The sequence below is a fragment of the Lactuca sativa genome, chromosome 3, assembly GCF_002870075.4.
Source record: "Lactuca sativa cultivar Salinas chromosome 3, Lsat_Salinas_v11, whole genome shotgun sequence".
Taxonomy (NCBI): domain Eukaryota; kingdom Viridiplantae; phylum Streptophyta; class Magnoliopsida; order Asterales; family Asteraceae; genus Lactuca; species Lactuca sativa.
The window spans coordinates 208998937-209071025 of NC_056625.2; the positions used below are offsets into that span (position 1 = coordinate 208998937).

General features: G+C 37.3%; 2 protein-coding genes and 1 pseudogene across 2 annotated transcripts; 2 read left to right on the forward strand and 1 right to left on the reverse strand.

Moving 5' to 3' along the window:
• Positions 1 to 21907: 21907 nt before the first annotated feature.
• Positions 21908 to 23133, forward strand: LOC111877717 (ribonucleoside-diphosphate reductase small chain). The gene has a single exon (XM_023874226.3). It carries the CDS (start codon positions 21999 to 22001, stop codon positions 22986 to 22988), a length of 990 nt encoding a protein of 329 aa, XP_023729994.1. The 5' UTR covers positions 21908 to 21998; the 3' UTR covers positions 22989 to 23133.
• A 173-nt stretch (positions 23134 to 23306) lies between these two features.
• On the forward strand, positions 23307 to 26205 carry LOC111877718 (uncharacterized). The gene is made up of 7 exons (XM_023874227.3): positions 23307 to 23430; positions 23550 to 23590; positions 24131 to 24188; positions 24302 to 24395; positions 25659 to 25743; positions 25830 to 25895; positions 25971 to 26205. Exons 1-7 carry the CDS (start codon positions 23367 to 23369, stop codon positions 26061 to 26063), a joined length of 501 nt encoding a protein of 166 aa, XP_023729995.1. The 5' UTR covers positions 23307 to 23366; the 3' UTR covers positions 26064 to 26205.
• Positions 26206 to 30519: 4314 nt separating this feature from the next.
• LOC128133125 (5S ribosomal RNA) lies at positions 30520 to 30637 on the reverse strand (annotated as a pseudogene).
• Positions 30638 to 72089: the final 41452 nt, after the last annotated feature.

Genomic DNA, 72089 nt, shown 5'->3' on the forward strand with positions numbered 1-72089 from the left:
CTATCCGAGCATTAAGGACAATGCATGATTTTAAGCTTGGGGAGGGGGTTAGTATAAAATTTTACATTTTTTTTTTAATTTTAATTTTTCAGTTTTTTGGCTAACATTTTCAAATTTTAATTTTCTTTTCACTTTTTTATTTTTCTGCATTCATAAAAAAAACCCAAAAAGATTTTATTTCTAGTTGTTTTTAATTTATGCATTTTAAATTCTTTAAAATCTTTTGGAGAATCGAAAAAATTTAAAAACTATGAGATGAGGACACTCTTTACATACATTTACATTCGATAACTCCGCGAAAAAGGAAAATGAAAGTCCGAATCAACCGGGTTGTTATTGGAAGTATAGAATCAACTGTCATAACTAAGGGACCCAAACACTATAATTTGAGACCCCATCCATAGATAATAAAAAAATGGCATACTGAAACGTTTTTGCGGGCGATAATAACTGCTTTGGGATGATTTGCTTTTGAATGTTTAAAAAGAACCTTTGTCGACAACTCTAGACCCATAGAACACATACATATTTGTTGACACGAGTTACCCTCTCGGTAACAGAGAGCCCTTATATCAGATCCACACAGTCAAGAATGAAGAAGGGGTACAACTATCATATCCAACACCCAAATCAAAATTTTAAGCACTTAATCGAAGAAATCTCAAGAAATTCAAATTTTGATTGAAGAACTCTAGCTACAAACAAAGATACAAATTCAAGTTCAATCAAATCAGAAGCCATCTCAAACTCAAATCTAGAAAATGAAGAACTGTGTGATATTATATTGGTTTCTCTCAAAAAAGTAAAAGCATAGGAGTTGGGCCCCTACGGGTGTGGCCCACTCCTTCAGCTAAAGTTGATTTGTCATGATGGGCTCTTAAGGATGCGTCAATACTAGTTCTTGACTATCTAGTCTTAAGGACATGAGATCCTAAACGGTGTTATTTTCTCTCACAAAGCTAATTAAGGTGTAAAGTTTAAATAAAACTATGGTTGGACTATTGGGTTACACCGTTTCGTGATCTTCCTCACTTTGGGAGTCTGTGATACATGAAAGGTAGCATGATGGTCGTCTAGGTAGTAGTGATTGGAACATTTCGATGTAAAGTCTGATCATATAAAAAAAGAAGATTGAATTATTTTTATTTTCTTTTATTTTATTCTAAATTCTTTTTAGGTCATCTACATCTTTCCATTTGTATATAATGTTTTATCTTTTTCTTACTTGAGGGCAAGTAAGGTTCAAGCTTAGGGAGATTTTTTAGATGCCATGTTATGCATCTTTTAGTGTAGTTTTAATTATCATTTAGCATCATACTCTGTGCATTTGCATGTCATTTATATAAATAATGTTCAACTCATGTCTTTCGTTATAATTCTCGTACTGCTCAGGGTTTTTATGTCAATTTCAGATAGTTCGAGTGGAGCAGTGCTTTAGGAGCAGTCGGATGCGTGTTTGGAGCTTAAAATGGAGTAATAAATTATTAATAATTCTGAGGAATGCTTGGAAGTTGTCTTGGTCAAGAAACATTCGACTGAATTGATCACACGAAGATAGATTCTACAATCTGGAGCTAAAGGATATTGATGACAGCTTTGACCCCTGTTAGTATTTTGACCATATCTCATGAAGTGTAACTCCGAGTAACGAGATTCAAAATGTTCTGAAAACTAGAAAAATTTCCGGACGATTTAGGAAAAACATGCGGTCGCAAATATTGTCCATGTGATCGCATGGAGCCTTTATGCGATTGCATTTATGCTCGCAACTTGTCTTCGAGGTTTTTTGGTGCCAAAAAATCATATGGGAGAAGAAAATGAAAATATGCGATCATAACCTATGTACATGCGATTGCAACTATTCCCTATGCGATCGCAAATTTGCCAAATTGTTCAAAAATAGCAACCTACTTCATTAAAAAGGCCTGAAACACGTTTTCTTCAATACATACGATCGCAACTTTGATACATGCGATCTCATGTTATCATATCCTTGCTCTGGAAGCTTCCACCTTGAGTATAAATACAACCCACGTCATGAGTTGCAAGGTTTGAACGATTCCAGATGAAGAAAACCACTTTAGATGGAGATTTTTGAATTATTTCAGCAACTTTTGAAGATTTGAAGACTGCGAATCATCTCACACGTTTAGTTTAGAAGATTTATCAGTAATTCTTTATTTTATCTAGTTTAATTTATTTTTACCCATGTTTGGTTAAACTTTAGTTTTCAGTTTTGCATAGACTAGTAATTTTCATGTGATTAGTTTTCATATCTGATTTTCGTTTTGTGTTTCTATCTAGATTTTTCAATTTTGAGCTTAATGAATGTTTGATTTTAATTCTTGTTAGTCAGATCACCTAGCTAGGATTTTATCATTTCAGTTAATTAGTTAATAGAATTTGTAATTGTTCTTGTCAACTAGTAAAAGTAACAAGTATCAGATTGGTTTCGTGTTTGGGATTTAACTCTGATATAAACTGTAAAAATCATATCTTTACGCTTCCGAGCTTGTGAGAAGTATTGGATATTGTTGTGAATTTTACATAGAATTTAATGCAATTTTCTGATTTAATTAAGATATTGTTTAATTGAATAGTAAAAAGTTAGGGTTAATTCAAAGAGCTTGTTTTGATTAAGTAATTTAGGTATAAGATATTATACTAGAGTTTGTTAATTTTTCTCAGTACCAGCTTAGATAGAGCGCATTCTGAATAACTAGATTTGAACTTTATTGCATTATGAGTAGGTGTGTCAATTATGACACGGCATGACAAAAATACACGAAACGAAATGAAATCGAGACGAAATCAAAATTTGAATTCGTGTTCGTGTCGTTTTCTATCAAGATTAAAAAAACACGACGTCGTGTCGTGTTGTGTTTGTGTTCATAAATCGGCACAAAATTGACACGATTAAGCATGTGGTTGTTGTGTTTTTCGTGTTTGTCGTTTTTGTCGTGTTATATATCTTTAAGTATGAACGAAATACACTAATAGTTATGGAATATTATCTTTTTCGTGTCATGTCGTGTTGTCGTGTTTTAATTGGTTCGTTTTCGTGTTAAAAAAATAAAACACGACATCGTGTCGTGTCTTGTTCGTGTTATACAAAACCTTGTCGTGTCGTGTCGTGTCAGACAAAAACACGACACGACTGCCCGATTTGACAGCCCCAATTATGAGGAAAGTCGTAGCAGAATTGGAATCGTTTTTATTATTAATTTTCATTTAGTGTAATATCATTGCGTTTTTAGTTTTTAGTTTTTAACTAAAACCCCCTTTTAATAATTTCTGTTTTTGACTAGAGCGTGTCTGATGTAAAAAGGCATTGACTTTTAGGTTGGGTCCCTGAGGATTCAACCATGCTTCTGATGGGTTTGATCCAAAAGAACATCTTATGTGCTCATGCAAACCCTAATGCTTGGATCTAGGTTTCTCTATTGCACACACAATTCATCCAAGACTTTCAAACCCTAGATCTAGCATATGATATTCGAAATTAACATAATAAAAGAGATCTAGATGATTACCTTGTTGTTGATTGAAGATCTTGAAGGCTTGAGAACTTTAGCACCTCAAATGTTGTGCCTCTAATGAATCATAAACAACAAGAGCAATTGGAGGAAATAAGAGAGAGAAGGGAGAGGTGAAATTCGGCTCTAGAACTTCTAGGGTTCAAGTGGTCGAATTTCCCATGCCCAAGGGGTCTTTATATAGGTGTAGGAATTAGGGTTTCATTCATTATCCTTATTCGGTTACTTAGCCACCAAGCAACCCATAAGATAATTCTAGAATCCCTATCATGGACGAATTCCTAAGGCTTTATCCCTAGAATTCGTCCACCCTATCTATTAGGGTTTCCTTGCCTAACTTTGCAACTATCACATAATTACAGTTCAGTCCCCTAAGTTCAATTAACTTCTTTTGATCACAAAATTAATTCTTAATTAATTCTTGACCAATGTTAGTTAAAAAAAAATATGATTTATCTTTTAATATATTAGTCTTATAATATATTAATAAACCATAATCACCTCTTTCTATATTATTCCTCCAGACAAGTTGCTTTGGTGAAGGCAACCCAAAAGGACCATGCACAACCGGGTCAGGTACATACCAAATATAGTTATGGACGTAGACACTAATCCAACAGTCTCCCACTTGGATAAGTCTAATAACTATAAATGCAAATCCAACTTCTGGACCCGATTAGCAATCACAGTTCTCAAAACTCTTGATCTTATAAGTATCTTGTCCTTCAGATAAGGGATCGTATAATCCTCTGTTCTAGATATCATGCAGACAATTACATGGAACATAGTCATACTTATTGTCCAGTTGTTTGTTTCTCCATATCAAATTCGTTTGACATAGAAATTAATTGAACACATCAATTTAGTCCTGATCGGGCCTGACACATAAGTCAAACCAAATCATCGAGGGGCCCTAATATCACTTTTATCCTCTTAGAATAAAAGGAACAAATAGACTTCGACTTATATGTATTTACCATTCACTAATCAAATCATACACAACAATGCATTTTATAGCATCAAGTTACTAATGCGTTTACGCATTATCAATGCACAACCAATTAGCAAACAATAAACCATATATCTTGGTTTTAAGACCATATGATATTATCGTCATGCGATCACTCGTGATAAATTCCATAAAGTGATTCCAGCAAGCGTGGGTTTATTCCAATGCTCAAATCAAGTTCATAAGCACTCATGAATGTTGTAGCAAACTTTCGCTATGTCTAACACACTTTAGACAGTCTACACACCAATTTATGATAGTCTCCATTCATACCTACTTCCAACATAAGAATGACTGTGGACCGTTCGAATAATCTTATTATTCAGGAAGTCAAAACATGCAAAATGAAACAATAGGTAAACAATTAACATAAGACAATAGCTTTACTCATAAATAATACCCATTTATTTAATCATGGAATGTTAATTACAATGTATCTATTACACATTTATAAACTATCTAATCTAAACTAATATCGTCCTTCAGCCCGATGCTCCTAGCGTGCTGCAAGTGCTTAACCCTACTCAGTCCCTTCGTAAGCGGATTTGCTGGGTTATCCTCTGACGACACCCTCTTCACTACAAGGAGTCCTTCTTCCACCCGATGTCGAATAAAGTGATATTTTCTGTCGATGTGTTGAGATCTTCCATGATCCTTCGGTTCCTTGGTCAAGGCAACCGCTCCTTCATTATCATAGAAAATTTCCATAGGCTCATGTATGGTCGGTAAAACTCCAAGGTCTCCAATGAAGTTCTTCAACCATATTGCCTCCTTTGATGTTTCGCTCGCTGCAATGTACTCTGATTCGCACGTTGAATCAGCTACGGTCTCTTGCTTGGAACTTTTCCATGTCACTACTCCTCCATTTAGGGTAAAGACCCAGCCCGAATGAGAACGGTAGTTGTCCCTATCAGTCTGAAAATTGCGTCACTGTACCCTTTCACCTTTAAGTCATCACTCCCACCGAGGACTAGAAACCATTCCTTGGTCCTCCGAAGGTACTTAAGAATATTCTTGACTACGGTCCAGTGCGCTTTGCCAGGGTTCCCTTGATATCTACTGACCATGCTCAAAGTGAAGGCCACATCAGGGTGAGTACAAGTCATAACATACATAATTGAGCCAACTGCGGAAGCGTATGGTACTCGACTCATTTATGCTATCTCGACTTCAGTACTCGATCTTTGAGTCTTACTCAACTTGGCATTAATTTCGATCAGTAACTCTCCCTTCTTTGAATTCTCCATACTAAAATGTTGTAGTACCTTGTCCAAGTAATTATTCTGACTGAGTCCTATTAGTCTCTTACTTTTGTTTCTCACTATCCTTATTCCCAGAATATAGGCAGCCTCTCTGAGGTCCTTCATAGCGAAGCACTTCCCAAGCCAGGACTTAACCTCCTGCAGTGTCGAGATGTCATTAGCTATGAGTAGTATGTCATCGACATACAAGACGAGAAAGTTTACTATACTCCCACTGTCTTGGACATATACACATGATTCATCCTCGCTTCGTAGAAAACAAAACTCTTTGACTTTCGAATCGAAACAAAGATTCCATCTGCGATACACTTGTTTCAGTCCATCAATGGACTTTTCAAGCTTACACACTCTATTAGGATGCTTCGCACTGACAAATATTGGATTAGTGTCTAAGTCCATAACTATTTTGGTATGTACTTGACCCGATGGTGCATGGTCCTTTTGGGTTGCCTTCACCAAAGCAACTTGATAGGATGAATAATGGAGAGAAAGGATTAAATATGATTTATTAATATATTAAGAGAATAATAAATTAAAGGAGAAATTATATTGTTTAATTGATATTAGTCAAGAATTAATAAGAATTAAGTTTGTGACTAAAAGACATTGATTGAACTTAAGGGACTAGAACTGTCAATTGTATGATAGTTGAATATTGAGCTAATGGACTCCATATTAAAGGGGTGGACGAATTCTATGGGAAAACCCATTAGAAATCGTCCAAAGGCCTTTAAGGAGGGAGCCCATGGGTTGCTTAGGTCTTAAGCATCCAAATTAGGGTTTCCTTGTTAGATAACCCTAATAGCCTCACTATTTAAAGAACCCTTATGCCCAAAAACGTGGACAAGACTTCTTCTAGGGTTTCCACACGTTTTGGGCAGCCTCCTTCTCTTCTCCTCTTCATCCTCTTGCTCTTGGTGTTTGTGAACCATTAGAGGAGTGACATTTGTGACTCTAAGCGTTCTAAAGTCAATACAAGGAGGATTTGGGATTGTTATTGCTACATAACAATCAAGGTAATAACTTAAACCCGTTCTTATGTTAATATGATTACTTGTATGCTAGAACTAGGGTTTATAGTCTTGGATGAATTGCATGTACAATAGAGAAACCTAGATCCAAGCATTAGGGTTTGTATGAGCACAAAGGATGTTCTTATTGCCTAAACCCATCAGTGGTATCTGAGCCTTGATTGGTTTCTACTGTATTGATGCATATTTGATCGAAATCAGCACTGAAAATTGATTTTTTGAGCTTCTGAGTGTTTGACTCGCCGAGTCACTTGGTGAACTCACCGAGTCAGCTGTACTCGACGAGTCAAAGGGTCTGACAGCTCAGATTCGCGATTTTCTTCCTATTTTGGCTTTGGATAATTACCATAAACATGTTTTTGTTATAAAATCCGAATTTTATCAATATTTGGTGATTATCCTTAACTAAATACAAGATAATTGTCAAAATTTAGATAATCATTTGTTTTATTAGATAAAATTTGATTATTTGTAATTTAGATTTGAATTCTCTTGTATGAAAAGTTTCAATTTTTCCCCTTTAGTTTTTATAGTTTAAATTTGAACTTAAAAATTTTGTTTTGAAATTTAAATAGTTGAAACCCTAATGTTTTGAAAAAGGTTTCAAAACTTGCCCTCAAGTTTTGGAATTTAAATTTTAATTAAAAGTTTAATTTTGATGAATATTTAAATTCTAAACCCTAATGTTTTGAAATGTTTCAAAACTTGCCCTCAAGTTTTGGAATTTAAAAGTTGATTAAAAGTTTAATTTAGGAATGTTAAATTCTAAAACCCTAGTATTTTTTTTGAAAAGTTCAAATCACACCCTTATGGTTTTATTAATTAATTAAGGTGTATAATTAAAAGAGGTTTAATAAATCCATAAAGTTTTGGTTTACAATTTAATTGAACTAAAAGTATAATTGTTAAATTTGACCACCTAGTATTTTACGAGTGTAAAATACACCCTATACTATATATAACATTAAAAGTCTAACATTATATATATATATATATATATATATATATATATATATATATATATATATATATATATATATGTATGAGTAAAAGTCAGTCTTACCGTTAGTAGGCCTCATTCACGAAGCTAGTCTATAAGGGGTGTTTAAGGAAATTGCCTATAAAATGGCGATTGAATGGGTATCCACTCTTACCCACCGCACTCTTGACTAGTGGAGGGTCGTTAGCCGAACGGGTAGGATATGACAGAACTTTCCATTATAAGTATAATGAAGTATAAAAGTAACTAAATGTTTTACAAATTCCCAATCTTAGTTACTTTAGCCAAAAGTGAATTAATGCAATTCCATTAAATTACACTTTGTGCCCTTGTGAAGACGTTAGTGGAGCGTATGTGGTTTACCGGCACACTAAATGGTTCTAAGCAAAGGTAGCAAAGGGTGACTCAATGTTTGTCATAGTTCGGTGGAGCGTGTGTGGTTTACCGACACATTGAATAGGTGACTGTAACATGTGGGGGCACCATGTAATTTTGCATGGTTATTCACACCCGATTTGTGATCCTCGGCATCCCAGTCACAAACTAGAGGGGCATATCGAGATTTAAACATGTCGTTGAAATGTTCAATGAATCTCAAAGGATCTAGGAGTTTTCATAGATTTAAAACTTAAATTTCTTTTTCGTTTTTCATGGTGGAAATTAGTGAATCGTCATTCACTTACCTTCAAATATTCTGCAACTAGATTACGACATCCCTTTTCTAGGTTGTAGCGTATTGTGTTGGGTCCTAGCCTTAATATCTCATTTGGGTGATTTATTAAGGACTCAATCAATCAGCTAACTTGAATTTATTTTTCTCCCGTTTTGTATATGTCAAAGTTCGACAACTATGGTCTTCCTAAATCCCGTGGAACAAGCATTCCACACGAAGATGATATTCCAAGATTCGATCGAGGAACAAGAGATCATGCTTCACTTCCTCCTCCTCCTCCAATAATTCTCCCTAACACACAAGATCAAAGAATTGAAAGGTTCAATGTCACTAAAGCCCTATTGGAAATTAAACATGAAGATGGTAAACCCGTTTGTGCCCACGTTCTAGGAATGAAATCACACATCGATAGGTTGATTATGTTGGGTGTGTCATTCCATGATGAGTTGGCTATAGGCTGGGTTCTACAGTCACTCCCTGAATCATATAATGAGTTTAAAAGAAAGTATTATATGATGGATCACGATGCAAACCTCAATGACCTAACTTACATGCTCATTGCTGCTGATCATAAATGATTTGGCAAAGCAATGGAGCATATTTGTTGGGAAAGTCAGCCAACCATGCTTCCGAGGACGTTCTAGGAGAACCGACCTGCGTTTGCTGCCAAGAGAAAGGGCGTTGGATACAAGTCTGCCTTAAGATCCTAAAGAGTCCAAAAGATGGGAGAGTCAAAAAGTATGGTTGTGCTTCAGGTAAAATCCACTATCTAATTCCATTAAGTTCCTATTCGTTGATTCTTAATACATGATGTGATAAGATTGCATTTGAATGTTTTGCAGGATCAGTGAAAAGAGAGGAAGCTTGATGAAAGAGCAAGATGAATCTAATCACGAAGAAATGGATCTCGATCGCATGGATTTGAAGATTAGATTTTGAGCTTAGAAAGTTATGATAGAGTTGTTAGGAATTTTTCTTTTGACTACATAGTTTTCAGTTGATTTTGCATTGTAAGGACAAATGTTTTCCGCTGCTTTTATGAATAAAATAAATTTTTTGATATGACTTATTTATTTCCTTGCAATGAAATCATTATGAAAATTGATGTTTGCATATTTCTACAACGAATGGATAAGATTCTTAATTATTTTAATAGTGGAAATGTCAAGAATTTACCAAATAAGGAGAGTTTCTCATCGCCCAATTTTCAATTGGACAGAAACTTGGAATCATGCAACTTGGTTGCACGATGAATGAGAAATTTCATATTTGGAAATTAGACTAATTCGTTGACAAAGTGAAAGACTATTAGATCGAGTACACAAAAGTTGTGTGTTGAACAAGTCCACCACAAGGGTAACAAAGATATTCGTCATGATTTACTAAAGGATTAGTAAATATGATTAAGTGTAATTCTGAATTGATTGAAAAAGGTTTAAATCAATAGCAGAACAAATAAGAAGAATCAAGTAGGTAGAAAGATAAAAGTTTCTCTATTCTAAGAAGAAGGGAGAGTACCTTTTATGCTTTATGATATGACTTAATGATTAAGAACCATATCTCAATTGATCCTCTAAATAAATCTTAGTACAAGTGTATGTATAAGAAGAGGAATCAAGAATTGAAGAAATGGTTAAATCAAGAAGTCAATCATACTTCATTCCAAAACAAGTCTTAGAGTTAAGATTGTGACATTAAGTGACAAGTCTTAGGAAGGTTTATAACATTCATTAAATGTAGAATTTGGAAAAAGGCTTTCCTATTCTCACACATTTGAAATTGGAAAGTTGTGATGTCTTGGATAAGACAAAGACCAACTAGGACCAATTTTATGAAATGTTTTGTCTTGATAAAGGCTACACTAACTCTTGAATATTTGTTTGACAAGAAATGTTTATTGACAAGAGAATCTTATATGTCAAGGAGTCAGTGGGAGTCTTAATGGTCTTGAAAGGTTTCAAGAACAAATCAAGAATAAACCTTATCGATCATCACTAGCACACAAGTAGAGGTTTACAACCTATCATGTTGACATTACCTTGTATCTGTGTCGTTCCAATTGAGTTAATTATGCATGTGAGCCCTATGAGTTCTCATTTGAATGCATAAAAGGCAAGGACCTTGATCAATTGAAAGTACATTGATAGGAAAGGGTAAGCTGCTTAACTACTTGGAAGACATGGTGGGCAGCTGTGTTACCATAAGGCAAGGAATCAAGATTAAGAAAGTTTGGTCCATATGAGTTTGAATTTGTCGTAAACTTTGGTTTTGACAAATTCACATGGATAGGAACACATACACCATTAAAATCTAAGTTTCATAAGATTCCCTCCTTCATGAAAATGACTGTGAGGAACTGCTTTCACTAAGAAAGATTTTAAGAAGATAGTAATTGTGAAAATTGTATTCTCGAATTCGATTATGGTTACGGTATCCCTTTCCATGATTCGAATTATGAGATTTAGCAATTAGTCTGAATTATTTAAGACACATATATGAGCTATCTAAGGCAAAGGTGTATAAGTTTAAGAAGCATTGATAAAAGATTATCAAAGCATTGGGTATTAGAAATATGAACTTAAAGAAATTCAATAGGCATTGTTTTTCTGAAAGTTAAGTTGTTTCTAAATACATGTCAAAGCTAGTAGGAGCATAAGTGTTATGTTTATAATAATCATCGTGATAGTGGGAGCATAAATGTTATGATTGCATGATTATTAAGGCAAGTATTACAAGTTAGCAATATTAATTATAGAAAACAAGAGTTATACTTTGCAAAGTCACAATGGTTGTAAAGTTGTTTTTGCTATAATTGAGGGAGAGAATATTATGCTTCATTTCAAATCTAAAGGCTTAGGTTATGGAATGTTAATAAATTTAGTCAATGAAACATAGTGCGTTCTTAAAATTCGATTATGATTACGACATTCCTCTTCATATTTCGAATTGAGAGAACATAGCACATAAAATATTTTGGCAGAAGTTTGATAAAGTATCGAATCTTTATGTAAGACATTATGCATCGTGTCGCATACGCTCCGGGTATAGGATCGATGGCAAATGCTATAATATTTGACCATTCTAAAATTTTCCAAATGTCTAGTGCATTTAGAGGGAAAAGGACAAGAATCGGTTTTGACTAGGATAATTAGACAACTATCAAAGGACAATCCAAAGTTCGCCGAGGATTGGTCGCTTGTGAGTAGTTGGAAGCATGATATTGGATGGACCATATCGACATTATTATGAATAGATAAGATTCTATTAAGGATGAATTGTCATATGGTAAGTATGGAAAGGTTTCCATATTGGGAATTGGATATTGAGAATCAATGTCTAGATTAGAAATTTTATGCAAAATGATGTTCAAAGGAATGTACTTTGAGTGAGAGACATCACATCTATGGAATTGTCTTGTAACAATCTTCGATAGAGGACTTTGTAATTTCATTGGCAATAGTCATTGTGACTTTAGTGCAGTGACATTACAAAAGGATCATTGCATAAAATGTTAGAATCTAACATATTCCATAAGTGGCAAGAATTTAATATTCTTTCACTTATGAAAATGGATTAGGAGTTGTGAAATGAGTATGATTGGAAATGTGTTCATTTGATCTATTTCACAAAGTAAGAACCGTAGGTAAACATTGTGTGCATGCTAAGAGCATGGGACAAGTGTTGTAATTCAAGTAAGAAGTTGATTACCCGAAACAACAAATAATGAGTAATCGATATGGTGATAAATAAAATGTGTTTTATTTATACTCAATGGTTTGAGGTCATATGGGATTAGTATTATTCTTGTGCTTCACTTTGCATGTTTTGACTTCCTGAATAATTTAATTGGTTGAGAACAGTCAAATTATTCAAACGGGCCACAGTCGTTCATATGTTGGAAGCAGATATGAATGAAAATTGTCATGAATTGGTGTGTGGATTGTCTAAAGAGAATTAGACATAAGCAAATGTTTGCTGCAACGTTCATGAGTGCTTATGAATATGATTTGAGCATTGGATTAAACCCACGCTCACTTGGATCACTTCATGGATTTTATCACAAGTGATTGGTGAGACGATAACATCTTATATTCTTGAAACCGAGATGTGTGAGTTGTATCTTGCGAGTCGGTTACACATTGATAATATGTAAACGCACCAGTAACTTGGTGTTATAAAACATATTGTTGTGTGTGATTTGGTGAGTGAGTGCAAGCGAGCATTGAGTCAAAGTTTATCCGTTCCTTTTATCCAAAGTAGGATAAAAGCGATATCTGTGGGCCCCTCGATGATTTAGTGATGGCACCTAAGTGCTTGGCCAAGCTGGGACTAATTTGATGTGTTCAAATTGTAGTCTGTTGTCAGTCGTCATAAATTTGAATTCGAGAAACAGCACATAGACAGAGAGAATGATTTAGATCCATGTCTCAGTATATACGATATATAGAATGGAGGAATATATGATCCCTTATCTTAAGGACACGCGTATCTGATAAGATCAGAGTTGACAGCGGCTTTGGAAAGCTACGATTGCAGATTAGGATCTGAAGTCATACGCAGAATAGTTATTAGACTTATCCAAGTGGGAGACTGTTGGATTAGTGTCTAGGTCCATAACTATTTTGGTATGTACTTGACCCGATGGTGCATGGTCCTTTTGGGTTGCCTTCACCAAAGCAACTTGATAGGATGAATAATGGAGAGAAAGGATTAAATATGATTTATTAATATATTATGAGAATAATATATTAAAGGAGAAAATCATATTGTTTAATTAATATTAGTCAAGAATTAATAAGAATTAAGTTTGTGACTAAAAGACATTAATTGAACTTTAGGGACTAGAACTGTCAATTGTATGATAGTTGAATATTGAGCTAATGGACTCCATATTAAAGGGGTGGACGAATTCTATGGGGAAACCGATTAGAAATCGTCCAAAGGCCTTTAAGGAGGGAGCCCATGGGTTGCTTAGGTCTTAAGCATCCAAATTAGGGTTTCCTTGTTAGATAACCCTAATAGCCTCACTATTTAAAGAACCCTTATGCCCAAAAAACGTGGACAAGACTTCTTCTAGGGTTTCCACATGTTTTGGGCAGCCTCCTTCTCTTTTCCTCTTCATCCTCTTGCTCTTGGTGTTTGTGAATCATTAGAGGAGTGACATTTGTGACTCTAAGCTTTCTAAAGTCAATACAAGGAGGATTTGGGATTGTTATTGCTACATAACAATCAAGGTAATAACTTAAACCCATTCTTATGTTAATATGATTACTTGTATGCTAGAACTAGGGTTTATAGTCTTGGATGAATTGCATGTACAATAGAGAAACCTAGATCCAAGCATTAGGGTTTGTATGAGCACATATGATGTTCTTATTGCCTAAACCCATCAACAAAACCCTCTAGCTGAGCCATGTAAACATCCTTAGCCACCTTTCCATTTAGGAAAGTGGTTTTGACATCCATCTGCCATATTTCATAGTCATGAAATGCAGCAATGGCCAGCATCACCCTAATAGACTTTATCTTCGCAACCGGTGAGAATGTTTCATCATAGTCAACTCCAGGAGTTTGAGTGAAACCTTTCGCAACTAATCGCGCCTTATAGGTGTGCACATTCCCATCCATGTCGGTCTTCTTCTTGAAGATCCATTTGCACCTGACCGTCTTACGACCTGGTACATTGTCAACCAAATTACAAACTTGTTTGTGATACATATTCTGAATCTCGCTGTCCATCGCCTCTTTCCACTTTGCAGAATCCGGGCCTGCCATGGCTTCCTTATAGTTGTTAGGTTCATCCAAATTCACTAGTGTAATATAACTAATGAACATATCCCCTTTGGTAGTAATATGAAAACCATAAAATTGGGGTTGAAACCTAATTCTTTCGGAACGTCTAAGAGGTAAGGACTCGTCAATCCGTTCAACCGGAGTTTACTCCTCGGGTTGAGTGTCGGTGTTAGAGGTTCCTTCATCGCTCGACTCTTGAAGCTCTTCAAGATCGATTTGCCTCCCATTGTCCCATTGGTTTATGAGTTCTCACTCACTGAAAACCCCTCTCCTCGTGACGAAGACAACGTTGTCACTCAGTCTATAGAAGAGATATCCAAAGGATTTATGCGGGTAGCCGATGAAAATACATCGCTCACTACAAGGTTCGAGCTTGTCGTGAGTCTCTCATCTTACGAAAGCCTCGTAACTCCAAACCTTGATATGCGACAACAAGGGAGCTTTCCCTGTCCACATCTCGTGAGGTGTTTTGGCAACCTTCTTCATAGGGACTAAGTTAAGGATATGGGTGGTAGTCTCTAAGGCATACCCCTAGAATGAAATAGGTAGCGACGCACGACTTATCATGGAACGAACCATGTCTACCAAGGTTCGATTACGCCTCTCAGCCACACCATTCAACTGCGGTGTTCTAGGTGGCTTCAATTGCGAAACGATTCAGCATTCTTTGAGGTAGTCGTGGAATTCAAGACTTAGGTACTCTCCTCCTCGATCGGATCGAAGCATCTTGATTTTCCTGCCCAACTAATTCTCCACTTCTTGTTTAAATTCTTTGAACTTTTCAAAGGTTTATGACTTGTGCATGAATAAGTAGATATACCCATATCTACTATAATCATCGGTAAAAGTCACATAGAAGCGGCTCGCATCCCTTGTGGTGGATCTAAAGGGACCACACACATCGGTGTGTATGTGATCCAGTAAACCCTCACCCCTTTCACAAGTGCCAGTAAATGGTGACTTGGTCATCTTTCCAAGTAAACAAGACTCACACATGTCATCGTCACTAAGGTCGAATGACTCCAACACTTCATCCTTTTTGAGTTGGGTTATGCGTTTCTTGTTGTCATGTCCAAGACGGAAATGTCACAAGCATGCTTTATCCAAACTATTGGAAGAATCGATACACAACACATCATTTCCTAAATTATCTACAACCATCACAGTTTCATATATTCCATTACAAGGCAATGCTTTAAAATATAAAACACTCTTAAGATAAGCATAAACAGAACACTTTTCATTATCAAATGAATATCTAAATCCTTGTCTATATAAACCATGAAATGAAATGATGTTTCTTGCCATATCTGGCGAATATCAACAATTATTTAAATTTAAACCTAATCCATTACTAAGCACTAGGGAATAAACTCCAATCTTGGTGACAGGTGACGATCTTCTGTTTCCCATGATTAGATTTATCTTCCCACGCTCCACATCCTTATTTCTTCTTAGTCCTTGCAAATCAGAACATATGTGAAAACCACATCCTGTATCAAGAACCCAAGAAATAACATGCAATGAATTATTAGATTTAATAGTGTAAATACCTGCGAAGGACGGCTTGATCTTCCCATCCTTGATAACTTGCAGATATTCTGGACAGCTTCTTTTCCAATGCCCTATCTTGTGGCAGTGGTCGTACTTTGCCTCCTTGGGGTTAGAGTTGGGCTTAGCATAACCAACTTTGGTTCCACTAGAAGAGGTACCATCTTGGGACTTTCCCTTGTGGTGGCTCTTTGAGGGAGCCTTCCTCTTCTTACTCTTCCCTTGACCAATTGCCAAGACAGGGGCAGCAGCAAGAGTTGGAGTTGATGTAATAGACTTATCTTTGAGATTTCTCTCAGAAGTAATTAGCAAGCCTTGAAGCTTACTTAAAGTGACCTCTTCCATATTCATGTGTTAGGTCATGCAGAACTGGTTGTAGCAGGGAGGAAAGGAGTGAATGATAACGTCGATTGCCAACTCTTCATCGAAGTTAACATTTAACTTCAGTAGGCAATCAACATATCTCTGCATCTTTTGCAGATGAGCGGTAAGAGACTCTCTATTACCCATTCTAGTAGTGATCATCGAATTGATGATCTCATACCTTTCTTGCCTCGCACTTTGGTGGTACCGGTCCAGCAAGTCTTGATGCATTTCATAGGGATACATGTCCTCATAGGACTTCTGGAGTTCTGCAGTCATGGTCGCCACCATGATGCAATGGACCTTCATAGCATCACGCTCATGGGCCTCAAAGGCCGCGGTCTCTCCAACAGAGGCAGTGTTGAGGTTGATTTCCTTCAACTTCTCATCGAGGACATACTCTTTGTCCTCATAACGAGTGACCATTCGGATGTTGCGGATCCAATCATTGAAATTGGACCTGTCAAAGATCACTCTCCCACACAAGTTCATGAGTGAGAACGAGCCGGAAGCATTGTTGTTGACGTTCGACATTTGAAAAGGAAAAAGAACAAAGTTTGATTAGAAATGAATCCCCAATTAAACACCCAAATGAGAAATTAGGGCTAGGATCCAACAACAATATTTACAAATTAGAAGAGAGATGCCGTAATCTAACAAGTAAATAATTTGAAGGTAAGTGAATGACGATTCACTAATTCTCCACCATAAAAAAAGAAAAAGAGATTAAGTTTTAAATGTAATGAAAACTCCTAGATCTTTTGAGATTCATTGAGCTTTTCAATGGCATGTTTAAATCTCGATATGCCCCTCTAGTTTGTGACTGGGATGCCGAGGATCACAAAGCAGGTGTGAATAACCATGCAAATATACATGGTGCCCTCATTGTTACAGTCACCTATTCGATGTGCCGGTTAACCACACACGCTCCATCGAACTATGACAAACAATGAGTCACCATTTTCTATCTTTTCTTAGAACCCAATTAGTGCGCCTCTTTACCACGCACGCTCCACTAACGTCTTAGCAAGGGTATAAAGTGTAATTTCATATAATTGCATCAATTTCACTTTTACCTAAAGTAACTAAGATTGAGAATTTTTTGAAAAGCATTTAGTTACTTTTATAATTCATTATACTGATTAATGAGGAAGGGTTGCCCTATCCTACCCGTTCGGCTAACGACCCTCCACCAATCAAGGGAGCGGTGGGTAAGAGTGGACACCCATTAAATGACCATTTTATAGGCCATAACCTTATACCCCCCCTTATAGATCGGTTTCGTGAATGAGGCCTACTAACGGTAAGACTAGCATTTTAAGTTATATATATATATATATATATATATATATATATATATATATATATATATATATATATATTAATCTTGTAATAATATAATAGTATAGGGTGAATTTTAAACTTGTAAAATTCTAGGGTTTGAAATTTAAATAATTAAAATTAAATCTTTAAGCAAAAAATTTAAATTTCAAAACTTGAGGGCAAGTTTTGAACTTTTCAAAACACAAAGGATCAAATAGCAAATAATTTTAAATTTAACAATTAATTTAATGATTATCTAAATTGGACCTAATCAATTTATTTACAAGATAATTCAACAATTAATTTAAATAATCAAATATTATCAAATAATGAATTTATTATTCAAACAATTGGTAATTATCTTTTGATTTGATAAGGATAATCATAAAACAGTAATAAAATCCGGGTTTTATTAGTCAAAACATATTTAGGTAATTATCGTTAAGCAAAACAGCAAGAAATCCCAAAAATATTAAACACATATGGACTTCCTTGTCAATCTCCATGCGCTGTCTTCCATTCTTCTAAAGGCTACCATTACTTTAGAGTATTATAATAGTTAGACCTTACTTTTCATGGAATATTTAAATGAGCGACTTGCATGAGTTTTAAGTAAGTTTTTGGTCTCACTTTCTTCCCTTATTTCTCTCTAAAGTCGTAAGTCTGAAGAGCATCGGTTCTTTTGAAGTTTGGTGCTTTACTTTGGTGTTTAAAGCCTTCGTGAGTTATCTTCTTCAGTGCCTGTTTGAGTTAAGCACTTAAAGGCTTAAGACACTCAAGAATACAAGAAGAAACTAGCATTCCAAGTACCTTACTCTTGATGGTGGGTACATATAGAGAAAATCATATTCTTTGATTTTTTGCTATCTTCATCAACACCCCAAAACCAAGTGGGTTCAAAGGCTTCAAAGGTTATCATTCTAAAAACTCTTTTGTTGCTTTATTTCATTCTAACATCTATAAACGGATCCTTGATGGTTTGGTTTTGTTATGAACTAAAAATAAACTTGTTATTTTTTAAAGTCTTCCATTGCGGTTTTTGTGAAAAACAATCTTATATTTCGTATCAAACCCCATCAAGTTCAAATGTTGAGAAGAAGCGTAGAAAACGGATCAACTGGGATCAAGAGGCGACACATGGACTTTTGGTACGTGATTATTTTGCCGCTGATAGTTTATATGATCTATCGAAATTCGAAGAACGTTTTCGTATTAGTAGAAATTTATTCTTATGTATAACTAGAGATTTGGAACGTAATTATGACTTTTTCAATTAAGATGGGATACTAGAGGTAAACCTGGTTTTACTACAATACAAAAATGTACAACTGCTCTTATACAATTAGGATATGACGTACCCGCAGACACATCAGATGAGTATTTGAAAATGTCTTAGAGGAAGGGTCGAGACTATATATATATATATATATATATATATATATATATATATATATATATATGTGTGTGTGTGTGTGTGTGTGTGAGAGAGAGTATGTTATAGAGATTTACCATGACATATACTTGCGACATTTGACTAAAAGTGATGTCGAGCAACTATATGCCACACATCAAGATAAACATGATTTCCTAGGATGCTTGGTTGCATTAATTGTACACATTGGGAATGAGCAAATTGTCCTCAATTCATGCGAGGTGATCATGAGGTCCCGACTATTATATTGGAAGCGGTTGTTTCACAGGACCTATGGTTTTGGCATGCATTGTTTGGTATGACGGGGTCAAAAAATGATATGAATGTGCTCCAAGCGTCTCTGTTATTTAACAATATTTTGCAGGGTAAAGCACCAAACAAGCCATACGTTGTGAATGGAAATGAGTATAAGTATGTGTATTACTTAGGTGATGGGATATATCCAGATTACGTTACAATTGTCAAGTCATATTCATTTCCGACCGATGAAAAGCGAAAATTATTCAAGTTAGCACAAAAATTTGCAAGGAAGGATGTGGAACGAGCGTTTGGAGTCCTCAAACAGAAGTGACACATAATCAAACATCCGACACGGATATCGGATAGGGAAAAATTGACGACATTGTTGACTGCTTGTGTTATTTTACATAATATGATAATAAAAGAAGAGGGTAGAGCTATCTGTTCATATACCACGAATTATATAGTTAATCCACCTACAGTAATACAAATTGGTAGTCTGACATACTTCACAAGGCTTTTGGAAATACAACACCGTGAAACACATCACACTCTACGTCACGATTTGATCGAGCACCTATGACAAAGGCAATTCCAAGGGCAAAATGACAATGAAGACGAGGAGGATGAGAGCGGTAACAATGAGGCAAACCAGGACGGTGACGAAGAGGCGGACTAGGCCGATGACGACAACGACGACAAGTAGTATTTTTCTATGTTTTTTTTTATGTTTTTAATTTTTATTTTTTAAGCAAATGTAATGGTTTTATTTTAGTAGTTTATGTTTTAAATTTCTATGTTTTTAATCAATGAAATGTGGTTTTATTTTTTTATGTTTTCAAAAAAATTATTTATGTTATAAATTATGTTTTTTTATTTAATATAATGTTAAAAAAACAAAAAATAAAAAAGAAATGTTGTGGAGTGGTGACCAATTCCAATGTCTATTAGGTTGATGGTGAAGCTAACGTAACGCATATGTGACAATGTTTTTTCGGTGGGTTTGTGGTGACCACTCCCTTAGCCTAACAAAATACAGGTCACTTAGATTGAGATAATGGTGCCATTGAAACCATAATAAAACCTCCGTCACGTCACTATCATGTCACTTTTACCATAAAAATATGGTTTATTTGCCACACATGTCACTTTTACCATAAAAGTATGGTTTATTTGCCACACAGTAGGTATAGTGCCACATTTTTTTTAAGAATTTAATTTAATTAAAAACTTTAATTTTAATAAAAAACATAAACATTTCATTACTTCAAAATTAAAAAATATTACATTCCATTACTAAAGCAATTTTAAGTTTTTCCACGTTCATGTTAGTTGATCATATGGAGATCTTGGGGTTGTAATGTTTCTAAGAGCATACGGTGTGAGTCGTGTTGCTTCTTGTTGTGGCTGAGTTGGCAGCCCATAGTGTCGTTATAACATCAAAAACACCGCCTCATCTCCTTGTTACACCTTGTTGTAGTGCTTCTTGTTGTCTCAATGACAAGACATCTCCTTGTTACACCTTGTTGTAGTGCTTCTTGTTGTCTCAATGACAAGAAGAAACATGATCACCTATTGGCTGCCAAGTTATCTCTCTTTCTATCTCTTTCCTCTTAACATGGTGTTATAACACCATGAACACCACCCCCTCATCTTGTTGTTTCTTGTTATAACACCACTTCAAGTTGCCCATATCATATGCTCTAATGAGTGTTTTTTAGATTGTTTGAATTATTGGAAGAAAAAATTTTAAAAGTTTTGAAAAAAAGAAGTTTAAACATAATTTTTTTTGATGAAGATGTGGTAAAACAAAGGGTGTGAGGTTTATTTGTAAGTCAAATTCAAATTTTAAAAGCTTTGATTGTTCAAAGCTTGGGAAAAGGAAAAATGGATGAGAGAGGTGCGGTTGTTTTCTATCGTGTGCAGTCAAACCGTAATCAAGGGGAGATACTCCTTTTGGCTGCCGTTATTTATATGCGGTGAAACCGCATCCATTCATCTAAGTCTTATAAGGTTTGGGGAGTGGCTGCGGTCTCTACCGCAGTCTCTTTCCACCTCAGCATGAACATCGCTCTTCCACTACGGTTTGGGTGCGGTGGAGGCCGCACTGCGGTAGTCCTTGACCGCACTCCCTTTTCTCTTCCTCCTCTTTTACTTGCTTTTTCTCTCTATCTCTCTCCTGTCAACCAATCATCTTCTTTCTTTTTCTCTCTCCTAACCTTTTTCCCACTCTCCCATTGAAGTTTCTAGTTGATGAAATAAAAAAAATATGAGTTGACGTCTACGTGGCATAGGAATAGGAGGGAATGCGGTTTCGGTGGCACCACTCCCTCCGGCCCAAGTTTTACAAACAAGTTAAAACAAATAAGCTATTTTTACTAATTTTTTTTTGTCCCCCGTTGTAACATTATCGGTAAATCTCCAAACATATAAAAGAAAATAAAAAAATGAGCGTTGTTTTAAAATAATTTGATTAAGTTACTCCAAAAAAAATACAAATATATATTTTGTTCATTTGTTGTATGAGTTACCCATAAATTTATTACCATTTTATTTATATATTGAAATTGAAATTTGAAAGTGCCAAAAATTAAAAAAAAGTGTAAAGATTCTCCCGCAAGCTTTACCCTCAAAATTCAAATCACCCGCTCTTACTATTCAACAATTTCATTATAAAAACATGGTCACTCCTCTCCTTAATTTCATCATACCAAACAATCCCTAATCTTCCACCCCTCATCTTTCATTCATTTTCGCCAATCAGATCTCTTTGAAACCTACTAGAATGCCTTCTATCCCTGAAGAGCCTCTTCTTGCTCCAAACCCAGATCGCTTCTGTATGTTCCCAATTCAGTACCCTCAAATTTGGGAAATGTACAAGAAAGCCGAAGCTTCGTTTTGGACAGCCGAAGAGGTCGATTTGTCTGAAGATCAACGTCACTGGGACTCGTTGACAGACGGCGAGAGGCACTTTATCACTCACGTCCTTGCCTTCTTCGCCGCCTCCGATGGCATCGTTTTGGAAAACCTAGCCGGACGATTCATGAAAGAGGTTCAAGTTGCGGAGGCGCGTGCCTTCTACGGATTCCAGATTGCCATCGAGAATATCCACTCCGAGATGTACAGTTTGCTTCTGGAATCCTACATAAAGGACTCTAATGAGAAAAGCAGACTCTTCCGAGCAATCGAGACTATTCCGTGTGTTGAGAAGAAAGCGAATTGGGCTCTCAAATGGATCGATGGCTCGGAGACGTTTGCAGAGCGTATTATCGCTTTCGCTTGCGTTGAAGGGATTTTCTTTTCCGGAAGCTTCTGCGCGATTTTTTGGTTGAAGAAACGTGGGTTGATGCCTGGATTAACCTTCTCGAACGAATTAATCTCGCGAGATGAGGGATTACACTGTGATTTTGCGTGTTTGCTTTATGGGTTACTGAAGACGAAGCTGAGTGAGGAACGAGTCAAGGGAATCGTCTCCGATGCGGTGGAGATTGAAAGAGAGTTCGTCTGCGATGCCTTACCTTGTGCTCTTGTAGGGATGAACGGGGATCTGATGAGTGAATACATCGAATTCGTTGCTGATAGGTTATTGGGTGCATTGGGATATGGGAAATTGTACAATGCCCAGAACCCGTTTGATTGGATGGAACTGATTTCGTTACAGGGGAAGACCAATTTCTTCGAGAAAAGGGTTGGTGAGTATCAGAAAGCTTCTGTGATGTCGAATTTGAACGGAAATGGAGACTCTCATGTTTTCAAAATGGATGAAGATTTCTAAATTTTCAGTTCTAGGGTTCTTCAAATTGCTTATTTAGGGTTAGTTTCAAGTGTTGTGATTCTATGTTTATGTTTATTTAATCTGTTTCTTGATTCTTGTTCAAGAAACAGTGTAAGAAAATGAAAATCTAACATTGTTTATTTCATATATGTTTTTCAATGGGTATTTGGAAATTGATCGAAAAACATGATCTTTATGTTCTGTGATATAAACTATAAAGTATTTTTTTTATTTTTTATTTTTAACTTTTTACGATGAAATAAGAACCATTAGTGGACCTGTCAAGCCTTTAAAAAACGATGTCGTTTTGGGTGGGTAATACAGTACCCAAAATTTAATAGGCATGCTAGGGCTAGAAAACAATCACTACAGTTCGAAATGCTATCAAGAGAACAGTTGCTTCATCTCTTCGATCGATTCTCCACTCTCACATCTCAAAATGGTATCAATTTCTCTCTTTCGATCTCTATTTACACACATACACACACAGTATTATCGTTATTTTATGCGTATATTGTCCGATGAATCGATTCCAATTCAAGATTCAATGAATTATTTCAGATGTCAAGAAACGAATTGCAGATGCTGTCAACGATAACCAGGTATCTATCTCTCTCGTTTCTTCTTGATTTTCGGATTCTTTTTAAGGTTTTCTTAGTGGATTAATTTTGATTTGATTAAGTTCTTAGTTGTTACAGAAGAGTGTGATGTAGTTCCCTTTGTAAAGTGATTAATCTTCAGTAATTTCAGTCACCTCTGTAATGGCGTTAAAACCACCCACAACCCTACGTAAACTATGTAATTTGTTCAACATTTTGTTAGAAACCCCTTTCTTAACCATGTATTTTCACAAAATTTTGCTAGAAAACCATATTTAAAGTAGGTATATTTGTTTATTGCACACTTTTTGCAGACAAGTTTTTGTAAAATAACCTCAACCAGCATTACAAGTCAAATTTTTTTGAAAAAAACCATGGGTTTTGAATGTTCTAGTAAGTTGAGGGACTCAATCGTGCAAAACGATTTTCCAGGGATTTATCTGCAAAATTGTGAATTTGAAATATATCAAATAAATGGTTTTTGAATAATTGAAATTTGAAATAGACAACACATGAACATGAACATGATGGTAATAAATACAGGAAGCTGTAGCTGTGACCACTGCTATACAGGAGGAAATACTAAAGGAAATGGGAGTTGGTAATACATGGTTTTTTTTTTTTTTTTTTTTTTTTTTTTTTTTTTTTTAAATATAAATCAATTGTATAATTTTTTATAGACTTAAAAAAAAATAATAAATTGTATTATTTCAGATCCAGCTTATGGGCTTGCTTGCTTGGGGAAAATAAACATGGACTATGAAAATGATCGGGATTTAATGGTTCGCTTTTATGCATTTGTAGCAAAGTAATCTCTCTCTCTCTCTCTCTCTCTCTCTCTCTCTCTCTCTCTCTCTCTCTTTTACTGTAGAATTATTTGGGTTTAATGACTGGAAAGTGGAAAATATATTTTTTATGTGTTTTTTTTTTTTCTGGATTAAACCTCAAATTTACTTTTTGCCTGAAAAGACCTTGTATTTTTTCAGTTTTTCCGATCTGGCCCTTTTAGTCATTTTTTCTAAAAAAATTTGTAAAATGTGAGGGTTTTCGAGAAAAACTAAAAAAGTTGAGAGATTATTTGGAAGAATTTAGAAGGTTGAGGTTTTTTTTTGTAAAAAATACAAAGTTGAGGGCTTTTTTGGAAAAAATGAAAAAATAATAGGTTCTTTTTAGGCAAAAAGTAAATTTGAAGTTTAATTCAGAAAAAACATAAAATATAAGGTCTTTTTTGAGATTAAGCCTATTATTATTTTGTAAATAAAAAAATTCAATAATTATTAAAAAACCTTATATTTTGTGTTTTTTCTGGATTAAACCTCAAACTTTATTTTTTTTTCCTAAAAAAACCATTGTATCTTTCAATTTCAATTTTTCCGAAAAAACCCTCAACTTTGTCTTTGTCTTTTTTTTTTTTTTACAGAAAAAGCCCTTGACCTTCTAACTGTTTCCGAAAAAACCCTCGATTTTTTTAGTTTCTTTTCCATAAAAAGTAAAAAACCCTCACATTTTACAAGTTTTCTCGGAATAAAACGACTAAAAGGGGGAGATCGTAAAAATGAAAAAGTGCAAGGTCTTTTTCATAAAAAAGGTAAAGTTGAGGTTTAATCTGGAAAAAACACAAAATATAAGGTCTTTTATGAGATTAATCTTAACTATGTATATGTAGAGTTAATCTTTTTACAACATAAAATATTCATATCAAAACATCATTCCATTTCTACATGTCAACCAAAGATGATCATGTAATAATGTAATGTAATAACTCATTCCATTACCTTGTTTATTACATTGCTATGTCAATTGTCAATTCCATTCCTTTGTCATTATATTTCTGATACCATTATACACACATAATTTGAAGTTTTTTCTATTAAATCATTTTTTTTGCATTAAGTAAAAAAGAAAGGGATAATGAAACAAAAACCCCTAAGTTTGCAAGTTTTAATGAACCTAAAATCCACAAAAGGGTAAAACCGACAAAAACTTACAAAATTAAGGGTTTTTATGTCATTATCCCAAAAAGAAACACATTTGATATGATTTATTGATATGTAAACCGATTTAATAACAGGGAAGAAATGGCATGTGAAGAAGCCGAGCTTGGTCCAGATGAATATTCTGAAAGATTGCAAATGCAACAAACGTTACATTCACATGTAAGAATATCCAACAACATTTATTTCATTTTATTTTTTATTTTTTGAAAATTTTAAATGGGTATGTGTAAATAAAAATGTTGTAGCAATTGGAGATGTTGAAACACATGCGAAACTATGGTGTGGATCATCAGTCTGCTATCTTAGAGAAGGTGTTGTTTGTTTTCTGCTTTGATTTTTGGATTCTATTTTTGTGATGTTAAATGTTCGAATTGTGTTATTTTCAGTTAAGGCAGAAAATGGAGAAAGAAGAATTTGAAAATGAAGCATTTGTGTTTTCGGTGGATGAAATGAATGAGATTGTTGAAAATGGAGTGTAAAGGGGTTTTATTTGTTTATTATGTGCTTTATTTGGTGTTCAAATATTATGTATCACCATTTTTATTCTAGGATTTGAAGCATCATCATTTTTATGTTAATTTATTGGACAAATTATATAAAACCCACTAAATTTTGGTTTAATCTCTTTGTTTTACTTCTGGCAATGAAAGGCACTCAAATTTGACATTTTTTTTTTAATAATGTTGACCGATGTGATTTGTTATAACAGAGCATGTTAAAGTGTTTTAATACTATCAAAGTTTAGTAAATTTTCTCTAAAATCATTAACTTTGATAAAGTTTTATATTATCAGCCCGTTAATCTTCTTCATTGGTTTTAATTGAGGAAACCAAAATATAATAGCTAGACCATAAAAATTTCAAAAAATAGATTTTCATGTAATTTGTCCTAATTTAATTGTCTTTCATTTTCTCTTCTTTTTTCTCTTGATTCACAACTAATCTAATTGTCTTTCTTTTATCTTCTTTTCCCTTGATTCACAGTTGCCTTCTTGTTTTTCAATCGATCTTTTTGTAATAACCCACTAACCGTCATAAATTTTGGACAAAGTTACATAAATGGTCCCTATAGTTTACCAAAGGTCACATATTCAATCCTTTTTAATATTTTTGACGAACATTGTCTCTATGGTTTCCAAAACTTGTATGAATGGTCCATTTTGCACACACCGATACTTTTTCGTCCGTTATTGTGAGGGTAAATTAATCTTTTCAGGTTTAGCAGAAACTGAGTTTGTGACCATGGATAAACTATATGAACCATTTATGTAATTTTGACTATGTTTCATTTTTGAGTAAATTACATGAATCGTCCCCGGTGCAGGTGTCCATTGCACGTTCAGTCTTTATTTTTAAAAATTAACCTAGATGGTCCCTCACATGGTTAATTCCTACCCGCCCAGTCCTTATCGACATTATCAGTTTGTTTTCTCCAATTGGGTTCCCCACATGCCTAACATGCATGGGTATTTTCGTCATTTCAAGTGTTGCCCTATTATAACCGTTGCCCCTCCCTTTCTTTCGCTCACTTCCCCCCTAGGGTTGTAAACGAACCAAATGAACACGTTTTTCTGTTCATGTTCATTCGTTTAAAAAATTACATTGTTCATATTCATTCATTTATGTTCGTGAACACGTTAAACGAATATAAATGAACGGACATAAACAAACGTTGATAAATAAACATAATCGAACATATATGAACATAAACAAACATATAATATAATAATGTAATAAAAAACAATCAAACATATATGAACATAAAATGAACTTAAATGAACGAACATAAATGAACAACATAAACGAACATTCATGAATATAACTGAACTAAAATTTGTGTTCATGTTTGTTCATTTATTAAATAAAACGAACATAAACGAACTTCCTACCGAACGGTTCACAAATAACTTATCGAACGTTCAGTTCGTTTACAACTCTACCTCGCCCAATATTCTTCTTCCCCTTCTTAGTTTATCTTTCTCAACGTAGAAATCAAAATGGCCATTAGATGCAATTGTGGGGCTAAAGTTGTGATTCGTACTTTGTGGAGCAAGAACAACCTTAAAAAACTTTACTACGCTTGTTCTAACCCGGTTAATTTCAATTTCTTGTTAAATCTAACCTAATCTCCAACTTTCTTCAACTTTATCTAGTTATTAACATGTTAAATGTTTACAATTTCGAACTTTATAGGGTTGTGATTGTAAGTTCATTGGTTGGGTGGAGGATGAACAGAAGCGTGCTTGTCTGAACATTAGTATGAAGATTGAACAACAATATCTGAAATTGAAGTTATATCTAGCTATTAGTTGGTTTTTGTTTGTGTCGTTTCTTGTGTACAAAGTGTGGGTTAAGTGATTCAATATGTTTATCATGTTAGTATCTATATGATGGATTTAAGTTGTATTGCATGTTTTGCAAGTTAATGAAATTGTGGTATTATTTTTGGTAACCGGCAAAGCATGCATTCATACCATTACAATTTACAACATTCATCATACCATTAGAATTATAACATATCATTAGAGCTTAAAATCCGACTCTCCTTTCGGTGACACAGCCAAAACTCGAATGATCTCTCAATTCCATTTTGACGTTAATAATTTTAATTACGCGGTTGATTTTACTTTTAACAAAAATCATAACTTCTCCGATTGAAGTTAGATTTCTACCAAACTTATATCTCTGGAATCACGTCGTCGTGTACTTTCTGAATATCTCAACCAGTGTAGACGACGACACGACTTTTTGGACACTCATTTTCGAGCCTATGAGTCGATTTATTTTTATGTGCAAGAGTATACTCAATCATATTTATTTATAAACCGAGATATTACATTGATACTCTATTACATTATTTATCTATGTTATTTTCTAATAGTGGTCATTGACGAAGTTTTTCTCAGTTGTCACATTCTTCCATCGTTTAAGGAATTTTGTCCCGAAATTCAGATTGTAGTCGGGATTCCTTCGAACAAATAAGTGTATTTGCTCTTCATTTAATCTTCCCGTTCCCAAGTGTATTCTAGTTCTCGTTTAGAGTTCCATCGTACCTTTACTATGGGGATGCAACTTTTCTTAAGCCTTTTCACTTCTTGGTCCATAATCTCTATCGGCTCTTTAACGAAGTTCAGTTAGACATTGATTTGAATCTCATTGAGAGGAATGTAACTGCATCATCAAAGAGACACTTCTTGAGATCTGACAATGGTTACAAATGATCTTAAGTCCAGTCAAATCTGGATAAACCAGTCAAACCTCGAAGAATATAACCCAACAAAGTGTTCAACTAAAATAAGTAAAGAAAAATACGAACAATGAACAATACGAAGAACAAGAAGAATGTTAGAGAGAGAAATGATTGAGTGAATAATTCTTGATTTGATTGAAGTGAAACATTCTTAAGTTGCTACTTGTTTACAAAGTTTGACACTCCTTTAGCAACTCTTATTATTTTCTTTTTTGGCCTAACAATAGGCACATACTGTTTTGGCGGTAGTATTATTGAGTTATGAAATCAATAAAAAGTATCAAGTAAAGATAAAATGCATGAACACAACGGGTATTTGCAGTTGAGGCAGAAAATAAAGAAATAAGAGTTTGAAAATGAAGCATTGGGGTGTTTTCTTTGGGTGAAATGAAGGAGATTGTTGAAAATGGAGTGTAAAGGGGTTTTATTTGTTTTTTATGTGTTTTATTTGGTTAAGTTAGCTGTTCAAATATTATGTATCACCATGTTTGTTACTTAAAGCTAGGATTTGAAGCATCATCATTTTTATGTTAATTTATTGGGCAAAATACCTAAAAGCCACTATAATTTAGTTTAATCCATAGTTACAGGATTCGCTCAAAAGGTCTCGTACCACGTTTTGAACGTCCCGTACCCAAACGCGGTACATAATCGATCCCAATCGTGGCCGAAACGCTCTTTGGTACGGCCCGTAGATGATCCAATCAATTATCCGATACGATGCCAGGAACGCGATTCCATCGGATTGGATTGCTTCGATTCACGTTTCTGGTGTTTCGATTCACGTTTTTGGTACGCCGATTTGGCTATTGTGTTGCCGATTTGGCGATTAGGCGGGAATTGGATTGTCGATTCCAAAAAGCAAAGATTCCCCAAAACAAACGCTTCGATTCTTGTTTTGATTCCTTGATACCAGGTACAATTCACCTTATTAATTCAGACCCCTTATTAATTCTTCAATCACATGATTCTTGCAGTAATCAATTTTTCAATTTCTACCTATTTCTATCGACTTCCACTTCTAGTAATCAATTTCGAATTTTTACTTCTGCTTCTCTTCTACTCTTCTACTTCTATTCTGTTAGTTATCGAGAATGGTTTTTAGCACTATTATTCATCTATCTATCCTGATGCGCATACTGCTTCCTGATGCACCTTTGGAATCGAGCTTGTAAACATACTATTGTTGGAATTCTGCTTCTAAATCAAATATATTGTTGGAAATTATGTTTATAGGTAAACTGTTGCTAAATATGTGTTCTAAAAACAGGTACACCGTATCGGGACCAATGGTACACCGTATCGGATACGTACCGAAATTTGTAACATCCCCCTCTCTGGCACGTATCACAATATTGTCCGCTTTGGGCCACTCGGCACGAGGACTTCCTAGGGGGTCACCCATCCTGGTACTACTCCCGCCCGAGCACGCTTAACTGCAGAGTTCTTATGGGATCTGCTGCCCTCACGGATTTAAAACGCGTTGTGACAAGGAAGGTATCCACACCCCTTTATAAGGAAATGTTTCGTTCTCCTTCCAAGCCGATGTGGGATCAGATCTAACCCACTTTCACCCCCCATTATAGGGTTCGACGTCCCCGTCGAACACATCGACCCGTGCCCTAGCTCTGATACCATTTGTAACATCCCCCTCTCTGGCACGTATCACAATATTGTCCGCTTTGGGCCACTCGGCACGAGGACTTCCCAGGGGGTCACCCATCCTGGTACTACTCCCGCCCGAGCACGCTTAACTGCAGAGTTCTTATGGGATCTGCTGCCCTCACGGATTTAAAACGCGTTGTGACAAGGAAGGTATCCACACCCCTTTATAAGGAAATGTTTCGTTCTCCTTCCAAGCCGATGTGGGATCAGATCTAACCCACTTTCACCCCCCATTATAGGGTTCGACGTCCCCGTCGAACACATCGACCCGTGCCCTAGCTCTGATACCAATCTGTCACACCCCCAAACCAGAACGGCGGAATCGTTCGGGGGCGGAGGACGTCATATTCAGTATCATAACAGTTCATAGAAAGGAAAGTACACACCACCATAATATAAATATGTTTGAAAAGTTTACATGATTGTAGGTGTTACATGTTTGCAAAAGAAATCAAATATAAAATGGTGATCCAAAATATGTTACTAACGCCAGTGCGTTAGTCTTCAGAAGTAGTTGCTACCTGGCTAGCGGTTTCCTGTGAATACAAGTTATTTCAAAGAAGAAGTGTCAACATTTAAGTTGGTGAGTTCATAAGTAGTGTTTCGAGAAGATGTATGCCATTCGAAAGTGTTTGCATGTTTTCCAGAAAACATAACCCTTATTTTCCTATAAAAGTATGAAATGCATATGAATGCTCGTGATGTGAATTGCAACTAATTGTACCGAGAAAATCCCTTATTTTCCTAATAGTTGTTTGGTTTGTATACAGGAAAAACCCTTATTTTCCTGACATAACTGGCAGTCTTTAAGACCGAAAATCGCAAGCAAGCGACGTGCTTGTAAGTCGTGTCATAGTTTTACATAGTAAAGCTATACGAAAATCGCCCTTATTAAATGAAGAATAGTTTTAATGACTACTTGTTCATAAAAGCATAATACCATAATAATTGTATATCCGATGAGTTTTATAACCATACTAAACATAATATGCCTGTAGCGACGTTCTTCAGGCGTCGTAGCGTTATGACAACTGTCACCCCAAAAGACGGACTGTAGCTAACAGTCAGGGCGCGGGATCATGACTTCCCGTATAGATCTATACACATTTGACACGTTCTCCGAACGGGAGACTCTGGTTATAGACAGGACTTGTAGCATTATTTTCTAATAAAGAAAGTAACGTTTGAAGATATACACGACTCATGGATTCTCAACTAAGTCCGTAATAAGGTAGTAGTTTGTATGCAAAGTTTAACCTCTTTCACAATGTTTGACAAAGCATAATCATAAGTTCTTTTAAATGCATAAAATGACTTAGTAAAGAATGTTACCCTTGATATGATGTTTTTGTATGTAAACGTATAAATAAAACATATTTCTATTTATAAACATATTATATCCCAAGAGGGTAAAGCTGTGTTGTGAGGGGTTTTGTATCATAATAACTTCACAAGATAGTTAAAACAACAGTATGAAAAGTATATCAAAAGGTTAATGTTTCACACGATTTTAGTCATGTGTTTACTTGTATTCCTCCCCAAAAAGAGTATAAAACATTTAAAATGTATTTAAAGAGTGTTCGAAGGGGATATGAACTCACTTGATAGTTTGAAGATTGCGAGGTGGAAAACCGAGCAGAGTTTCGTCTCGGGAAACTGATTTTTCTTGGGATTCTCGGGAATCTCGGGAGTAGAATCGGCCTTCGGGACTTGAGCCAAAAAGACCAGAGCTTCGGGTTTGAACGGACACGGAAAACGAGGAAATGCTGAGAGAGAGAGAAGAGAAATGAACCCTTTCTTTGGAAACCCTCGCATTCTATTTATAGGAAGGCTGGTCTGCCTCGGTACGCGGGGCGTACGCTCGTACGCGCTGCGTACGCGTACGTCATGCATGACCGAAGCCTCGACTGCCTCGGTTCGGATGGGACGGGTTCTTGGGTTCTCGGGTCGGATGGGACGGGTTGCTGGGGAGGTGGGTCGGATGGGACGCCGGGTCGGATGGGACGTCGGGTCGGACGGGTCGGACGGGTCGGACGGGTCGGCTTCCTCGGATAAGGCGACGTGGACGATCCGAGGCCAATCCTCTCGGTTACGCGGGGCGTACAGGAGTACGCAGCGCGTACTTCGGAGAAGGACGCTGACTCCTCTTCGGATAATATCCGAATTTTGAATTAAATAAATAATTAATTTATTTAATAAACTTCAAAAATTCACATCTTCTTTATACGAACTCCGTTTTCGATGGTCTTTATATCCACGCGTAGGTGAGACTACGATCTACAACTTTCGTTTAGACTCCGTTGGCAAATTCCAAAATTATTATTATTTTTTTTTTATTATTTATTTTATAACTAATCGTTTTTAAGGAATTTCTTTGAAAAATCATAACTTCCCCATGCGAAGTCAGATTTGGACGTTCTTTATATATTTGGAACCTTTAAGACGATATCTACTACATAGCGTACTCCAAATCAGAGCTTTTGAATAATTCATTTATCGATGATATTCCCATTACATTCAAAAGGGGTTACAAGACTCGGTTTATAATGCCTGGAAATAACGGGTTGTTACAGAAATGAACCTACCCCCTCGTACCCGATACGCCCAACCTCATGAATCACGTTCCCGTTCCCTGTTTCCATATCGGACCGTACCACGAACTATGTGACTTTGGTTTAATCACTTCATTTCAGTTCTTTAATGAAAATCACACATTTCCCTACTATTTCCGCCTGTCTTGATCACTGTGATTTGCTAGAACATGTTAAAGTGTTCATGATATAACATTTTGTCAAAATCTAGTGGCTTGGGTACAACTTTTTAATACCAGTTAGGTTTTTTTTTTTTTTTTTCCCGAAAAATCTAATCTACTCCTAAGTTAACACTTAATTCCACCTATGTCAACAATCGGACGGACTTGAACCCTCGACCTTCAAGATGAAAGACAAAACCTGATATTGATGGGCTAGAAACGTTTTGGTGAAATATAATACTTAAGTCATAAAAATGGTTTTCATATAATTTGTCCTAGTTTAATTGTCTTGCCTTTCCCTTGATTAAACCTTCTTATTTTTCAATCGATCTTTTTGTAATAAGAATTCAATGCAGGTCCAATGAATTTAATAAAAAAGCAGAAAGGATATTTATTTATTTACAACTAGTTTATAACCCGTGAGAATCACGGTTATAAAATTAATTAAACTTTGATATCAAAACATCAAAATTATTAATTAATTATTTTAAATAATCTATTACCTAAGAGATATTTTCTTAGTTATATTAAATTATAATCATTGATTTAAATAAATACGTGAAATTATATCATCATATAATATGTATTGATTTTATTTTATTTTTCAATCTAATGTTATTAATTTAATATAATTAGAGTGAGAAAATTAAAATTTGAAATTTAAAATGAAACATCAATTATTAATTTAATGCAATTAGAGTGAGAAATTTAAAAACTGAAATTTGAAATGGATAATCAATTATTAATTTAATGTAATTAGAGTGGAAATTTAGAATTTGAAATTTGAAATTGATAATTAATAGGTTGAAAAGTGGCATGATAAATGATATATTACATTAATGAGGAGTTCTAATTATATAACACTTGTCAATAGAAGATTAAACCTATTCTTTTATTAGAATATGGATAAGTTTAAAATGTAACCCATTGACCTCTTAAATTTTCGAGAGCATTACAACATCTAACAAAATAAAATTCTAAAATGCCACGGTCCAAAATTCAACTAATAAAATAAAATTCACCTAAAAATTCAACCAATAAAATAAAATTCACCAAAAACTCGTTCACAATTCTAGATGGTACAACATTTTATGCATAATTTAAAGATTTGGAAAGTCAAAACAAAACAAAATTCACGTAAAATCATAAACAATTCTAGTGTGTACAACATTTTATGCATAATTTACGTCACAAAAGTGGAAAAATTTACAACATGACAAAAGATATGAAAAAATAGAGTGGAGAAGAAAATAATAAATATGAAAATGATTTAAAAAGATAATATAATTTTTGTATGTTTAATTTTTATTGTTTTTTTTCTTGTAAAATAAACCTTTGATCTTGTTGTGTTGTATATATTCATTCAGTTCTTATGACCGACTACTCTCGATTAAGTTTTCAATTTGTACACATTTAGTTTTTAATGTTGTTTTTTTTTTGACAAAATAAGTAATTGTTGTTTTTGTACATATTCGGTCCATATAACCGGTTTCTTCATGTTTTGATAACGTGACATTCTATATGAGAAGATCATTAATGATATGTTCTAATATGTTGTTTGTCTGGAAATTCTATATGAGAAGATCATTAACCGCCTCGTAGGCCTAAATAGTATCTGCACCGCTCACAAAACCTTTAGCATACCGCCTCACCGAGCCTTCAGTCCATTTGGACCGTTCTCCGGGCCTTCAGTCTATCCGGGCCACCCTGTGTTTCTTGACCTTCAATTTCCATTGGTCCGCCTCAACCCAACCGCCCATAACATGTCGACATATACATAACAAATAGACATATATAGCCAGTCAACAGACAATCAAACAGATCTTATAGATCACTAAGCATAACGTACATCGTAGATACCAAGATACCGATCTAATAGACCACTACAACATACCAACATACAATAACAATCCAATGGGTCGACCTTGGTGCCTTCGACCTGAAAGTACAGTGAGTAAAACTCACATCGCAAACTGAAGAGAAACTAATGAGGTCTTGATTCTAAATCTCAGCTCTCTAACCAACACCTATTCCCACCAATAGACCGATCCCATTAAAATCCCAAAATACCCTCAAGGTCAAACTTGGTCAAACCAACTAGGTCAACCCAGTCGAGTCAACTCAACCGAGACAACTCGACTGAGTCAACTTAGGGTGCGTACGTGGGGTGTACTCCTGAGGTACGTTAGGCGTACATGAAGCCTCGCAGTTGACCACCATCGGGGTGGTTGACCTCGTACACAGGGTGTACTCCGAGTCCACGGGGCGTACCCTTGAAAGATCCAAAACTCCATTAAGAGCTTAATGGCTTAAGCTCTTACGACCAAACTTCAGATCCATAGGTAAAATACACTCTAGAGTCATAAAGTTTCCAACTTTATTACTTTGGATGCCCATAAAGAGCGTAACTTAAGGACTTAATCCATTAAGACCTTCTACAAGATGCATGGAGAATAACTAACCGTTGTGACTTCATATTTATGGCTTAGGACCCCTCCCGAGGCCTGAAAGGACAACTAAAATTGTCAAGAACTTGCCATGCTCAAGATAAGACATTTGGGACCAAAAAGCATCACTAAAACACCCACTTCTAGATCTACATGATTGAAAGACAAAGATGCAAACTTATGCCTTAGAAGACTTGCAAATGAAGAATAAATCCCAGATTCAAAGTGCTCCATTCCTCCAAGATGAGCTTGGATTCCTTCCTTCTTCTCTTAAACACACAAACACACTCTTTAAGGCTTGAAATGGTTTCACAAGGTGAACTAGAGCTTCAAACACGAATGAAATTCCTTCTTTGGTAAGTACGCCATGCGTTAATTAAGGTACGCCCTAGTACACTCAGCTTACACCACGTATGCATAGGGTACTCCGAAGACCTAAAATTTACAATAATGTCATTAAAGCCATTTTTGCATACATTTCTTGAACTTGGGACCAAAATACAATATAATCAAATCATAGGGCTGAAATTATAATTAACTTAATCATCAAGATGTTACAATTCTCCCCCACTTGAAGTAGCCTTCATCCTCGAAGTCTGCGGCGGCGAATAACTTAGGTTAATGCTCCTGCATCTCAGCCGCCAGCTCCCAAGTCCACCCAGAGCCTCTCCGATGCTGCCACTGTACCTTTACCAAAGGTATCTCCTTGTTGCGTAGGACTTTCATATTTCTCTCCAAAATAGCCACTGTCCTCTCGTTCAGGCACTCATCGATCTAAATATCATCTAAGGACACCATTGCATCCTCATCTAATACACACTTTCTGAGTTGCGAAACATGGAAAGTGCTGTGAATCTGACTGAGCTCCTTAGGTAGGTCCAACCTATATGCAACCTTGCCAACCCTAACGATCATCTGAAAGGGCCCAATATAACGGGAAACCGACTTCCCCATCTTCCTGAAGTGTATCACACCATTCTAAGGTTAGACCTTCATTAATATCTTATCACCAACCTAAAACTCCAACTCAGATCGGTGCCGGTCGGTATAACTTTTCTGCAGACTCTAGCTGACAGAAGTCTGCCTGATCTGCTGGATAAGCTCTATGGTATGAAGGACTACTTCGGTCCTTCCCGTAACCATATGATCAACCTCTCCCCAACAAACCGGGGTATGATACCTGAGCCCATACAAGAGCTCAAATGGCGGAGCACCAATGTTGGAGTGATAACTATTATTGTAGGAGAACTACACACGAGTTATGTAGGAATCCCAACACCCACTGAAATCAATAAAACAGGCCTAAAACATATCCTCAAGGGTCTGTATCATGTGCTCACCCTGGCCGCCGGTCTGCGTATGATAAGTAGTGCTGAAATGTAACCTCGTGGAACTTCTGCCAGAATCGAGAAGTGAATCGAACATCACGATCTGAAACAATAGAGACCGGAACCCCATGACAAGCTAAAATCTCGCGAACATACACATCAACCAACTTCTCGGCCGAAGAACTCTCCCGGATAGCCAAAAAGTGAGCACTCTTGGTCAATCGATCCACGATGACCCAGATAACAACAAAAACCTTTGCCGTCTTCAACAATTTGGTGATAAAATCCATCGAAATCTGCTCTTATTTTCACATGGGAACCTCCAAAGGCTATAGCTTGCCATGCGGCCTCTGATGCTTATCCTTGACCATCCTACAGGTCAAGCATCTCTCAGCATACCATGCTATCCCCCTCTTTATACACGGCCACCAGTAGCTCAATCTCAAATCCAGATACATCTTGGTGGCCCCAAGATGAATATAAAACGAGACTTATGGGCCTCCTCCAACACAATCTGCTTGATCCCACCAGAAACTGGAACCCAAACCCGACCACACCGGGTCAACAACCCTCGACTATCCTTGATAAATCTATCAATATCTCCCCGGATCCTCTCCTACTTCCAAACTCCCTCAATTTGAGCCTCCCTGATCAATCCTAAAAGCGGAGAATCAACGGATACCCTCATACATGTCTTCCGGACTGAAGATCCAGTCGACTTGTGGCTAAGGCATCTGCCACCATATTTACTTTACCCGGATGGTAAAGGATCTCACAATAATAATCCTTCACTACGTCCAGCCACATGCGCTGCCTCATGTTCAGGTTCGGCTGGGTCATCAGATAACTTAAACTCTTGTGATTCGTGTAGATAGTAAAACAGACCCCATAAAGATATTGTCTCCAAATCTTGAGGGCAAACACCACTTCCCCTAACTTCAGATCATGTGTGGGATATCGCGTCTCATGCAGCTTCAGCTGCCGCGAAGCATAAGCGATCACTCATCCACTCTGCATAAGGACAACCCCCATACCAGTGATGGATGCATCACAGAACACCACAAAAGCCTCAACTCCCTCCAACAGGGTTAATATCGGGGCCTCACATAACCTTTGTCGAAGAGTCTCAAACGCCAATTGCTGCTTAGGGCCCCACCAAAAATCCACTCCCTTCCTCGTTAGACGAGTGAGAGGTACCACAATCATGGATAAATCCTGAATAAACCTCCAATAATATTCCGCCAAACCCAAGAAACTCCTGATATTTGAGGGAGATTTCAGAATATACCACTGCATTACAACCTCGATCTTGGTCAGATCGACCAAAATCCCATACTGGTTAACGAGGTGTCCATGGAACTGGACCTCTCGCAACTAAAACTCACACTTTGAGAACTTGGCATAAAGCTGTTCTCGCCTCAAAACCCTCAAAAGCTCTTGAAGATGCTCCTCATGCTGCTCTCTGGTCTAGGAATACACCAAGATATCATCAATAAACACAACGACTGTCGAACGAGAATCAACCTACATACCCAATTCATCAAGTCCATAAACACAGTAGGCGCATTAGTGAGCCCAAAATGGCATCACCACGAACTCATAATGCCCATAACGAGTCTGGAACGCGGTCTTCTCCACGTCCTCCTCTCTCACTCTCCTGATGATACCCATACCTCAGATCTATTTTGGAGAACCAAGATGCACCTTGTAATTGATCAAAGAGGTCATCAATCTGTAGAAGGGGATAACGGTTCTTCACTGTCAACTTGTTCAACTCCCAGTAATCAATGCACATCTGGTGTGAACCATCATTATTCTTGACGAACAATATCGACGCTCCCCATGGAGAACTGCTTGCCTAACAGCTCCTGCAGCCGAGATGACAACTCCTGCATCTCAGACGGTGCCAAGCGGTACATCGCCTTAGCAATCGAGGCCACATCTAGCACAAGGTCAATCCTAAACTCGACCTGCCTCTTGGGAGGCACACCAGGTAACTCCTCTGGGAATACATCAACAAACTCCCTGACCACTGGAACCTCTAAAAATGAAACCTGATCCCCAACTCGAGTGTCAACCATATAAGCCAAATAACCTGCACACCAGTGCTGAATATACTGACGGGCCCTGGCTACCGAACAAAACTGTGAACCAACCCTGGTGCCCTCTCCATAAACAAGTAGTTCTCCCCACTTGGGGTTTAAACTACCACTCACTGGCCCTCACAATCAATCATGGCACCAAACATGGTCAGCCAGTCCATACCCACTATCACGCGCATATAACCCATGGAGATAGGGATCAAATCAATTGGATAAGGCACCCGAAAGATCTCTAGCACACAACCCTGATATACCGCATATGCAGAAATCCCGTGTTCGTTAGCGATAGAAATCCGTAATGGACACTCTAAATCCCCAATGGGCATATCAAACCCCCTACTAAATGATTGAGATACAAAAGACTGAATCACACCCGAGTCAAACAACACAAGAGCAGGCAAAGAGTTACTAGGAACGTACCTATCGGAGGCATGTATATAAGCATAACACAAAACATAATCAACATAATAATGAATATATACATACCAGTCACAACATCTAGAGCTGCTCTGACCTTTTCGGTAGTGAGCTGAAAAGCGTAATCTCAAGCCCTCGAGGGCTCTGCCCTCCCCTGGCGCCCATCGATGATCCTTAAAGTAGCTGGTGCTGGGGCCTGTGCGGGCATGTCGGCGAGCAATGGACAATTGACCTTCACATGGCCAACCTGATCACAGTGATAGCAAATCCTGGAACTCGGAACTGGGGCCGGCCGACGACAATCCCTCGCATTGTCCCCCTCATTGTCAAATTTGTTGCACCCACTACCTGATTCATAGGCCCCCTCATGAACCTTTCCGCACTTCCCATAAGTGCGGTCCCTCTGACTCCCAGATCTAATATCAGTGGCCTTGAACCGCTTCGACGCAGGTTGCGACTACGCCGGGGCCAATCTCTGCTCCCTAGCCTGCAACTCTATCTTAATCTCACACCGCCTGGCGGCCTCCTATAACTCCAACAAAGAACCATAACAATGAGTAGATACAAACAACCCGATATCCGTCTTAAGCATGCTCAAGTAACAGGTCATCTAAGTTTGCTCAGAAGTAGAAAATTCAGGACAAAACATTACCCTCTCTGTGAATATCTTGGTGATCTCCATCACCAACTCAGCTCCTTATCTCAGATCCAAGTACTCCTGGGCCAACCTCTCACGCTCCACCAACAAAACATATCTGGAACGGAACATCTCTGAGAACTGCTTCCAAGACACAAAAACTCTCTGCTTAGAAGAATACAGGCTAGTAACAAGTCTCCACTAATCCTTTGCTCCGGACCTCAGAAGGTTCAAAGTGCATTTGACCTTCTGGTCAGCTGGGCAAGAGAAAGTGAAGAAACACCCCTCAGTTTCAGATAGCCACCTCATGGCTATGATCGGGTCCTGAAATCCATCAAATGTCGAGGGCTTTATATTGTCAAAGTCTCGATACTCGAATACTCTCCAAGCACTAACCCCAACAGCAACAATGACTGTGGTGGCTGCAACAACAACAACCTCATACAAAGCAACTTAACGCTCATCAAAATACTCCAACATGGCGGTATTAATAGACCAAAACATCTTTGGTAACTGTGCTCGGAAGTGAGCAACAACCTCCTCCTGAAGGATCTCCCTAATCCTGTCCTTGAAACTGTTGGATAAGGTGTCTAAGTCCATAACTATTTTTGGTATGTACTTGACCCGACCCGACATGGTCCATTTGGGTTGCATGGCTTCATGCATTTGGATAGACTAAATGAGAGAAATAACACTTGTGGTTTATTAATATATTATAAGTTCTAATATATTAATAGTATTATTTAATTAGTATCAATCAAGAATTAATTTGGAATTAATTATGTTAGGTCCAGAAGGTGTTGCGTCTTGGGCTCGCTATTTAGTCCATTTAGTCTCCGGTATGGGCCTGTCCATCCGTGAGTTATTTTATAGGGTTTTGTATTTGTAGGTGCTTGCATGCATCCTAGTACGTAAGATTTGGAAATTATTTTGTCAAGCATTTGATCTTTATCTTTTGTAACCCTAATATCCTCTACAACGGAAGTTCTTGATCGAGCTCTGCTGAGGATTGAATCAATTGAATCATTCGACTTATTCATATTCATTCTTGTGTTTTATATTGCTGTTTTTCGCTTTCGTGATTTACCTGTTATAAGATCTAAACGATCAAAGAGTTTCTTAAACTCATCAATTGGTATCAGAGCAGGAGGCTGTGTAATTCATACACATCTCTTCTGTGAAAGAAGTGATTAGGGTTTATTCCGCATTTACTGATATTTATTGAGCCGTCACTCCATAATTGACGTATCTCATTATTTATTCGTCTTGCCCTAATATTACGTATTACAAGTCTGATCTTGCAACAGGTTAAACGATCAAGCATGGACGATTCTCAATCCAATCCTATCAACATATCGAACAGTATAGGATCTACAACTAAGATTCCAATTCTCTACACTCAAGATTACGAGGTTTGGGCGCATCATTTTGAAGACTACGTCATTGGATCTGAAGATAATGGGTATCTGATATGGGAAGCCATTGTGTCTGGACCATTTTCTCATTCAGGAACATCCAGAATTATTAAAACTCAAAAGGAGTATAATGATTTGTTAAAAGATGTGAAAGATGTTGCTCAGGACGAAAAGGAGAAGTTTCAATGCAACATCAAAGCATTGAGACTAATTCGATTCGCTCTTCAATCTGACACGTTTAGATTAGTAAGTTCATGCAGTACAGCTAAAGAAATCTGGGATTGGCTGCGAGAGCTGTATTCCACAGATGAAGATTTGGAGCACTTAATTCAGACCTTGCTTCTGTCTGAGTTTGGAGAGTTCAAGCAAAATCCTGATGAGTCTGTTACACAGACGTTTGATCGCTTCAATCATCTTCTCAGCAAGATGATCAAACATGATATTGAAAGGAAAATTACTGAACAAAAGGTCACTTTTTTGAATGGTTTAAGATCCGAATGGAGAGCTGTTGTGTCTACAGTTAAAGCACACGAGCAGTTCAAATCATACTCGTTGGCGAAACTGGTGTGAATTCTGAAATCACAAGAAAAGATAGTGCTGCAAGAGAAGAGCGTGGTTTCTAGTCTGGGGTCTCTGGCGCTCTTGTCCAAGGGTAAAAGTGTAGAAGAAGATGAAGAGGATCTTAATCTAGGAGATCACGATCTGACAGCCGAAGACTATGCTTTAATGGTGTCAAATCCCAGAAGGTTTATCAAGAAAAAGTTTCCTTCCAACAAAAATCATAATTGGCAAGGAAGCTATAGTTCCGAAAGAGTAAAAGATGAACTGAAAGTTGAGGAGTCGAAAAAGGAAGCTAAGGGTGAAGCTGACTCTAGTGTCAGTTGCTTCTACTGTGGGGGAAAGAATCACTACGCAAAGGATTGCATGCTGAAGAAGATGGCTAAGAAAAACGAAGAGAAAGATGAAGAAGCAAGTCTTATGAAAAGACTGGAAGAAATAAAAAGGAAGAACGCTGGCACTAATCATTCTATGAATGCTCTTATTGTGCAGGGTTTGGCAGAGGATGATGAGTTCGGTGGCGTACAGGCGTGGTCGACCGATTCAGAAGATGATGAGGTGAGAAAGCCTTCGCATGGAAAGGCTTATGTTGCAAAAGATGATGAAACCAGTGGAAGATGTCTGATGGTGATTGACGTATCTCAGATGAGGGGATATAATACTGATGGTGGAAATGAAGAGGCCAAGGAGCGAGAGGACTTATGCTTCACAGCAAAACCTCTCAGTGTGCAGATCAGTGAACTTGATGAACTGATCAAGAAGGTACAATATGTTTTTATTACGTTTAAAATTCCACAAAAATCATATGAAAAGGAATTAAATAACTTGAATTCAAGAATCTCAAATCTAGATAGTTGTTTAACTCAAACACGGGTCACAAATTCTAACCTGACTGACCAAATAAGCAGGGTGTCATCCAAGAGTGAGGAGCGAAGGATGTGGATTGAGCAGAAGGAGTTGGAGCTAATTAAGACTAGAGATGAAAACATTTATTTGCAAAGAGACAATTTGAAATTGTTAAAACAAAGGAATGTTTTTTGTTTAATCGCTAAAAGGCTTTATGCTAACATTACTCAACTGCATCTGAATTGTGAAATAGGGCAGAAGATACATCGCATGATTCTACCCTTCCTTGAGTTTAAGGAGGATGAAATCGATGCTAAAGCATACAACTGTGAAAGGGTTGTATCTTCCGATGATGTGAATCCCACTTATATGTATGGTCTGGACAAAATAGAATCTTTTATAAAGTCCAAAGACCATAAGGACATGCTTAAAAATCTTCTGGATGAAAATGATAAGTTGGAACTCAAGACCGAAACCATACAAAAATTCGACTCATTGAGTACCAATTTAAGTTCAGAAAACAAAATTGATGTTGAAAACGCATCTGAACTTAATGAGGACGATGATATGAGTGAAATTTCTATAGAGGATGAAGTCGACTGTTCTGAGTTTGTCAAGAGCGAACCCGAAAACCACAAAAATCTGATTTCTGCAAATTCTGTAGAATTCGCTCGCTTGTCCAAATCTAAGTCCCCAGTCCTTAAAGAAAAAACTGTTGTGTTTCAGAAGGTTAGAACTACTCCCAATCAGGTGTATAAAGTCACAGGAGTAACCGAACATCAAACAGCTGAACTCACTGCCATGGTGAACGAAGATAATGCAGATGGATGTGATGAGTTTTTCTGGTCAGCTCCCATAGACAATGCAGATGAAACGGTTGGTCTGTCGGAGCGAACATCCTGGAAGACCAAAGGAAGATATGTGCCAGAACCGCTAAATAAGCCTACCAACTTTGACATACCTGGTACAAGTGGCACAAAAGAAATTCCTGTAGAAGAAGTCACCTCCACTAGCGAATCCTCATCTATGAAAAGTGAACCGGCTGCTAAGAAGCTGAAACAAAAAGCCAATATCCATAGACAACCAAAACAGGTGAAAAATCAAAAGCAGCAGAGAAATCTTAGATACAAGAAAAATCTCTCAGAGCGAAAGCAGTTTTGGCACTCTCAAAATCCTCACTACTCTTACCATGATAAAGCTTCTAAGTCAGAGAGAAAGACTTTCGGGTCAAACGAAGAACATAACCGAAAGGATAGGTTTGGTCCCGAAAGCAACAGCAACCGAAGAGCTAATTTCGGCCCACAAAATAATAGCAGGCAAAGACCTGATTTCAGTCCATCAAGTTTTTATAATAAAAGACCAAGTTTTGGATCACCAGCCAACAACACTCAAAATTCTAACTTCGGCTCATCATCGAGCGGCTACCGAAGGTCCAGGTTCGGTCCCTCTAATGACCATAAACGAAAGGGTCATTTCAAACCTCAAGTCAGGAAAAACTCTCATTCTAAATTCTCTTTCTCTAATTCTTCTCATTCTAAACCTCTTCTAAACCCAATTCAGTTCCTACACAAAATTCAAGATCATCAACGAACTTGAAAGGAAAAACGAAGATTTCCTCAGTCAAGGAGGACCGAAAGCAGACTAGTGCCCAAACACCAGAATTTGAATCCAAAACACCTGTAGCTAATTCTAACAAAATCAAAGTGTTTACTATTAAAAGAAAAGATGAAACAACCTTAGTAAAACGAACATATCTTGTTGATGTTTCTCTTACTATTCCTGTTCCTGTGAAAGGCTTATGTGAACCCAAGAAACTTTGGGTTCCTAAATCTGGTTAATTTTTGCAGGTTATTAGTGACGAGTAGTTTGACAAAGAATGGTACATTGACAGTGGCTGCTCACGTCACATGACAGGAAGGAAGGAAGAGTTAAGGGAGTTTCGATCACTTCAAAATGGTGGCAATGTCAAGTTCGGTAACAACTCCTATGGAACGATAAAGGGTTATGGGATGATAACCAATGGAGACTTCACAATAAGAAAGGTGGCATACGTAGAAGGATTGCTGCATAATCTCATCAGTGTATCTCAACTGGTGGGTGGTACCGGTCTCAAAGTATCATTCGACGACGAAGGTTCAGAGATTATAGAGAAGAAATCCAACAAGGTCATTCTCAAATTAGAACGAAAAGGCGAAATGTTTCCTCTGAATCTCAGACCAATCAAAGGAAATCTAGCCATATGTCTTTTGTCCAAAGCTCATTCTGACGAAAGCTGGTTGTGGCACCGAAGGCTCTCTCATCTCAACTTCAAAGACATCAACAAGCTTGTCACCGGAGGTCATGTTCGGGGTCTTCCATTGCTCAAGTTTGATCGAGAACACTTGTGTGCTGCATGCGAAATGGGGAAACAAAGTCGTCAAAGTCACCCATCAATTATAAACACAAAAGTTGTTGAACCACTTGAGTTGATGTACATCGACTTGTGTGGTCCATCATCAATCGAGAGCATTGGCGATAGCAAGTACATTGTTGTTGTTGTTGATGATTTCTCACGTTTTACATGGGTATTCTTTTTGAAGCACAAATCTGAGGCCACTTCTAAGCTAAAGATGTTTATCAAGCAGGTTGAAGTGCAACTGAGAAAAGTCGTTCGAAACATTAGGAGCGACAATGGACTGGAATTCAAGAACAAAGAATTCGAAAATTTTTTGGTAGAAAAAGGAACCAGTCATAACTTCTCATCCCCTTACACGCCTCAACAGAATGGTATTGTCAAAAGGCAAAACCGATCCTTGTGTGAGGCGGCCCGAACTATGCTAAGTTTTGCTTCTCTTCCCTTATATTTTTGGGCTGATGCTATTGCTGCAACATGTTTTACGCAGAATAGGTCTTATCTCAACAAGCGTTTCTCTCTCACTCCTTATGAGATCATCAATAATAGGAAGCCGAACGTAAAATTCTTCCATGTGTTCGGTTCACGGTGCTTCATCTTCAACTCCAAAGAACATTGTAACAAATTTGATGTGAAAGCTGACGAAGGAATTTTTCTGGGATATTCTCTTGCTTCAAAAGCATACCGGGTTTTAAATAAGCGTTCTAGAAAGATTGAAGAAACCTATTATGTGACTTTCAATGACAGCTACGTCAAGAAGCTAAAGACTACTGAAGAAGCAATTGGAGAAAGTTTCTCTCAAATAGGTCAAGTCACAGCCATGATTGCTAATTTATTTGATCAGTTCGTAGACCTGTTCAATGAACCTGAGAAAGCCACTCTCTCGGAAGCCAAGGCGGCAGACAACAAAATCGATCATCTGAAGCAGATTGTCGAAGATGCAGCCAAACAAATGGGAGAAGGAGAACAAGTTCGAAACAAACCTCCTCAGCACGGCACTTCAGTTGAGGGGGAGAATCTATTTTCTTCAAATCAACCGAACTCACACTTTCAGGTGGAGAATTCCATTCCTGTAGCACCCGAAAGCCCAGCTACACCCGAAAGTCCTGTATCACCTGAAAGCCCAACTACACCCGAAAGTCCTGTAGCACCTGAAAGCCCAACTACACCCGAAAGTCCTGTAGCACCTGAAAGCCTTGCTACACCGGAAAGTCAAGTAGCACCCGACAGTCCGACTACACCTGAGAGTTCTGTTGCACCCGAAGGTCCAAATCAACTTGAAGATCCAAATGATTCATCATCTGTCGAGGGGGAGAATTCCGATATGTTCTATGATGACGATAGTCCATCTGAATTGGAAGAAATGGTCAACGCCGAATTGGATCCATCCTATGATCCAAACTATCCTCCCCTCATTAAATGGACCAGAGATCATCCTGTATCTTAGATAGTGGGTAATGTATCTGAAAAGGTCCTGACCCGATCCCAAGTGAAGGCAAAGCAAACCTCCCTATTCTCCAAAGTAGAGTTCTGCATGTATAATTCCTTCGTATCCAAAGTTGAGCCAAAGACCGTCAATACCGCTCTTGATTATTCTGATTGGGTTCAGGCTATGCAAGATGAACTCAATGAGTTTGAAAGAAACAAGGTATGACGCCTCATTCCAACACCTAAAGATGTCTCAGTCGTTGGTCTCAAATGGGTATTCAGAAACAAAATGGACAAGGAGGGTAATGTGATTCGAAATAAAGCTCGTCTTGTGGTGAAAGGATACTGCCAGGAAGAAGGAATTGATTACGAAGAAACATTTGCTCCGGTAGCAAGGCTGGAATCTGTTCGAATATTTCTTGCCTACGCTGCACACAAGAACTTCGAGGTCTACCAAATGGATGTGAAATGCGCCTTTCTGAATGGAGAACTTGAAGAAACGGTTTACGTGGAGCAACCTCCAGGTTTTGTGAATGAAAAGCATCCAAATCACTGTTACATTCTAGACAAGACAGTTTATGGTCTAAAACAAGCGCCTAGGGCATGGTATGAAACACTAACTAAGTTCTTAAAGATGTCTAAATTCAAACAAGGTTCGGTTGACCCAACCTTCTTTCGAAAGAAGGAAGGTAACCACCTTATGATAGTTCAAATCTATGTCGATGATATCATCTTTGGCTCAACGAATCCTAGCTTAACAGCTGAATTCAGAAAGCTGATGGAGACTAAATTTGAAATGAGCTCAATGGGTCCGATTAACTTTTTCCTTGGTTTAAACATTAGACAGGGACCCGAAGGCATCTTTATCAACCAGGAAGCATATACCAAGACTCTTCTTGCTAAATTCGGCATGATGGGAGATTCAAAGGTCAAAGTTCCAATGGCGTTCAGCACCAAACTCACACCATCCTTGGAAAAACCGGCAGTTGATATAACGCTATATCGCCAAATGATTGGTTCCCTGATGTACCTCACAGCTAGCAGGCCCGATATAATGTTTTCTATGTGTTATTGTGCTAGGTTTTAGGCGAATCCTTGTGAACCACACATGCTAGCAGTAAAAAACATACTCCGGTATCTGAAGCGAACCACCTCCCTTGGTCTCTGGTATGCATCAAAATCAGGTTTCTTTGTTCAAGCCTACTCAGAAGCAGACCTTGGAGGATGTGGTCTAGACAGGAAAAGCACTACAGGAGGATGTCAATTCCTCGATGGAAAATTGGTGAGGTGGCAATCTAAGAAACAAACATGTGTTTCACTGTCTACAGCCGAAGCAGAATATATTGCAGCCGCTTCTTGCACATCTCAAGTGATTTGGATCCAAAGTCAACTCCGGGATTATGGGCTCAATATGAAAAAGATCCCACTATATTGTGACTCAGAAAGTGTAATTAGGATCTATCATAACCCAGTGCAACATTCCAAAACTAAACACATTGCATTGAGGTACCACTTCATTAAAGATCACGTAGAAGACGGAAACGTAGAAATTCATTTTGTTCGAACTTCTGCTCAACTGGCTGACATCTTCACCAAAGCTCTTCCTGAAGCAAGTTTCAATAAAATTCTACAAGGGCTAGGTATGATGGAATCAGAGTCAGTACCAAAAACTACTTCTCAAAACTAAAAGTTGGAAGCGAAATGAACCGAACGTTTGGGTTCGGTTCACGTGAGTGCCGAATTGAACCGAGCGCTTGGGTTCGGTCCTATTCTCTTATCTTCGATTATCACTTAAAGGTAGCTTCTTTGGTTGTAAACTTTTTGTACTCTTATTTCTCATTTCTTTCTTTCTTTTTCAAAGTTTTTTTTAACCGAAATGAACCGAGCGTTCGGTCTATTTCGGGTTCGGTTCCAAAGTTTTATTTATTTATTTTTTCTTTCTTTAACTCAAAAACTCCAAAAATATTTTTGTTTGTTTTTCTCTTTAAATCAAAAACTCCAAAAACATTTTTTTTGTTTGCTTGTGTTCGTTAATTTTTATTTGTGGATAATTGTGGAGAAATTCTTGTTCTCACGTTTTTAATAGTTAAGTGTCCCTAGAAGCATGCTGTTGTATGTGTCCAAAGCCTCACCTGATTCTGAATAATAGCCTTACTGACTTGGTATATACAACCCTTGTCTTCCCAATTAGGCTTTTATATTTATTCTAATCATGAGCTACCTTACTCTCTTCTCACATGAGATAAGAGTTTTCTGCTTGGTCCTTATTTTAACAACAGAGGTACTTTGGTTTCTTTACACCATCTCCAATACTTTTCTCCATCCTATTCGCCTCATACACGTAACCCTTGAGACTCTCAGTAATTACCACTGAGGTTTATGGTTACACAATTTCTGTGTTCATGATCTTAGCTACGTGCCACTACGTGCTAAGTGAAACCCACAATTCAATACCTACTATGCATTGATGGTGAACAATTAAATTTGCTCTAGTTTTCACTAATGAATTAACGAAGTCACCCATGGGGTTGTACCTTGAAATCTCTAAATTTTCTTTTTGTGTGATTCTTATGAAATTGTTGAATCCCATAACATTTCTTCCCTTAGAATCCAGTTTTAATTTTTTTTGGAGATTTCACCTAAAAGTATTTTACACATGCCACTTAAATTCTCTTCACACCTACTTGTTCAACAGACTACATTGGTCTCACAAGTACTTCAGTCAATTTCTGTCTGATGTCAAGATCAGGAATTCTGCACTGAAGCGAAAGCCACCCAAATTAGCCTTATTAAAAGATACCTTTCAACACTTCTTAATAAGTGTCTGATCGTAATTCAACGGGAAACCAAACAAACACTTTAAGGTCTCTCTTGACTTTGAAGGAAGAGATTCGTGCCCGGGATCCATTGTTTCGTGTCTTTATTGACATCACTATTTCCCACATATGTGTTGCTTTATTTCTTTTTCTTTTACACACTATGCACGAAAATCTTTTTGATTTTCCATAATTCTGGTTTCATTACTTACAAGTTTTTTTTCGCTATGGAATTTGAGGTTACAAAAGAGATGTGGCTCTAAACTGTCACGCATCAATCACCTAAGGAAACTCTTTGTATTTCCCTTGAAGATTTGGGAACATATTTTTATCTCTCTTCTCACCACGGTATAAAACGTAATTTCTACCATAATTTACCTCTTTACTGCACCAAACCTTCAGAGAGCAAGAAAAGCTTTGTTTCTTCTACTATTCATCATCTCTCCCAAATTCTTCTCTTCAATGGCGGACTCATCATTAGTTCATGCTACTTCTCACATTCTGCCAATCCGTCCTCAACAAAGCTTGATCATCGACCTCACTCCTCAAGTTTACGATGCATTCATGTTTCCAATCATAGAATGTCACAAGTATTCGCCGCTGGTTCTAGCTCTCACCAAGGTCGAAACAGTTCCAATGGAGTGTCTCTCGCAAATATTCTCCACAGCCCACTATGACAAGTCTATCGATCGAATCTTCTTCGACATTCTTGATCACAAGGCCTCCATCTCCAAGCAACGATTCTGTTTGCTTTTAGGGTTTGAACCCAATGAATCTAGGGTTAACCCTGAATCCATCCCAGTGGGACAGTTGTTTTCCATGTTTTATAACATGGGATACACTGAAATTCTGACGACGGTGACCAAATTCAAGAAATCTTGGCTACCTCCTCAGTGGAACGGCTTCTTCACCGTCTTGTTCAAGGGGTTATCAGAACGAAGTGCAGGTTCAGACAGGGCGAGTCATCTATTTATGACCATTCTTTATGGGTTGTATCACGACATCAACCTTGATTATGGGTCAGTTTTATGGCAGCAACTGATTCAAAGTCTAGCGTCTACATCTCGCCATTCAGAGATCTCCTATGCCAGATTCTGGACGCTGGTCACAAAGTGGGTGATGAACAAGTATCACGTTCCAATTGTTGCTGATTCTCCACTTTCTTCGATAGGTACTTTCCACACTACGAAGATTATCGTCTCTGATTCCTCTAAATTTCAGTTTATTGGCTCAATCCCTGAGTCAATGTATGGGGATGTTCCAAGCGACAGTCGGATCATCAGAACTTACAAGGAGTTTCGTCGCTCTGGTCCTAGAGAGCTCACTCCTGACATGATTCAATCAATTCATGATGCTGATCGGCCTGCTCCCAGGGGAAAGAAGAATGACAAGGGAAAAGACAAGAAGGTTGTCAAAGGAGCGAAAGGTCCTTCTCCGAAGAAACGCAAACCCTCCAAAGTAGCTTAATCTCCTCTACCAAAGAAGAGGAAGACTCAACCTAGGAGAAAGCTTATTGTTGCCTCCTCCTCCAGTGAATCTAAGGAAGAGAGTTCAGACTCCCAAGCGTCCCTACGTGGTAACACTCCTCCACGTTCGCCTACCCCTGAGGTACATGTTTCCACTAGACCTGTCTCTCCTCCCCCAATCTCCATCTATATTTCTATTCCCCCCATAACCTCCACTACTCAAATACCACCCACCTCTATCCCTGTACCACCTCCCATTTTTACTGAAGCTACCACAACAACCACCGCTGGAGTTAGAACCAACGTATCTGATACGGGGGCTCCTACTTCAGCACCCGAAACCACTCCCACTACCGAACATACATCCGCACCCGAACCCACTTTCACAACCGAGCCTCCACCCTCACCCTCTCCCTCATCTCCTGCTCACTCAACAGATAATGAAGAACCTTTTCTTGGCGGAGAGAACATGACAGTTGACTCGGTCTATTACAGTCCGTATCAAATGCAGAGTGATGATGATGATGATGCTCCTGTCACCAAGAAGCATCTCAAGGAGTTTCATGAGAAAATCGATTCTCTCATTGCTTCCTCCTCTACTTCCTCACACTCTACTATCTCAGAGGCTGCTATTCAGGGGATTGTTGATACGTTTACTAAGGCTCATGAAGCCTCTATCAACTCTGCCACTGCCGCTATTGACGCCTCCACCAAGGCGTGTGCTGCTGCGACCGAAAAAGTCGAAAAACTATTTGATATCGCCACTTCTCTTTTACAGTCTTTACAGGGAACTGCTGACTCCAATGCAGAGAGGCTTGACTCTCTTGTCAACAAGCTGGCTACCTCAGTTGCCTCAGAACTGCAGTCATTTGCCAGTCTTCGTCAAATTCTCAGTGATGACAACACATCGTTTAAGGCGACTATTGAGGAGCGCTTGACTAAGCTGCATGAAGACCTAGCTGCCGAGAACTCAGTAATGGACGCTCTCGCTCGTAAGACCACTGCTCTCAAGTTCAAGAGTCTCCAGCTTTTCCATTCTCAAAAGGAAGTTGAATCTCTTCGATCTGAGCGAGAAGTTATTTCTTCATGTGTTTCGGATGTCCATGCCGCCCTTTCTAACATCATTGAAGCCCATGATCCAATTCTGAACTACTCAGTGAGACGCACTCTTGCAGAAAAGCTTGCTCCTGCCCTTTCTCTCTTAAGCAAACTTGAAGGACTCCTGGAGTTCGTGTCCAATCCGAAACAAGGTGGAGAAGATGTGTCTCAGTCCCAACCACCTACCACTTCTACAGCAACTAAAGCAACCGAACCTCCTCCAGCAGGTCAAGCCTCAGGTTCGAGTGTCAAAGACAAAGGAAAGAAAATTGCTGAAGACAGTGATGATGATGATAAAGAGACGATTGCAGATCTCTTAAAGAAACAAGGCCGTGATAAAGATGCTGACATGAGCGCTCGTGTTGCCAGAGAGGCTGAGGCGACCGAAAGGAAAATGAAGGAGGCTCATGACCTTCTTGAGAGTAGGAAAACTCTTTTTCCTCCATGGACTCTTGAGAAGCTTTTGAAAGAGGCTATTAAAACTCCTAGCATTCTGTGGCTCGAACCAGTGATTTCATTGGATCGTATCAACTCTGTCGATTCTCAGTTCGACATGCCACTGACCCGAAAAGCCTTCATCTTTCATGCCTTTGATAACGTTGCTGATGTCCCTCATCCTCATCCAAAGGTTGATAGGGAACTCGTCGAATTCTATCTGAAGTCTGCTCAACCACAATATCAAACTTGGAGCGCTCAGAAGATCGTTAACGTTCGGGTCCTCAAGCCGTTTCGTGAGGGGAACTTCACGAACGTTCGGTTCAAAGTGCTGAGGGGTTCTGCTAAAACCGAACACATGATATCACTTGCTGATCTTCCCAACCTGAATCCACATGACTGGATTATTTTGCACAACATCCTCCTCACCAACGAAGCTGAGTATGGTCCAATTATTGATCACTTCAAAAGGATGCTCGTATGCTACATTATGGAGGTTGTCAAGATGGATCAGGAGATCGCTAGCATCTTCAAGAAAAAGCCTAATATTTCTCATGTCGGCTCTGCTAGTGATTTGAACATGATGCATATGGGAAGAGTTGACCCGAAGCGGAATTCTGTCATGTTTACAAGGAACGAAGGCCAAAAATGCCTGTTCTCCTTGGCTGACAAACACCTTTACACCACTGCATGCTTGGAACATGTTCTAGGTATCATTCATCGATGCAAGCAGAATTCAGTAGACGACAAGAAGTACTTCGATGACATGATCCAGTGGTACATTCGCTTCAGACAGACCATCCTTGCTCTCATCCCACGTCTGTTTGATACCACTAAGAAAGTTCCTGCAGCTGGACCCAGCAAGCCGAAGAGATAGTCTCGCTCCAATTGAAGCAAAGGCGGAGATTGTTAGGTCCAGAAGGTGTTGCGTCTTGGGCTCGCTATTTAGTCCATTTAGTCTCCGGTATGGGCCTGTCCATCCGTGAGTTATTTTATAGGGTTTTGTATTTATAGGTTCTTGCATGCATCCTAGTACGTAAGATTTGGAAATTCTTTTGTCAAGCATTTGATCTTTATCTTTTGTAACCCTAATATCCTCTACAGCGGAAGTTCTTGATCGAGCTCTGCTGAGGATTGAATCAATTGAATCATTCGACTTATTCATATTCATTCTTGTGTTTTATATTGCTGTTTTTCGCTTTCGTGATTTACCTGTTATAAGATCTAAACGATCAAAGAGTTTCTTAAACTCATCAAATTAAGTGATCAAAAGATGACTAATTAAATATATGGGTTGATTATGTTGTTGGAATAGTGTCTAAGGCTGCAAGTATTTGACCCGATTGTGCATGGTCCTTTTGGGTTGCCTTCACCATAGCAACTTGATAGGATGATTTATTATGAGAGAATAAATATTATTAATATATTATGAGAATAATATAATGAATAATAATATTGTTATTTGATTAATATAAGTCATAAATTAATTAATATTAATTTGGTGACTTAAAGGGATTAATTAAATAAGAGGGTATAAACTGTCAATTGTTTGATAGTTTCACTTTGGGCTGTAAATCCTTATTGGATAGAGGATGGACGAATTCTAGGGCTTGGAATAGCCTCAAATTCGTCCAAGTCTTATCTATGGAAAGGATTTGGATTGCTTTAAGGAAAGATTATCCAACTAGGGTTTAAGGGTGAAACCCTAGGAGCCTACAAGTATAAATAGACCCTTAGGGCATGTGAAATCGGTATCTCTTCTAAAGAAAGAAAACCCTGGCCGAATTTCTTCCCTCTCCTCTCTCTCAAATCATCCTCCTTGCTAGTTGGTGTTTGTAAGCCATTAGAGGAGTGACAATTGTGACTCTTGAGCTCCAAGACAACAAGATCAAAACAAGAGGTTCAAAGGTAAACTTCTAGATCTGATTTTGTATTGTTCTTATACCTAATTAGTCATTAGAAGTCTTGGATTCAAAGCATGTTTAATTAGAGAAACCTAGATCCAAGCATTAGGGTTTGCATGTGCACATAGGAATGTTCATATGGCTAAAACCCATCAGTGCTATCAGAGCCTAGATTGGTTTCTATTAAATTGTTTCTTGTTTGTTTGAATCTTGTTGGAAAAATTCGATTTTTATGTTTCTGAGTCATGGACTCGGCGAGTCCCATTGTGGACTCGGCGAGTTGGCCTGACTCGTCGAGTCCCATGGTGCACTCGGCGAGTCCAAGCGTCAGGAAGGGCCAGATTCGGGATTTTTTGATATTTATCTTATGGAAACTTGCCTTTATCATATTAGATCAACCCTAATCTGATTTTTTGATATATATGACTATAATCTTGATCTAATTAAAGAGATTTATCAATTAATAAAATATTTAATTTCCTTATGTGATAATTAGTTAATTATTTTGATTAAATTGGTAAATTATTATGCAAGAAATCTTAAATAAATAAAATATAGATAATTATGGAATTAATTATTAATTGAGATTATTTGTTATTTGATCCTCCATGTTTTAAATGTTTAAAACTTGTCCTCAAGTTTTGAAACTTATGTTTTGTGATTAAAAGTTTTAATTTAGAAAATTTAAATTTCAAACCCTAGAATTTTACAAGTTTAAAATACAACCTTATACTAATATAATATTACAAGATTAATATATATATGTAAACTAAAATGCTAGTCTTACCGTTAGTAGGCCTCATTCACGAAGCCGATCTATAAGGTGAGTATAAGGTTGCGGCCTATAAAATGGCGCTTAATGGGTGTACACTCACACCCACCGCTTGCTTGATCGGTGGAGGGTCGTTAGCCGAACGAGTAGGATAGGGCAACCTCATCCTCTCATTAAAAGTATAATATGAAACACAAAGTAACTACATGTTTTTAAGATTTCCCAATCTTAGTTACTTTAGGAAAAGTGAATTGATGCAATCCCACGAAATTACACTTTGCACCCTTGCTAAGAAGTTAGTGGAGCGTGTGTGGTTTACCGGCACACTAATTGGTTCTAAGCAAAGGTGGCAAAGGGTGATTCATTGTTTATCATCGTTCGATGGAGCGTGTGTGGTTTACCGGCACATCGAATAGTTGATCATTACAATGAAGGCACCATGTGAATTTGCATGGTAATTCACACCTGCTTTGTGATTCTCGGTATCCCAGTCACAAACAAGAGGGGCATATTGAGATTTAAACATGCCATTGAAGAGTTTCAATGAATCTCATCCAAACCTAGGAATTCTCAATACATTTAGAACTTAAAGTTATGTTTACATGGTGGAGAATTAGTGAATCGTCATTCACTTACCTTCAAATTGTTTGCATGTTAGATTACGGCATCCCTTTTCTAATATGTAAATATTGTTGTTGGATCCTAGCCCTAATTCTTCTTATTGGGTGATAATTAGGGATTCATATTCTAATCTATCTTTGTCCTTTCTATTTGTAGATGTCGAATGCAAACAATGTTGCTGCTAGTTCATTCACATTGATGAGCCTTTGTCAAAAGGTCACCTTCGATGGAACGAACTTTAGTGAATGGATAAGATACATTCGCACTATTGCTCGCTATGAGGATAAGGAGTATGTCCTCGATGAGAAGCTCGAGAAGATCAACCCTGAAATCGCTACTCCGGCTGAAATGAACGCTTTTGAAACTCACGAGCGAGATGCAACGAAGGTACATTGCATCATGATAGCCACTATGAACTCCGAATTCCAAAAGTCCTATGAGGACATGTACCCGTACGAGATGCATCAAGACTTACTGGAGAGATACCACCAAAACGCGAGACAAGAGCGTTATGAGATTTTCACTAACATGATTTCCGCCAAGATGGGTCATGGAGTGTCTCTTACCGTGCACCTGCAAAAGATGCAAAGGTATGTCGACCGTCTTCGCAAGTTGAATGTTGACTTTGGGGAAGACTTGGTGATCGACATGGTGCTTCACTCTTTGCCTCGTAGCTACAATCAATTTAGGATGACCTACCACATGAATAAAGAGGAGGTCACCCTAAGCAAACTCCAAGATCTCTTGAGGGTTGCTGAGAGCAACTTCAAGGACAAGTCTGTTGCACCAACTCCCAATCCACCCGCTGCTCCTGTCTTGGCTATTGGACAAGGAAAGGAAAGAAGAGGAAGGCTTCGTCTAAGAACTATCGCAAGGTTAAAGCCCGAGATGGTGCCTCTTCTAGTGGGACCAAAGTTGATCCTGCTAAGCCCTGCTCTAACCTAAAGGAGGCAGAGTGCCACCACTTCAACAAGATAGGACATTGGAAGAGAAGCTGCCCAGAGTACCTGCAAGCCATCAAGGAAGGAAAGATCAAGCCGTCTTTCGCAGGTATATACACAATTAAATCTAACGATTCATCTCATGCTATTTCTTGGGTTCTTGATACCGGTTGTGGTTACCACATTTGTTCTAATGTGCAGGGACTAAGAAGATATAGGGATGTGGAGGCTGGAAGAATAAATCTAATCATGGGGAACAGAAGATCGTCGCCTGTGACCAAGATTGGAGTGTATTCTTTAGTGCTTAGGAATGGTTTAAGTTTAGATTTGAACAATTGTTGCTATTCGCCAGAAATGGCTAGAAACATCATTTCATTTCATGGTTTGTTTAGACAAGGTTTTAGATTTTCTTTTAATAATGAGAATGGTTCTATTTTGGCTTATCTAAATGGTGTCTTTTATTTTGAAGCTATACCATGTAATTGAATTTATGAAACTGTTATGATTGTTGATAACTTAGGAAATGATGTTTTGAACATAGATTCTTCCAAAAGTATGGATAGAGCATCCTTGTGGCATTGTCGTCTTGGACATGTCAACAAGAAACGCATAGCCCAACTCCAAAAGGATGGAGTGTTGAAGTCATTCGACCTTAGGGAAGATGACACATGCGAGTCTTGTTTACTTGGAAAGATGACCAAGTCACCCTTCACAAGTACATGTGAAAGGGGTGAGGGTCTATTGGACCTAATACATACCGATGTATGTGGACCGTTTAGATCAACCATGAAGGATGGGAACCGCTTCTACGTGACTTTTACCGATGACTATAGTAGATATGGGTATATCTATTTAATCAAGCAAAAGTCAGAAACTTTTGAAAAGTTCAAAGAGTTCAAGAATGAAGTGGAGAATCAATTGGGCAGGAAAATCAAGATGCTTCGATCCGATCGAGGAGCAGAGTACCTAAGTCTTGAATTCCATGATTATCTCAAGGAGTGTGGAATAGTTTCACAATTGACGCCTCCTAGGACACCACAGTTGAATGGTGTGGCAGAAAGGCGTAATCGAACCTTATTGGATATGGTTCGCTCTATGATGAGTCGTGCTTCGCTACCAATCTCTTTTTGGGGGTATGCCTTAGAGACTGCCGCCCATATCCTTAACCGAGTCCCTACCAAGAAGGTTTCCAAAACACCTCACGAGATGTAGACAGGGAAAGCTCCCTCGTTGGCACATATCAAGGTTTGGGGTTGCGAGGCTTTCGTAAGACGAGATACTCACGACAAGCTCGAACCTCGTAGTGAGCGCTGTATTTTCATCGGCTACCCATAAAAATCCTTTGGATATCTCTTCTATAGACCGAAGGACAATGTTGTCTTCGTTGCGAGGAGAGGAGTTTTCCGAGAGCGAGAACTCATAGGCCAAGGAGACAGTGAGAGGCAAATCGAGCTTGAAGAGATTCAAGAGTCGATAGATGAAGGAACCTCCACCGCTGACACTCAACCCGAGGAGGAAACTCCGGTTGAACCGATTGACGAATCCTTACCTCTTAGACGTTTCGAAAGAGTTAGAGTTCAACCCCAGTTTTATGGTTTTCATATTACTACCGAAGGGGACACGTATATTAGTGATGGTACACTAATAAACCTTGATGAACCTAATAGCTATAAGGAAGCCATGGCAGGCCCGGAGTCTGCGAAATGGAAAGAGGCAATGGATTTGGAATTTGGTTGATAATGTACCCGGACGTAAGACCATTGGGTGCAAATGGATCTTCAAGAAGAAGACCGACGTGGATGGAAACATACACATATATATGGCGCGATTGGTCACGAAGGGCTTTACTCAAACTCCTGGAGTTGACTATGATGAGACCTTCTCACCAGTTGCGAAGATAAAATCTATTAGAGTGATGCTAGCGATTGCCGCATTTCATGATTATGAGATTTGGCAAATGGATGTCAAGACCGCTTTCCTTAATGGAAAGTTAGCTGAGGATGTTTACATGGCTCAGCCAGAGGGGTTTGTGGATCCGAAGCATCCGAATAGAGTGTGTAAGCTTGAGAAGTCCATTTATTGACTGAAGCAAGCGTCTCGCAGATGGAATCTTTGCTTCGATGAGAAAGTCAAAGAGTTTGGATTTGTACTAAGCGAAGATGAATCGTGTGTATATGTCAAAGCCAGTGGGAGTATAGTAAGCTTCCTCGTTCTATATATCGATGACATACTACTCATAGGAAACGACATCCCGACTCTGCAGGAGGTTAAGTCCTGGCTCGGGAAGTGCTTCGCTATGAAGGACCTCGGAGAGGCTTCTTACATTTTGGGAATAAGGATAGTAAGAGAAAGAAGTAAGAGACTAATAGGACTTAGTCAGAACACTTACTTAGAGAAGGTACTAAAATGTTTTAGTATGGAAAACTTGAAGAAGGGAGAATTACCGATACAAAGTAATGCCAAGTTGAGTAAGACTCAAAGTCCGAGTACTGAAGCTGAAATAGCAGAAATGAGCCGAGTACCATACGCTTCCGCAGTTGGCTCAATCATGTACGCTATGCCTTGTACTCGCCCCGATGTAGCCTTTGCTTTGAGCATGGTTAGTAGATATCAAGGGAACCCTGGCAGAGCCCATTGAATTGCGGTTAAGAATATCCTTAAGTACCTTCGGAGGACGAAGGAATGGTTCTTAGTCCTCGGAGGGAGTGATGAATTGAAGGTGCGAGGGTATAGTGACGCCAACTTTCAGACCGATAGGGACAACTACCGTTTGCAGTCGGGCTGGGTCTTTACCCTGAATGGAGGAGCAGTGACTTGGAAAAGTTCCAAGTAGGAAACCGTAGCTGATTCAACGTGCGAATCAGAGTACATTGCAGCGAGCGAAGCGTCGAAGGAGGCAGTATGGTTGAAGAACTTCATCGGTGAACTTGGAGTTGTACCCGCCATAAAGGAGCCCATAGAGATTTTCTGTGATAATGAAGGAGCGGTTGCCTTGACCAAGGAACCGAGAGATCATGGTAGATCACGACACATCGACAGAAAATACCACTTTATTAGACATCGTGTAGAAGAAGGACAACTCGTAGTGAAGAGGATATCATCAGAAGATAACCCAGCAGATCCGTTTACGAAGGGACTGAGTAGGGTTAAGCACTTGCAGCATGCTAGGAGTATTGGGCTGAAGGATGATATTAGCATAGATTAGATAGTAATAGAAACGTGTAATAGATAAATGTAATTAACATTTGATGATTAAATAAAGGAGTTTTATTTATAAGTAATGTTACTGTCTTATGTTAATTGTTTAACTATTGTTTCATTTTGCATGTTTTGACTTCCAGAATAATTGTATTTATTAAGAATAATCGAATTATTCAAATTGTCCACAATCGTTCATATGTTGGAAGTAGATATGAATAAAGATTGTCGTGAATTGGTGCGTAGATTGTCTAAATGGTATTAGACATGGCAAAAAATTGCTGCGACGTTCATGAGTGCTTATGAACTGGTTTTGAGCATTGGAACAAACCCGCGCTTGCTGGAATCACCTTATGGAATATGATATATAAAAGGGTGATCGCAAGACGATAATATCATATAGTCTTAAAACCTAGATATATGGTTTGTTATTTGTTAATTGGTTGTACATTGACAATGCGAAAACGCATCAGTAACTTGATGTTATAAAATGCATTGTTGTGTATAGTTGATTAATGAATAAGTAAATGCATATAAGTCGAAGTTTATCTGTAACTTTTATCCTAAGAGGGTAAAAGCGATATCTCGGCTGCTCGATGATTTGATTTGACTTATGTGCCAAGCCCGGTCAGAACTGAATTGATGTGTTCGATTAAGTTCTATGTTGAATAAATCAGAGATCGAGAAACCTAAATGCTTGACTAATCATTCCATAGAATTGTCAGCATGATATCTAACAGAGGACTGTACGATCCCTTATCTAAAGGACAAGATTGATTAGATCAGAGTTTGACAGCGTCTTTGAGATCTACGATTGCAAATCGAATTATACTTGTGCATATAGTTACTAGACTTATCCAAGTGGGAGATTGTTGGAATAGTGTCTAAGGCTGCAACTATATTAGACAAGTATTTGACCCGATTGTGCATGGTCCTTTTGGGTTGCCTTCACCATAGCAACTTGATAGGATGATTTATTATGAGAGAATAAATATTATTAATATATTATGAGAATAATATAATGAATAATAATATTGTTATTTGATTAATATAAGTCATAAATTAATTAGTATTAATTTGGTGACTTAAAGGGATTAATTAAAAAAGAGGGTATAAACTGTCAATTGTTTGATAGTTTCACTTTGGGCTGTAAATCCTTATTGGATAGAGGATGGACGAAGTCTAGGGCTTGGGATAGCCTCAAATTCGTCCAAGGCTTATCTATGGAAAGGATTTGGATTGCTTTAAGGAAAGATTATCCAACGAGGGTTTAAGGGTGAAACCCTAGGAGCCTACAAGTATAAATAGACCCTTAGGGCATGTGAAATCGGTATCTCTTCTAAAGAAAGAAAACCCTGGCCGAATTTCTTCCCTCTCCTCTCTCTCAAATTATCCTCCTTGCTAGTTAGTGTTTGTAAGCCATTAGAGGAGTGACAATTGTGACTCTTGAGCTCCAAGACAACAAGATCAAAACAAGAGATTCAAAGGTAAACTTCTAGATCTGATTTTGTATTGTTCTTATACCTAATTAGTCATTAGAAGTCTTGGATTCAAAGCATGTTTAATTAGAGGAACCTAGATCCAAGCATTAGGGTTTGCATGTGCACATAGGAATGTTCATATGGCTAAAACCCATCATATGTAAATCATCCATAACTTGTATAGTGGGCTAAAAGGCTCCATGGATTATCAAGTTGGGTTAAGCCCATAGGATGGTCCATGGGAGTTACAAACCCATGGGTCATGGAGATGAAGAGTCATGACACATTAGGGTTTACATGGTGTAACCCTAGATGTGTCACACTATATAAGGAACATGTTATCTACCAAAATCGGCTACAATAAGAACATAAGAGGGCTAGGCCGATTTTACAAGTGTGTGCATTTTCTCAAAAGTCATTCCAAAAGAATTTGGTGTTGTGTGAAGCATTTGAGGCATCACACTTGGGGTGCTAGGCTCACAAGGTTTCAAGGAATCAAAAGCAACAACAAGGTATGTTATTCTATCTTACAATTAAGTTAAATGTTCCCCATGTATGCTAAATAGGATTAAGAACCTTGGAAATCATATTTAGCATGTATTTTAGACAAACATAGATCCAAGCTTTTTCTAGGGTTGCATGTACACTTAGGGGTGTTAGAATGCTCAAAACCCTTCAGTGGTATCAAAGCCTAGGCTTGTTTGTGAATACTTGATGCAAAATAGTGTTGAAAATCGGTTTTTTTTGCTGTCTGCACAGGGGACTCGACGAGTCCAAGTGAAAATGCAACCAAATCGGCGAGTCAGTTCGTGTACTCGACGAGTTGGCCATGCAGAATGCAGAAATTCGATTTGTGCTGCTGGAAATGGACTAGAAACATTACCCTAAACTGTTTTGGTGTTATAAAACTTGTTTTAGATGGTGTAATGGTTGTTCTAATCCGTTTACAATGACTAATATCAATTTTCATGATTATATGTGTTAATATGTTCTTGAAATTTTGATATGAATGTTCATGTTCTTATGAGTTCTTGATAGATCATAGGAGCTACTTGTTTATATGATTAATTCATGATATTTATGTGTTTTAATGGAGTCCATAACTTGTCCTCAAGCTATGGATAACCAAAAGTCTATTTGTGTTAAAAACCATTAAAAGAACACATAAATTATTGTTAGATTAATGTCTAAGTCCATAACTATTATTGGTAAGACTTGACCCGACCCGACATGGTCCATTTGGGTTGCATGGCATCATGCACTTGGATAGACTATAATGAGAGAAATAACACTTAAGGTTGATTAATATATTATATGTTCTAATATATTAATAGGATTATTTAATTAGTATTGATCAAGAATTAATCTAGAATTAATTAAGTGATCAAAAGAAGACTAATTAAATATATGGGTTGATTGTGTAAATCATCCATACTTGTATAGTGGGCTAATGCTCCATGGATAATCAAGTTGGGCTAAAACCCATAGGATGGTCCATGGATGCTCCACGGTGTATTTGAACTCATGGATCCAAGGAAATGGAAGACCATGACAATTAGGGTTTACCCTAATTGTAACAACTATATAAGATCATATTCTTTGGGAAAAATCGGCCACTGAAAATAATAAGAAAGGGCTAGCCGTTTTAGGAGTGTTTAAGTTTCTCTCAAGTTATTCCAAGTGTATTTGGTGTTGTGTGAACCATTTGAGGTGTCACACTTGAGGCACTAGGCACTCAAGCTTCATGAAGAAATTCTACATCAAAGAGGTATGTATTCTATCTTGTTATATTCATTATTTTGTATGCTAGATTAGGATAATACCTTGGATGTTCATAATTGCATGTATAATAGAGAAAACATAGATCCAAGGTATTTAGGGTTGCATGTAAACTTAGGAGTGTTAGAATGCTCATAACCCAACAATGGTATCAAAGCCTAGGCTTGTTTTCTTGTTATGCTTGCAAAAGTAGCTGAAAAATTTGAGTTTTGATGCTGTCTGCATAGCAGACTCGCCGAGTACAAGGCAAAATGCATCCAACTCGCCGAGTTGGTTCGTGCACTCGACGAGTTGGACCCCCTGACAGCATATATTCGATTGTTTTGGCTGGAATTGGACTAGGAACATTACCCTAAGATGTTTTTGGACTTATAAACTTGTTTTTGATGTGGTAATGTTCATGCTAATCCAATTTCTAAGATAATTGTCATAATTTCAAGATTTGTATTAGTTTGGATGTTCATGCTAATTTCTTGAAGATTGATGATTTGAATTATCTTGTTCTTAGATCAATAGAAAATTTGTGTGAAATGGTTGATTTCAATCCATTTTAATCTAAGAGTTGATTTCAAAGTGTGTTTTTGTAACTTGTCCTCAAGTTATATGAAAAGTCACATTTAAGAATCATAAAACTCATAAAAGTTGGCAAAGGTTACAAAATGAAGAGTCTAGTTCTAATTAAATGGTTTTATGACTCCATAACTTGTCCTCAAGTTATGGAGGTTCAAGAGTCTCTTCATTAAATAATAATAAAAAAAAGTGTAACCTTAATTAGTTCCATAAGTTACAATATTAAAAAAAGTTATTTTTTTAATTAGTTTAAAGTCTTCCATAACTTGTCCTCAAGTTATGGAGCTTGAAGAGTTTTTAATTAAAACTACTTTAAACTCAAAAGTTATGGAATTAATTAGTTTTGAATGGTTTCAAAAATTGCCCTCAAGTATTGGAATATGTAAAGTTTTCCCCATGAATACTTTAATTCCAAGTTAAGCCCTTAGAATTTTAAAAGTTAAAATTCAACCCTTATACTTTATAATATTATAAGTTAATAATATATATATATATATATATATATATATATATATATATATATATATATATATATATATATATATATATATAAGAGTAAAGTCAGTCTTACCATTAGTAGGCCTCATTCACGAAGCCGGTCTATAAGGGGGGTATAAGGTTACTGCCTATAAAATGACAATTTAATGGGTGTCCACTCTCACCCACCGCTTCCTTGACCGGTAGAGGGTCGTTAGCCGAACGGGTAGGACAAGGACTAGAATTCTCCCTTCATTAAAAGTATTAATGATAAATACTAAGTAACTAAACTCATATAAATACCCAATCTTAGTTACTTTGGAAAATGTGAATAAGGTGCTAATCCATGAAATTACACTTTGCACTTTGTTTAAGTCGGTTAGTGGAGCGTGTGTGGTTAACCGGCACACTAACTCGTATTTAACAAGGTAGGCAAAGGGTAACTTAATGGTTATCATAGTATCGATGGAGCATGTGTGGTTAACCGACATATTGATTGAGGGGTAAACACTTAAGGGTACCAAGTAATTTGCATGGTTACTTCACACCTTGTTTTGTGATCCTCGACATCCCAGTCACAAAACCTGAAGGGCACACTCGAGATTGAAACATGCCATTGAAAAGTTCAATGAATCTCAAAAGATCTAGGAGTTTCAAATCCAATTAAAACCTAATAATACATTTTGTTTATCTTGGTGGAAATTGGTGAATCGTCATTCACCTACCTACAAATATTTTATAGCTTGGATTACGACATCCCTCTTCTAAGTTATAAAATAGTTTGTTGGGTCCTAGCCTTAATATTTCATATTGGGTGTCATATTAAGGACTTTAAAACAACTATCTTGAATATCTCCCAAAACATGTCTGGTTTAGACATTTATGATCTTCCCAAATCTCTTGAAACAAGCTTTCCTAAATGAAGATGATATCTCATGGATATCATACTTCTTTCACCTCCTCTAATTATTCTCCATAACCCACAAGTTCCTAAAAGTTTAAGGTCACTCAAGCCCTATTGGCAAGGCAAGGTCTAGGTGTGCTCACATCTTGGAGATGAAGTCACATACTAACAAGCTGAGAGAGTTGGGTGTCAAAGTCTTGAGAAAGTTGGTGGTTCAATCACTTTCTAAGTCACATAGTGAGTTCCTTTGGGACTCCTATGAAACAGACTATGACAAGACCCTTAATGATCTTATCTATTTGTTAAGATCAACTTCCTAAAACTTTATGGATACTGACAATGATGACACTGGAAATCCAAAAAAAGCATTCTCTTCTCAATGGAAAGGGATCGACCATAGTCAACTCGGTTGATCAAATGGTAAAGAGAAAAGCTACGTCTGAGATAGTCCCATTACCAAAGGGTCCATATGTTTATATTGCCAAAGAAAGGGGCATTGGTTGCGAAGCTGCCAAATTTAACTAAGGATGTTAAAGTCAATTAGTTTGACTCTACTTCAGGTAAAGTCCACTATCTAACTCTGCTAAGTTTCTATTCTGAGATTCTTATTACATGATATGACTGGGTCACATGTTGATGTTTTAAAAATCAAAGAAAAGTGAAAGAACTTAAAGAAAGAATATGTTGAATCTGATCGCATAGATGGATTTCTATCGCATAGTTTAAAGATCGGATTCTTGAGCTACTTCTTAGGAGTTATGATATTTTGCTTAGGAATAGATAACAACAAGTTTTCATATGGATTGTAAGGATAAGTTTCTTCGCAAAGTTTTTAAACTAAAAGGAAATTTTAGCTTTTATTTATTTTATGTATCCTTACAATGGCGTTTGTGGAAATTTTTGTTGCTTATAAGATTCCATTAAGAGAAATATTGGAAATAGGAATTTGATTCTTTCATTTGTGGTAGTGTCTAAATTTACCAAATAAGGAAAGATTATCATCACCCAAGTTTCAGTTGGATAGAAACTTGAAATCATGCAAGTTGTATAGCATGATGAATGAGAACTTTCAAGCATTGGAAGAATTAAGACTAACTACTTGTTCACATGGATGTGTGAGTCAAGTAAAGGATCAAATACACTTTCTTGTGCACTGATTAAATCCACCACAAAAGATCGATAAGACTATTCATCATAATTTACTATAGCTCAGTAAATATGGTTATACTTACAAGCTTAAGTGTAATTCTGAGATATTGAAAAAGGCTCCAATGTATGACAGAGCGAATAAGAAGAATCAACTTAGGCAGAAGGATAAAAGTTTATCAAATGGGAGAGTACTTTAGTATCAGTTTTTGTGATAATCTTAATGATTTTGAGACCTTATCACAATTCATCCTCTAAGTGCATTTTGATAGCTAAGAAGAGGAGTTATGAATTGTTGAAGTGGTTAAATCAAGAAGATGATTCATACTTCGTTAAAAAAAAACAATTCTTAGAGTTATACTCTAAGATTGTAACTTGAGTGACATGTCTTAAATAAGGTTTAAAACACTTATCAAATGTAAAAGTAAAAGTTTTCTACTCTTGTACATTTGAAATTGGTAAGTTGTGATGTTTTGGATAAAACAAAGACCAACTAAGGCCAATTGTGTGAAGTGTGTGTCTTGATTAGAATCCACACTATCTCTTGAATATCTGAAGAGAAAGCCTTATATGTCAAGAGGACAGTGGGAGTATTAAAGGTCTTAAAAGTCTTAAGAACTAATCAAGAATAAAACCTGAAGTTCTTCACTAGCACACGACTTGAGGTTTATAACCTATCGTGTTGACATATTCTATGCCCATTATAATTAAAGTTGGCTTTGCATATGAGTTCTTAGAGTTTTTCAATTGGTTGCACAACAACTTGGAAGCAATGGCAGGCCCTTGAGCTACCAGGTGGCAAGAAATTAAGATTGAGTTCAGTCCATATGAGTTTGGATTTGTCATTATCCTTGTCTTGTGACTATGGTTTTGACAATTCACATGGCTAAGAACACATACACCATTTAATCTAAGTGTCATAAGGTTTCTCTCAGACTCATGAAAATGATGGTGAGGAAACACTTTCACTAAGTAGATTTTAGCTAGATAGCAATTGTGATATTTGCATTCTCAAAGTCGTTAGTGGAGCTGTGTGGTTAACCGTCACACTAACATGGACTTGTGAGAAGTGACAAAGGTCTAAACAATTGAGACTATGATTACGACATCCCTTTTCATAGTTCTAAAATTGTTTAGACACACTTGTGAGCAATCTAAAAGAGGTGTATGATTTTGATAAAGTTTTATCAAAACAATCTAGTATCAGAAATATGAACTTTGGTAAGAAAGTCAGCTAATTTCTGAGTACATGTCAAAGCTAGTGGGAGCATAAGTGTTATTCTAATAATCATCATGTTAGTGAGAGCATGATAATTATGATAAAGGTTGCAAGTTAGCAATGTTAATTATAGAAAACAAAAGTTTCAATTCGTGAGGCTGCAGTGGTTGAAAAAGTTGTTTTGCTATAATTAAGGGAGAGGAAATTATACTTCATTTCAATTCTAAAAGCTTAGATTGAGATTTTAATCAAATTTAGTCAAGAATATATATGAATTTCATGTTAGAATGGATCAACATAAGGAAATTCTATATATGGATTCATTATTTGTGTTCTAAAATTCGATTATGATTACGACATCCCTTTTCATAATCTGAATTATGAGAACTTGGCAAATAGAAATGAAAATATTATAGCAAAATACTGGTTTAGTCTTTATGTGAGACATCATGAATCGTGTCCCATATGCTTCGGATATAGGATCGATTACATGTGCTATATTCATCCTGTCTAAAATTTTCCAGATGCCTGGGGCATTAAGAAGTGAAAAGGTCTAGAACTGGATACGACTAAAACAATTAAGCAATTGTCGAGGACAATCTAAGGCTTACCAAAGATTGGTTGCTCAGGGACAGTTGGAAGTATAGTGTTAATTGTTGGAAGGACCATATTGACATATTCTGAAAAGAGGCAACTCTTATTCAGAAGTGATAGTAAAAAAGGGAATGTGAAAATGATCCCATTGGTGGAAGTTGTTAAATAAGTCTGTATAAGATTAGGAAACTTAATGAAAGAAGGATGTTTCCCAGGATTTGATCTTCTTTGGAATGCTCTGTAATGTTTGTTGTCAAATCTTTGTGACTTTGTGCATAATCATTACAAGAGAATCATTGCATATAAGTTGAGAATCTAACAGATTTAGGTAAAATGGAATGAATTTGGAATTCCTGCATTAAAAGTTTGGTCAATTGGTTTATTTCACAAAGTAAGGGTCATAGACAAACATAGTATGCATACTTGGTGTATGGCATGACTGGTGTTTAGAAAACATAGTGTACATGCTTGGAGCATGGGACAACTATTGTTTTAAATTCAAGAATAAAGTTGATAGCTGACACCGTATACAATGAATAATGTGCAATCATATGGTGATAAATAAAAGGTGTTTTATTTATATTCATAAGTTCTGAGACCATATTAGATTCATTTATTCTTGTGTTTCACTTTGCATGTTTTGACTTCCATACTAACTAGGTTATTCTTCCAGAATGACTAAGTTATTCAAACCATCCACAGTTGGTCATATGTTGGAAGTAGATATGAATCAAGACTGTCAAGGGTTGGCTTGTAGAGGTCCAAGTTGGTGGACAAAGTTGTGCTACAACACTCATGAGTGCTCATAAGTTATGAGTATTGGATTCAACCCGCGCTCATTTGAATCACTTCATGGATTTTATCACGAGTGATCATGAGACGATAATATCTTATATTCTTCAAACCTAGAGATATGAGTTGTTACTATGAGTTGATAGTACATTGATTGCACGAAAACGCATTGGTAACTCGATGTTATAAAACGTGCGTTTGTGTATGATTCAACAAGTAGCAGAACAATCCATATGAGTCGAAGTTTATCCATTCCTTTTGCCTTCGGGATAAAAGCAATATCTGTGGGCCCCTCGATGATTTAATGATGACAAATGTGAGTGCTTGGCCAAGCCAGGACTGATTTGATTTGTTCAATCAGTCAGTCATCATGAATCGGAAATCGGGAAACAAAACATGGACAAAGAGAATGATTGATAATCCATGTCTCAGTCCATTCGATATCCAGAATGGAGGAATATATGATCACTTATCTAATGGACAAGTCATTGACAAAGGTCAAAGTTCATCGGCAAGGTCAGAGTTCGACGGAAGCTTTTGAGAGCTACGATTGCCAGTCGGTTCTTGAAGTCATACCTGCAATAATAATTTTAGACTTATCCAAGTGGGAGACTGTTGGATTAATGTATAAGTCCATAACTATAATTGGTAAGACTTGAACCGACCCGACATGGTCCATTTGGGTTGCATGGCATCATGCACTTGGATAGACTATAATGAGAGAAATAACACTTAAGGTTGATTAATATATTATAAGTTCTAATATATTAATAGGATTATTTAATTAGTATTGATCAAGAATTAATCTAGAATTAATTAAGTGATCAAAAGAAGACTAATTAAATATATGGGCAATTGTGTAAATCATCCATACTTGTATAGTGGGCTAATGCTCCATGGATAATCAAGTTGGGCTAAAACCCATAGGATGGTCCATGGATGCTCCATGGTGTATTTGAACCCATGGATCCAAGGAAATAGAAGGCCATGACAATTAGGGTTTATCCTAATTGTAACAACTATATAAGATCATATTCTTTGGGAAAAATCGGCCACTATGAATAATAAGAAAGGGATAGCCGATTTTAGGAATGTTCAAGTTTCTCTCAAGTTATTCCAAGTGTATTTGGTGTTGTGTGAACCATTTGAGGTGTCACACTTGAGGCACTAGGCACTCAAGCTTCATGAAGACATTCTACATCGAAGAGGTATGTATTCTATCTTGTTATATTCATTATTTTGTATGCTATATCAGGAGAATACCTTGGATGTTCATAATTGCATGTATAATAGAGAAAACGTAGATCCAAGGTATTTAGGGTTGCATGTACACTTAGGAGTGTTAGAATGCTCATAACCCAACACTTATAAAATGAAGAGTCTTCATTTTAATGATTCATAAGTTATGAATGTGAAAGGTTTTGTAAAGTTACAAAACTGGCCCTCAAGTTTTGGAACATGTAAAGTCACTTAATAAACTTTATTTCCATCCCTTAGAATTTTAAAAGTTAAAATTCAACCCTTATACTTTATAATATTATAAGTCAATAATATATATATATATATATATATATATATATATATATATATATATATATATATATATATGTATGTATAAGATCAAGTCATCTTACCGCTAGTACGCCTCATTCACGAAGCCGGTCTATAATGGGGGTATAAGGTTGTTTCCTATAAAATGACAACTTAATGGGTGTCCAATCTCACCCACCGCTTCCTTGATCGATGGAGGGTCGTTAGCCGAACGGGTAAGACAAAGACTTATAAAATTTCATTAAAAGTATAATGAATATTATAAAGTAACTAAATGTTTTATTAAATCCCCAATCTTAGTTACTTTAGGAAAAATGTGAATAAGGTGCTAATCCATGAAATTACACTTTACACTTTGTTTAAGTCGTTGGTGGAGCGTGTGTGGTTAATTGTCACACTAACTTGGACTTAACAAGGTAGGTAAAAGGTGACTTAAGATTTATCATAGTATCGGTGGATCGTGTGTGGTTAACCGACACATCGATTAAGTGATGAACTTTAAGGATACCAAGTGATTTGCATGGTTACTTCACACCTCGTTTTGTGATCCTCGGTATCCCAGTCACAAAACTTGGAGGGCACACTCAAGATTGAAACATGCCTCTGAAAAGTTCATTGAATCTCAAAAGAGTCTAGGAATTTCTAAAAACCAATTAAAAAACCTAATATTTATATTTCATTTTTCATGGTGGAAATTGGTGAATCATCCTTCACCTACCTTTCAAATATGTTATAGCTTGGATTACGACATACCTCTTCTAAGTTATAATATATTATGATTGGATCCTAGCCTTAATATTACATTTGGGTGTTTTATTAAGAACTATTTTATATCTAAACTAAACTTGTTCTCTTCCTTTCAGATGTCTTCCAACAACACTGCTTCTGGCTCTAATCCTAATGGCTCTTTTACCCTTATGAACTTGTGTGGGAAAGTTGTGACAACTCGAAATTTTCATTCGGACAAACTCTAAAGTCAATCACTTCACTTAAAAGTCAATTAAATTTCTAGTAATTGTTAGCTAATTTAAAAGTCCGTTTGAGTTTTTTTAGTGTTTATTCTTTAAACGAACGAAGGAAAGGAAGTACCGTCTCGAGTCTTGAAGTAGCGAACCCACCCATTGCACCCTAACAAAGAGTTCACGGCCAAAATTTTGGATTTTGAGCCATAAACTCTCCCATGGCCGTGAAATCATGCCTTAGGAATGAGTTTACTCCCCAAACTCTTCATTTCAAACTTCCATTCTCAAGAACACCCTCTATTCTCTCTCAACTATCATCCCGTTCTTCACCCGATCTTCCAAAAACGTAAGTATTTCTCGACTTGATTTGTTTTTATAACCTAACATCTAGTTGTTATACATCATTTCATCCATTCATATTTGATTGTTAGCTAGATCTTCAAGTGTTCTTCAAAACACCAAGAACACACACTAGTGTTCTTGGACCTTAAACACCAAATCAAGCTTCTATCTTGTAAGTACACTTGCCCTAGCTTCTTGTGT

What these genes read in the sequence shown, in the direction of transcription:
- LOC111877717 (XM_023874226.3), top strand. Translation starts at nt 21,999, where the DNA reads ATGCCTTCTATCCCTGAAGAGCCTCTTCTTGCTCCAAACCCAGATCGC.
- LOC111877718 (XM_023874227.3), top strand. Translation starts at nt 23,367, where the DNA reads ATGCTATCAAGAGAACAGTTGCTTCATCTCTTCGATCGATTCTCCACT. An exon ending in CACTCTCACATCTCAAAATG is followed by an intron (nt 23,431 to 23,549) that starts GTATCAATTTCT and finishes GAATTATTTCAG; the next exon opens with ATGTCAAGAAACGAATTGCA. An exon ending in ACTAAAGGAAATGGGAGTTG is followed by an intron (nt 24,189 to 24,301) that starts GTAATACATGGT and finishes GTATTATTTCAG; the next exon opens with ATCCAGCTTATGGGCTTGCT.